The 58,276-nt window shown below is 44.5% G+C and overlaps 3 protein-coding genes and 1 pseudogene across 3 annotated transcripts; all 4 read left to right on the plus strand.

The window, feature by feature from the left end:
- Nucleotides 1–3,672: 3,672 nt before the first annotated feature.
- On the plus strand, nt 3,673–5,576 carry LOC124648756. The gene is made up of 3 exons (XM_047188466.1): nt 3,673–4,188; nt 4,443–4,707; nt 5,536–5,576. Exons 1-3 carry the CDS (start codon nt 3,673–3,675, stop codon nt 5,574–5,576), a joined length of 822 nt encoding a protein of 273 aa, XP_047044422.1.
- Nucleotides 5,577–8,634: 3,058 nt separating this feature from the next.
- On the plus strand, nt 8,635–13,417 carry LOC124707721 (LRR receptor-like serine/threonine-protein kinase FLS2). Its single transcript, XM_047239400.1, has 2 exons — nt 8,635–12,739; nt 12,848–13,417. Exons 1-2 carry the CDS (start codon nt 9,973–9,975, stop codon nt 13,261–13,263), a joined length of 3,183 nt encoding a protein of 1,060 aa, XP_047095356.1. The 5' UTR covers nt 8,635–9,972; the 3' UTR covers nt 13,264–13,417.
- A 22,122-nt stretch (nt 13,418–35,539) lies between these two features.
- LOC124648757 (transcription factor TGAL1-like) lies at nt 35,540–37,614 on the plus strand. The gene is made up of 8 exons (XM_047188467.1): nt 35,540–35,608; nt 35,759–35,833; nt 35,924–35,983; nt 36,075–36,152; nt 36,248–36,299; nt 36,368–36,639; nt 36,749–36,997; nt 37,468–37,614. Exons 1-8 carry the CDS (start codon nt 35,540–35,542, stop codon nt 37,612–37,614), a joined length of 1,002 nt encoding a protein of 333 aa, XP_047044423.1.
- A 7,855-nt stretch (nt 37,615–45,469) lies between these two features.
- On the plus strand, nt 45,470–45,570 carry LOC124650760 (annotated as a pseudogene).
- The last annotated feature ends 12,706 nt before the right edge of the window (nt 45,571–58,276 follow it).

Here is a 58,276-nt window from a genome sequence, read left to right on the forward strand (position 1 = left end):
TGCACCACTACTACTAGTCCTATTCTAGTAGTCCCTAATCTAGGGGCCGTCGCTGCCCTCGTCGTCGCCGTCGTAGCTTTCGTCGGCGCTGCTGCCGGCGAAGTCCTCGTCGCTGCTGCAGTAGCCGGCGGCAGGCGCTCCGTATTCCTCCTCGTCGTCATCGTCGTCGTCGTCATCCTCCGACCCGGCGCGGAAGCGCTTCACCGGCGGGTACTCGTTGGAGGAGGAGTCATCCTCCGCTTCCTCCTCCTCGTCGGAAGAGGAGAAGCCGTCCCAGGAGAAGGCGTCGTCGTCGCTCTCCTCCTCCCACTCCCCGTCCACGAGGAACTGGAGGTTGTCCTCCCCGCCGGTCAAGGATTCATTATCCTCTGACCAGACGGAGAAGTCCCAATCCCTCTCGTCCCACCACTCTGGGGCGCGGGCCTCGTACGCCCTTATCGGGTCGTACTCCGGCGCCGGCTCGCTGGAGGAGGAGGACTGGAAGAAGAGGCCCGAAGAGGCAGAGGAGGAGGAATCCATGGTTGAGGAGGAGGGTTTTTTGCTGATGGCTAAATGCGGAACAGGAGGATGAAGAGGCGAACTGCTCGGGTGAGATTAAATAAAGGGGATATAGTGGGAGATGATTCAATGCTTGGGCAGTTTTCGAGGACGCGGTGCCAAAAATGTCAATCGTGCAGTCCGGAGGAGTTGAGAAGACGGGGCATCATGATGGAAAGACACTGAAGCGGTTCTCGCTCGCAACGCGTAACCCGATGAGGAAAAAACAGAGTGGTTTTGGAATTATTATTGCCAAAACCAGGGGGGCATGTGTTATCACCAGAATTTAGCCAGAGCAGGAGATGGGCCGTGATCGGATGGGCTTAGAGGACATGCATATAAAGTGTCTCTGAATCGGCCTTGTGCGAGAGTTTGGGCTAGATTGCCCGTGTATCTGTATATTATGGTAGATTACGTTTTATGTTTAGAATTAAGAGATAGAGTTTAGTCGTACACAGCTAGGTTTATTCCCAAGATAGAAAGTCTACGGACTATAAATATGTACCTAGGGTTATTGAGAAAGGAGGGCGATCACGTTCACAACAAACCAATCTAGGCGCATCGCCACCCCTTGTTTCGAGGGTTTCTTCCGGTAAGCAACATGCTGCCTAGATCGCATCTTGCGATCTAGGCGATATCAGCTTATTCGTTGTTGGTGTTGCTCGTACTGAAGCCTTTTTGATGGCGAGCAACACCCTTATCGTGGATATTTTGGGGCTGACGTCGATACTTTCATGATATGCTTGCTTAGCTACGCTGCCCCTCAATATCTAGCTGCCTTTGCACCTATCTTGGGTGTAAGGGCAGCATCTTGCTTGTTCTTTATTTAGTAGATCTGATCCGTTATAGTTGTTCCTTGTTCTCCAAGGATTGGTTTGATATCCGCATGGTTAGGCCTTGCAAACGGGTTGAACGATCCGGTAGTGCGTAAGGTATGGTTTACTAGTCCTAGAGGGATTGTTCCGGGGATCGACTTCGTATTGGTTTTTAGGCCTCTTTAGGACTGGTTTTCCATCATCTTACGTATCTGCTAGGCTCAATTACGTGTAGGATGTTCCGGTTATGCGGTGAAAACCCTAGACTGTCGTAGATTGGTTTAACTTTATATTGATAAAGCAGGACCCCCATGTTATCGTAAATCCAACGTGAACCATGGGGTAATCGGCTCTTTGAGCCGATTCACAGGGTAATCTGAGAGCCGATCGGGCTCGTATTTAATGTTTACGTGTCTGCCATGCAGAAAACTAATCGAAGCAATCCATCACCTTCCTGACCAGGTATAGGTCAGGTGGCACGCCCTTGCATTAGCCAGGACGTGTGCCGGAGCATTGCGGGCCGTCGCCCGAGGGACCAGGGCCCACCAGCAGTCCTGGGAGTCTCCCGGCTCTCCGTGTTGTCCATCGCTGCTCGCCGGTGGGTTTTGGTCGGCAACAAACATATAAAATAGAGCCCCACCTAATCGAGTCAAAAGCTTTGGTGATGTTTAACTTGAGGAACAACAAAGGACATTTTTATTGGCTTCCATGATCACACTTTAGAATATTCAGCTTTGGGGCTAGCACATTTGCAAGAATTTTGCATGCAATCTTTGCCATCACATGCATCAGGCTGGTGTGCCTATAGTCGTAGGCTAATTTAGCCCCTGTTTCTTGGTATCAAAAGCACTCCCGTTGCTTTCGAGAGGTTCCATTTATTTGCATGCAGCTCGTGTAACTATCCCAATGCAACACTCTTATCATTCTTGATGCATTCCCAACAATGCTTGAAAAAGGGTGAAACCGTTAGCCTAGGCGACTTCTCTCCGTGCATATCCATAAGTGTAGTCATAATTTCTTCATCCGAGAAAGGTGCCTCAAGATGTGATAGATCAAGGGTTGGGAGCCCCAAGGCCGTCCAATTAGGGCCCACACTTCGTTGGCCCAGGGTGCCGATGAGGTTCTGGAAATGGTTGAAGAGAATTTGTGCATTGTATTTGTATTTGTGTTCATTAACCTATATTTGCCGCCCAATTAATTTCGGTACATGGGTTTCCCTACTCCCATGGGCCTTAAGGTGGAATTTTTGGGAGTTGGGGGTCTCCCCCTTTTATCCAAATCTGCCTAGACTGTTGCTTCAAACGAATTATGTTAATTACCGAAAGGCCTAGCAGGCGAGGTTTCAGAAATTTTCTTTGCAGTGGCTCATCTTGTGATAGCTCTCTATTTTCACGATTAGCACCACCGGGCCGCATGGCTTTTAATACTAATTTAAAACATGTCAAATAATTACAATGCTTGTATCAACATCAAAACTTGCATTCGCAAAAAAAAAACATCAAAACTTGCTAAATGCATAATTTAAGTTCTATAAATCCAAATACAACAAATAATATGTCTATGTGTATCAGAAAAACACAGGGAGCCAAGTCTAGCTGGAAGATTACTTCATGTGCAATATTAGCTTTTAGCCATAGTTTCCTTCATTCTTTATTTGGCCCATTTCTGTAGAGCTCTTGCCGTCCTATCAGAGCAGACTAAACTCCTTAATATTCGAATTCAATAAAGTGCATTATTACAAGTACAAAAAAGAATCCAAAGAGAGATGATCAGTAGTGTCTAGTGTGCCGTGTGCGTGCTGCGTTGGTCGAGCAACGGAGAGGAGGGAGACTACGCGCGCGCGCACGACACATCCTAGCTGGATCTGATGGTGGCTCACTCGCTCCTCGCCGTCGTCGTCGCGCGGGGGCAGCCGGGCAAAAAAGAGGGAGCAATGCCACCGGCCGTTTTCGTCGCCGCGCCGGCGCGCTGGAGCGGCAGGAGAGGCTCTTCCGGGGAAGGGAAGGGTGGTGCAGCGCAGCCGGCCCTGGCCGACGCCGCCGGAGAGACCCGCGCTCGTGAGGGTTTGGGCCTGGCGGGCCAGGCCGAGAAAACAGCCCGCAAGCCCATCTTGTGCCCAAAGCCCGGCACGGCGATGGCGTGTCAGGCTGGCACCTTGAAATACTTGGCGCCCGAAGGTAACCGCCTCAACTCTCAACAAACATCGCTCGCCTCGCCTCTCCTCTTCACCCCCTCGCCGGAGCGCCACCTCTCCGTCCACCTCGCAGCGGCCACCGCGCGCCTCTGCTCTTCGGCGGTCCAGCAGCGCCGGCGGCGACCGATGGACCAGTTCCCCGACGGGTACCCGGTGCGGCTGCGGAGCGCCGTGCACGGCACCTACCTCCGCGCCGACAAGGACGGGGATGGCGTCTCCCTCGGCCACCGTCGGGCGTCCATGAAGGTGGCGTGGTTCGTGCACCGCTACTACGGGGACTACCAGCACGTGCTCCTCCACAGCGCCGCCTACGGCCGCTACCTCTACGCCACCGACGCCCCGGCGCCGCTCGGCTGCCTCGGCTTCCGCGTCGCGCAGCGGAGCTACGACGGGCTCGAGGATGAGGCCATCAGGTGGCAGCCCGTCAGGGTCGGGTCCCGGGGCGAGATCCTGCTCCGCCGCCACGTCGCCCAGGGCGGCCCGGACAGCTACGGCTACCTCCGCGGCAACGGGAAGTACCTCATCTGGAACGACAGCGTCGTCAGCGTCCACGACGTCGACAAACTCAGCACCATGATGCGCTGGGTGGTGGAGCCCGTCCCCATCACCGACCGCATCCCCCGCCTTCCACGTCCGACTAGGGTGAGTTCGCCATGCCCGCCCGCTTCTGGATTCTTCTCGAGTTGCTTTCGGGGTTTAGGGGGGCGGTTCCATAATCTAGATTGTCGTTAACCTTCATCGGAAATTTAACCGCGGGGATCGGAAATGGTGCTAAATTCATTCGCCTGGGAGCAACCCTTGGTTCTGTTGGGGCTTGGGAGCAGTTCTTGGTTGCCGCCTCTGTTTCTTGACTTCCTGCGACTTGCTGAATATAACCATGCTTCTCTGCAACGCAGCTCCACCTCTCCGTCCTTCAGCACTCGCGGGTGGTGATGTTCACGGGGAACGGCGAAGGGTTGTACGCCAACGACATCTCGTTCACTTTCAGGGGAAGGTCCGTGCACCGCCTGAGGAACGAGCTGGTCAGCCGGCTGGGCATCCCAGGGAACGTCTCCAACGACCTCGTCATGTACGTCCGAGCGGGCACATACGGGCGCAATACCCCACTCGGCGTCAACCTATCCCGCAGCAGAGAGACCCTCGTAATCACGCCGGAGCCAGGTGAGAGACCCTGTTATATGTACTGGAACTGGCAGATACTATTGCTGCATGGCCATGATCTTTTGGTTACTGGAGTGCTTTTTATCTGCATGTGTTTGGAAAGCTTATACTGAAACCGTTACAGTTCGGATCAGATTATTCTAAATGGTAGTGTCAAGAAACTATTGTAGTCACTAGAACTCAGGAATCGTAGTCCGAGAACAATAATGTACTGAAACTGTCACTGAGTTCCTTCAGTTAGGAATTTTGGGAATAGTATGAACTGTTGTAGTCTTGTAGATATGAGTAGTAAAGGTAGCTGAACCTAAACAATAGGTATTTACATTGTGCCTTTTGGATTTATCAGTCTGTGTATGCTAGAAAGTTGCCTAAAGCTGGTTGGTTGCTGGGGAAAATCATTTCACTAGTCACTTGAAATTAATGGGTCTGAAACAACTGTCCCAGGTTCATATGATACAGTTCTTCAATTTAATAACATTTGCTGCTACTGAAAAACATTGGAACTTGAAAACCCAAATCAATCCACTCACCTCAGTTCAGCTTCACAAAGAAGATACTGATTTATACTACTGTAATTATTTTGGCCTACTGTAATTGTTTTCAATGAATGTGAGCAAAATTCAATGCAGCACTACATGAAAGCTAGTTTCTGCACATTAAATTATTTACAGGTTTTTATACATCAGCTGTTTTCTTGATCTTGCTGTTGAATTGTTTTAACAATATGGGATCATTGATCTGTTGCAACAGTTGCAGTTCATGTGGCATGATGCCTAACTTTTTCACTAATTTCTGCTAATACTGCTTCACTATTTTCTCCTAATTCAGCAAACGGCGGGCTGCGATACCCGGATTTCGATGCAGAGTAGAGAAAGAACAGAGCAGGTCTCCTTGCCTTACAGTTCACCTCTTCAGAAGTGTCGCTGCCTCGGACACTGCGACATGAGAAATCTTAATTTTTTTTGCATAGAGATATAGGTTGAGAAAAACTCTGTGGCTCTTGTGTTTCTGGCGAAACTTATCTGTTCTAGTGACATTGCTTTGACCTAACGGTTCTAAAAGTTCAGAACCTGTTTGAATAATAAAGCAGTGACATTGGTCTGTAATGGCCGCGTTCTTATTCTGGCAAAAACTTCATTTCTGTTAGCTGCATTTATCTTGGATGTAGCATTTGAGTTTACCTGTGCTGTATGAAGTTTCACTCCAACCAAAGGCATCACCCTTTCTTTCTATTCTTCTTTGTTGGTTATGTGTGACAACAGCAACCTAGACTTACCATTTTGTGTTGGCCCAGTTAATTCTCTGATGAGTACACTAGGGTGCAAAATTCTGAAGTCGAAAAGGTTATCTGAAATTCGAATAATAATTCTACCATGAAGGTTGTTCTCAGTTTATGCATCCTTCTCCATTCTAGTTTCAGGACACTGAACACTGCAGTTTTCTTTTGAATTCTGGACATGCAGTGAACTCTGCTAGTTATATTGTTGCAAATCTTTGTTATGAAAATCGTGGCGCAGAGGTGGGAGGCGACTCAAAAATTGTGCATATTATCCTTGCAACTTAGTTCTCGCCACAACAACATGTATTGCACGATCTCGTGCAAGCCCAGGTTTGTGTGGATGTCACTAGCCCAATTATTCAACATGAGTTCATCCATAGTTATCAGAATCATGATTCAACTATGCGATTTTACAACTTTACAACTCAAATTGTGTGGATCAATTCTAAGATTATATTAAGTAGGATTTATATGGTTTTATGATTTTGATAGTTCCGATCCTACGGTTTACGATCCTATCATAGAGGGGAGGTTCCGATATGATTAGGAATCACAATTCTGTCAACCAAGGTTAATCAGCAAAAGTTTAATTTGGAGCTTACGCCGTTTTTTGGGTATACATCAAAGTTTAAATAGCGTGCTAAATGAAAGTAGCGGCAGCCTTTTTCAAACGTATGTACGCTATATCATGGTAATAGCGTGCTATATTTCAAATAGTGTTTTGAAAAAAAACAAATGTAGCCTAAAATAAAGGATTTCACTAAAAATGTTGGATATATAGTCCAAAAATGACGGAATCATACATACATAACCACATACAAAAAATAGATCTCCAATTTTTTAGAAGGTTAACATGAGCATTCCACAAGGCAACAACATACTCCCTCCGTCCCAGTTCGCAAGGCAAAGTTTTCAAATATCTTTGCCCAAGGTGAATTCTCATTGGCTCTAAATTTGCACGTTAAAACATGCATGGAGTACTAGTGTGTGGTGGGAGATGAAAAGAGGAGTGTTTGCATGCAAAAATGAATTAGTTTACTCCCACAATAAATGCAAAATGTGCCTGGGAGGTGAGGGATTTTGGGACAAATATTTTTTGGGAATTTGCCTTGCGAACTGGGACGGAGGAAGTAGTATAAATTATTTACTAAGAATCATCAGCATTAGCGATATTATCTTTTGATTCAGAAGAGGAACCATCAGATTGTAGTTCATCACCACGAAAAAGTGAAAGAACTTAGCTTGAAAAATAGCACGCTAACGCTATGAAATTTTAGCGCAATATAGCATGTTATTTCGTAAATAACGCGAGAGCGAGCAAAATTACTAAAATTTAACGTAGACCCTCCAAATATGCTATAGCGTGCAACGAAGAAATATCGCGCTATTTAAAACCTATGCATGCCAGGGTTATATATTTTTTCGATAAAGGATGCTTTATTATTTTAATAAGCAATTACATCCAGCCTCTGCATAACCAGGATGCACACAACCGTTTTGTTGTCTCAAGTCCAAAAGGATAAATAATAAAAACTAGGCGAGATACATATCGGAACGATGAATCATATAACGCCTAAAGTGTAGGTGGGGCATCTATCCGTAGACTATGCTGCCACCCATGTAGGGAAAAATTATCCCTGGCCGTAGCCTCCAACCGTGTACAGACCTCCGTAAATAGCTGTCGGTTCTCCACTCGCTGTAGAGGTAACCATGAACGGAGAATACTTGTACATCTGTAGATGACCTGCAACAAAGAACAATTTTTGTCATTAAAGATCTTGTCATTTCTACATAGCCAAAGCGCCCCCACCCTAAGAAGCAACTTAAACCTTGAATCTATACCATGAAGCCAATTGCCAAAGACATTGGCGACACTAGTCGGAGGATACAAGGTAGACGCTACTTGGATGACAGACCATATAGATCTCACGAACTAGCACTCGAAGAATAAGTGTTTGATTGTTTCGTCCTGATGACAAAAAACACATCGTGTACTTCCATGCCAATTCCGCTTAACAAGATTGTCTTTGGTGAGAATAACCCCACGACGAAGATACCATCCAAAAAATTTAATTTTTAATGGTATCTTCATCTTCCAAATCTTCTTATTGTTGTCAACTGGTAAATCAGAAAGCAGGATCGCATTGTAGAAAGATTTTACGGAAAAGGTACCATCTACATGAAGGTTCCATCTAAATTCGTCTGGTTCGGGTGATAAATGAACCCAGGGTTATATATGATTACAAGTTTTTTTTGTTTTGCATAACTTATGTATTACTTCCTATATGATATAATGTGATATAATGTGAAGTGTAAATTTGTTCTCTGCCATTTTCTACGTGTTAAAGATGATGGCTCGCGTGGGTTTGGTAAAGGTCAATATTCTGAAACAAATACGTTTTTTTTAGCTCAGCTAGGATGGGCCATCTGTTCGGGCCACAAAATTAGTTTAGTGGGCTGGGCCGGGATTTCTAATAAGCCCTTATCGGGCTCGCCGTATTCCTACGCTAGGTATTCCTCTTCCCAACGCCAGCCATCCCTCTGAACTCCGGCCGCCACCTGCCACATCTCCGAGACCAAGTAGCTGCAAGCGGCGTTCATGGGGTGCCCGAGATCCTTATCTGCTTGCCAGGTAGGTCGCTTCTGCATGACATCACGGTACCCACAACCCGCCGCTCCTTGAACAGTGAGTGGAATTTTACAGTCGGATGTTTGGCATCATCCCTGCTGCGATGGCTTGTGGTTCCCATGAAAAATACTATCTTTCATTAGAAAATAATATGCGCTGTAGAAATTGCATCAAGTTTGATGCCTGGATGCATTTTTTCCAGATCAGTAAAATGATATGTCGCTGCGACATCGTATTGCTGCGAGTTTTACCTCTACAGGTGTGCCCGATGCTTCCCTGACGTTTGTGGAATAGACCTGAGTTAGTGCTATACTAGGAGGAAGTGGAGTTTGTTGATCTTGAAAACAATGTCCGTAGACTTTTCTCTTTGAAACTGCTCACGGAATTCCCCTCCAGAGTCAAGACACGGTGCTTTCATGTCTTAGGAGCAAAGTGATATCATGGTTTTCCTTTTGTCACAGGTCATGGTCTCCCGTTAGCTAGTGTTGAACTGTCCATCACTTCAACATTGAACCCACCACCAACAATTGTGATTCCAACCAACTCCTTAAATCGTAGTGATTGGCACTATTTGGTAGCATCAATTGCACTATTGCATACAGAATTAGGAGGTTCTAATATAATTGACTCAGCTCAGGTACTTGATTTGAAGAAAGATTAAGCTTAATTAGGATGCACTCGATCCATGCTTATTCTTCTACACAAGTTTAAGGATTCCATCTATTTGATTTCATCTTGATCAAACTAATTCTTCTTGCAAAATCCATTTCGGTTGGATTCAAGTACTGTTCTTTTTCCTGGAGGTCCATCACTTCAGTACATGAGTGGCTAATTGAGGGAAAATAAACTGAGAAAAATTTGTCTAGAAGACTAAGTTTGAACCATCTTAAGTCCAGTTCTAGATTTATTTAAGATGGGATACCACCAAATTGATCTTACAGCTAAAAGTAAGAAAATTAACCTCTTGAACTGTTCCGTACATTCCCTTTCATTGTAGGCATGTATTTCAATATGACTGATGACGGCAAAATAGCATTGATGTGGACGGAAGAATCAGCTTTACAATTTGGTGAGGACTGACGAGGAAAGAACCTATTCCTCCTGAAGTCCTGATGAACTGTGAGATGAGTTATGACCGGCAATACCTTTCAAGATGGTTAACATTTTACATGTTTAGACAATCTTTATAAAGTCAAGGTCAATCAATCAACTGCGGGATTTATTCACGACTCTTACATGTTGGGCTGTACCGTGTACCTAACATAGAAGAGCTCTATAAGTAAACCATGAAGAAGTAACAACATCGTATGTAGCAGGCTCTATAACTCACAGAATATCCAAGTTCTTAATACTTTCCATGGCTCCCATGGCCTTTCCTCTCATTCTCATAGTACTTGCACTGCTCTTGCCGCAACCAGCTATCTTGCTGGTTGCTCCTTCCCTCCTTCGCAATAATGGCACAGACCTTGGTGCGCTGCTAGCCTTCAAAGCCCAGCTCTCCGATCCTCTCGGCATCCTTGGCAGGAACTGGACCACTAATACATCCTTCTGCCACTGGACCGGTGTCTCTTGCAGCCGGCGCCGACAGCGCGTCACCGCTCTTGCACTGCCAGACATGCCCCTCCAAGGGGTGATCTCACCTTATCTCGGTAACCTCTCTTTCCTCCTTGTCCTAAACCTCACTGGCACAAATCTCTCGGGCTCCATCCCATCTGATATTGGTAGATTGAGTCGTCTCGCCATTCTTGATCTTAGCTTTAACAGCTTGTCAGGCACCATCTGTCATACCATAGGAAACCTCACAAAGCTACAAGCCCTTGTTCTACGCGCAAACGAGCTCTCTGGGCAAATACCGGATGGTATTGGTTCCTTGCTCATGCTTCAGGTTCTTGACTTGAGACGTAACCAGCTCTCCGGTCCAGTACCTCCTAACATCTTCAACATGTCTAGGCTTGTGGATATGGTCCTAGGGATCAACAATCTAACAGGGCCTATACCTAGCAACGAAAGCTTTAGCCTGCCTATGCTGCGAGTAATATCTCTTTCTAGAAACAAATTCACTGGTCGAATTCCATCAGCCCTTGCGGCATGCCAGCACCTTGAGACACTTGACGTCGGGGGAAATCTTTTTGTGGATGTCATGCCGACTTGGCTGGCTAAACTTCCACAGCTCACCCAACTTTCTATAGCAAAAAATGGCATCGCCGGTCCAATCATACCTGTGCTCGGCAATCTCACTAAGCTTAGTGTGCTTGAACTCTCATTCTCCAACCTAAGCGGACAGATTCCGGTGGAATTGGCAAAACTGAGACAACTCACCTACCTCCACCTTTCCTACAATCAGCTTACAGGTCCTTTTCCCACCTTTATTGGGAACATGTCTCAACTGTATTTCTTGGCACTAGAATCAAACATGTTGACTGGATCAGTACCATCAACACTTGGAAACATCAGGAACCTTTCACGCCTTGATATTCGAATGAATCACCTCCATGGGGATCTTGAATTCTTGGCCGGCCTTTGCAATTGCAGGCAACTCCAAATCCTTGCCATATCAACCAATTCCTTCACTGGGGTTCTGCCCAACTATGTTGGAAATCTCTCTAAAAATCTGTTAGAATTTACAGGAATCAACAACAACTTAACAGGCGGGCTTCCAGCTACACTGTCAAATCTAAGTGATCTCCGTGCAATAAGCTTCGCCAACAACCAACTAACAAAAGAAATCCCAGAGTCCATCATGATGTTGGAGAATCTCCAAGCACTTGATCTTTCTAGAAATAGCATGTCTGGCTCAATTCCGGCTCGAATTGGCATGCTAAGGAAAATTGTTATGTTGCTACTCAACGATAATAAATTCTCTGGCTGCATACCAGATGGCCTAGCTAACCTAACCATGTTAGAGTACATTTACATATCTTGTAACCTTCTCTCTTCCACCATACCATCAAGCTTGTTTTACCTTAATAACCTTGTTGGACTAAACTTGTCACATAACTCCCTAACCGGTGCATTGCCTTCTGATCCCGGCCACATGAAAGCTATTGACAAAATAGATTTGTCTTCCAACCTCTTAATTGGTAGCCTTCCAAGTTCATTTGGACAGCTCGCAATGTTAACGTACTTAAATCTGTCACACAATTCATTCGAAAATTCCATCCCAGCCTCTTTCCGTAGCTTAACCAGTTTAGCAACTTTGGACCTATCATCTAACAAACTTTCGGGTACTATACCCAATTACTTTCCAAACTTCACCTACCTTATTAATCTAAATCTCTCCTTCAATAAGTTACAAGGCCAAATACCAACTGGAGGTGTTTTCTCAAATCTCACATTGCAATGTTTGATGGGGAATGTTGGGCTATGTGGTGCTCCCCGTCTAGGATTCTCACCATGTCTCGACAAGTCTCACCCAACTCATGGTCGACACATCCTCAAGTTTGTAGTCCCAGCTGTCACCATTGTGGTTGGTGCCTTCGCAGCTTGCTTATACCTAATGCTCAGAAAGAAAAACAAGAAGCAACCAGATGCTATGGCTTCTTCTGACATGGCTGATGTGATTAGCCACAGGTTAGTATCCTACCACGAGATTGTTCGTGCCACCGAAAATTTCAGCGAAAGTAACTTAGTTGGAGTTGGGACTTTCGCCAAAGTTTTCAAGGGCCAACTGGACAATGGATTAGTAATTGCGATAAAAGTGCTCAATATGCAAGTCGAGCAGGCCGTGAGGAGCTTTGATGCTGAATGTCAAGTGTTGCGGATGGCTAGGCATCGTAACTTGATAAGGATATTAAATACTTGTTCCAACATGGATTTCAGAGCACTGCTGCTTCAGTACATGCCCAATGGTAGCTTGGCGGCACGCTTGCACACTGAATATAGGGAACCATTAGGGTTCATCAAGAGATTGGATATTATGATCGGCGTGTCGGAGGCAATGGAGTATCTGCACCATCATCACTATCAAGTTGTTCTACACTGCGACCTGAAGCCTAGCAATGTGTTGTTTGATGAGGAGATGACGGTGCATGTTGCCGACTTTGGCATCGCAAAATTACTTCTAGGCAATGACAACTCTGTGGTTTCAGCGAGTATGCCAGGGACAATTGGCTATATGGCACCAGGTACTTGCACTAATCACTCTTAGTTCAGCACCTTGTCTGGTAAGATTGATAGGCAGTTTTCATTTCATTATTTACAAATGTGTTTTTGTTCAATTACTTCATGAACAGAGTATGCTTTGGTGGGAAAAGCATCACGGAAAAGTGATGTGTTCAGCTTTGGAATAATGCTGCTCGAAGTCTTTTGTGGAAAAAGACCCAGTGACCCCATGTTCACCGGAGAATTGAGCCTGAGGCAATGGGTTTCCCAAGCATTTCCTGTAACTCTTATTGATGTTGTGGACGACAAGCTACTGCAAGATGAAGAAATTAATCTTTGCTTTGATCACCAGACCGACATTTCTTTGGGGACTTCTCCAACTAGCATGACTAACAACCTTCTTGTGTCAATATTTGAGCTGGGTCTGATGTGTTCGAGCGAATCGCCTGAGCAAAGGCTGGCAATGAACGATGTGGCCACAAAGCTGAAGAACATGAAAAATGGATTACTCTCCCTCTGCATAGGCAATGCAAAGTCCACAACATAGCCAGTTTTTTTTTTCGAAAAGGAAGAGCCCACAACATAGCGAGGTGAATCTATAATAAGTTTGAGTTTCCACTGTACATCGTATATTGTAGCAATAGGCATGTATTTCCATTACGTGTGCAACCTTAATATTGTTCAGATTATGTTTGTATGTCGAACATGTCATGTTGACTGTTACTTGTTTATTCAGTTAATTTGATTATCGCATGATTTACGCTGTCTTTAGCAGAGTTGTAGCATGTATGATTCTCCGTGATGTACCAGGAAGAACTTTTAAGATGTAATACAGGGGTCATTCATCTGCGACGTCACCCCACAAAATTACTTCAATGAGTTGGAGATTTGTCTAGAAAGCTCTAAATAGGGCTGGTAAGATTCCTATGCTAGATATTCCTTGACTCGTATATATGTGAAATTATATGCCGTTTGCAGGTGGACCATAGTGGCCAATGTTTGTATGTGCTAGCCGATATTATTTTTGAGATCGTGGCTGAATTTTTGGTAGGATTGATAATTTTTTTTGAAGATGTGGTAGGGTTGTTTTGGGCACCAACCAAACGCAACGATAAGGCCAAGGGATGAACACGAACCTCACTATAACATGCATGGTACTCCTTTAGGGCGATTACATAAGATGGCGCCATCCCAAATTACCACAGAAAAAGTGTAATCCTACCCCAGATGATTTCACACTTGTGTCCTCCATCTCGAAAGCGTGCCGCACACTCCTCTCATGGCGGAGAGAAACAGATCTAGACAAACGAGGGACCTGCCATGGGTGTCCCCTGTCTCCCCCCCCTCTCTCTCCCCACCCAAGGAGGGCGGTGTTGAGAGAGCCCAACGGTGCGGCTACCAGCTAGTGGAGGACTCCTCTCCATCTCCATAGGTCTGGGAGATGCACTAATAGACGTGAGACCACGCGTGGCGTCTTGCGAGCACCTGCACAAAGACAAAGCAAGAAGGCGACGAACATGCAGTGCGGTTTGGATAGACCGAGTCCACTCACGCATGATGGGGAAAGCAACGTTTGTGTCCCCCTCTCATTCCACTGAACCAATCATACAATTCCGGAGGTGGAGGATCCAAGCACGGGATGCTCCGGAGGATGGTTACGCTATCTCGGAAAAGCTTTCCAAACACTTAGGGTCTTCCTGGAGTCCAAAATATGTCGTAGTACATATTTTAGTGGCATACATGGGTCGTGGTAGCTAGGAAATAAGTTCGGAGATTCTTAATTCTTTCATGCACCTAATAGGAGCCCTTCAACAACTCCACCCATTATTGTTGTGCTCTAACCCCACTGCCAAGTGATATATATATAGAAAAGGAATCCTCGGCTCACTCTTCACTGCTACATAATAGTAAGTCAGAGAAGAGACTTATATTTGCCGAGCTAGATGTCAAGTGCATCGGAAATAGTTTGAGCGGTGTTCACTGGGAGCCAAAAGGAAAAGGCGCGTGGCCGACAATATTTCCACGACATTTTGGTTAGCTCGGTGATTAGCTCGCTGCCACAAAAACATGTTTGCAATACGTAGGGTTTGCAACGTGATACATCAACGATTGTGCAAATAGGTGTCGCCGAAATTAGTTCTATATAGGAACTCATCACTTTCGTGGTATGTAATACCCTTACAATAATTAATATCTCCGGCGACGTGGACGTGGCGACCAAACTCCACTAAACCCTAGGTGCTCATCGCCGGTGATCGCTTGAGATCTTGGTGATTGGGTCCTTCTGATCCGATCATTGTGATCTCCTCCTCCTCCTCCTCCTCCTCCTCAAGGTAACTGGTCTTTCATCTTGTCTTCGCCATGTCTTCCCCTGCATGGATCTGGAATGTCTCCCATTCATCCGTGGAAGATCTGGATAATGGTGTTCGGAATCTGTTGGATGGTGAGTTACACATCTGGCCTGCTAAGAGATGGATCGTGTTGGTGGATGTGGAAGGTTCACCAATCATTGGTAAGTTCATGTGTAAGGATGATGATGAAGGAGATATGCCCTAGAGGCAATAATAAAGTGGTTATTATTTATATCTTTATGTTTATGATAAATGTTTATATATCATGCTATAACTGTATTAACCGAAACATTAGTACATGTGTGATATGTAGACAACAAAGAAGTCCCTAGTATGCCTCTTAAACTAGCTTGTTGATTAATAGATGATTAGTTTCATAATCATGAACATTGGATGTTATTAATAACAAGGTTATATCATTATATGAATGATGTAATGGACACACCCAATTAAGCGTAGCATAAGATCTCGTCATTAAGTTATTTGCTATAAGCTTTCGATACATAGTTACCTAGTCCTTATGACCATGAGATCATGTAAATCACTTATACCGGAAAGGTACTTTGATTACATCAAACGCCACTGCGTAAATGGGTGGTTATAAAGGTGGGATTAAGTATCCGGAAAGTATGAGTTGAGGCATATGGATCAACAAGTGGGATTTGTCCATCCCGATGACTCGATAGATATATTCCGGGCCCTCTCGGTGGAATGTCGTCTAATGTCTTGCAAGCATATGAATAAGTTCATAAGAGACCACATACCACGGTACGAGTAAAGAGTACTTGTCGAGAGACGAGGTTGAACAAGGTATAGAGTGATACCGAAGATCAAACCTCGGACAAGTAAAATATCGCGTGACAAAGGGAATTGGTATCGTATGTGAATGGTTCATTCGATCACTAAAGTCATCGTTGAATATGTGGGAGCCATTATGGATCTCCAGATCCCGCTATTGGTTATTGGTCGGAGTGAGTACTCAACCATGTCCGCATAGTTCACGAACCGTAGGGTGACACACTTAAAGTTGGATGTTGAAATGGTAGAACTTGAATATGGAATGGAGTTCGAATATTTGTTAGGAGTCCTGGATAAGATCCCGGACATCACGAGGAGTTCCGGAATGGTCCGGAGAATAAGATTCATATATAGGATGTCATTTTATGTGAATTAAAATGATCCGGAAGGTTCTACGGAAGGTTCTAGAAGGTTCTAGAAAAATCCGGAAGAAATAAGGATGGAAGGTGGAGTCCCAGAGGGACTCCACCCACCTTGGCCGGCCAACCTAAGGGAGGAGGAGTCCCAAGTGGACTCCCCACCATGGTGGCCGGCCACCCCACCAAGGAAAGGGGGAGTCCCACTCCCCTAGGTTTGGACACTTGGAAGGTTTTGTTGGGGTCTTATTCGGACTCTTTTGACCTAAACCTTGGGGCCTCCACCTATATAAAGAGGGGGAGAGAGGGGCTGGCCGGCCACTCAAGCCACCACCATGGCCGCACCCCTCAAGGGTGCCCTAGCCGGCGCCCTCTCCCCAAACCCTAGCGGTCTCTCTCCTCCACCACATCCCGCACGCTTAAGCGAAGCTCCGCCGGATTTCTCCACCACCACCGACACCACGCCGTCGTGTCTGTCGGATTCAAGAGGAGCTACTACTTCCACTGCCCGCTGGAACGGGGAGGTGGACGTCGTCTTCATCAACAACCGAACGTGTGACCGAGTACGGAGGTGCTGCCCGTTCGTGGCGCCGGAAGCGATCGTGATCAAGATCTTCTACGCGCTTTTGCAAGCGGCAAGTGAACGTCTACCGCAGCAACAAGAGCCTCATCTTGTAGGCTTTGGAATCTCTTCAAGGGTGAGGCTCGATATCCCCTCGTTGCTACCGTCTTCTAGATTGCATCTTGGCTTGGATTGCGTGTTCGCGGTAGGAAAATTTTTGTTTTCTATGCAACGTTATCCTACAGGTGGTATCAGAGCCGTGTCTACGCATAGATGGTTGCACGAGTAGAACACAATGGTTTTGTGGGCGTTGATGCTCTTGTTGTCTTTAGTTTGAGTACTTTGCATCTTTGTGGCATAGTGGGATGAAGCGGCTCGGGCTAACTTTACATGACCGCGTTCATGAGACTTGCTCCTCGTTCGACATGCAACTTGTATTGCATAAGAGGCTTTGCGGGTGTCTCGTCTCTCCTACTATAGTGAAGATTCAATTTACTCTTCTATTGACAACACTAGTATCACCGTTGTGGTTCATGTTCGTAGGTAGATTAGATCTTACTCGAAAACCCTAAACCACGTAAAATATGCAAACCAAATTAGAGACGTCTAACTTGTTTTTGCAGGGTTTGGTGATGTGATATGGCCATGATATGATGATGAATATGTATGAGATGATCATTATTGTATTGTGGCAACCGGCAGGAGCCTTATGGTTGTCTTTAATTTTCATGTTGAGTAGTATTTCAAAGTAGTTGTAATAGTTGCTACATGAGGTGAACAACCATGAAGACGGCGCCATGAACCTTGACGCTACACCGACGATGATGGAGATCATGCCCGTTGATGATGGAGATCATGTCCGTGCTTTGGAGATGAAGATCGAAGGCACAAAGACAAAAGGGCCATATCATATCACATATGAACTGCATGTGATGTTAATCCTTTATGCATCTTATTTTGCTTAGATCGCGACGGTAGCATTATAAGATGATCCCTCACATTAATAACAAGATAATAAAGTGTTCTCCCCTCGTATGCACCGTTGCCAAAGTTCGTCGTTTCGAAGCATCTCGTGATGATCGGATGTGATAGATTCAACGTTCATATACAACGGGTGTAAGCCATGTTGCACACGCGGAATACTTGGGTTTGCTTGACGAGCCTAGCATGTACGTGACATGGCCTCGGGACAACGGAAACCGAAAGGTTGAACACGAGTCATATGGATGATATGATCAACATGTTGATGTTCACCATTGAAGCTACATCATCTCACGTGATGATCGGTTTTGGTGTAGTGGATTTGGATCGTGTACCACTTAACAACTATGAGGGATGTTGTATTAAGTGGGAGTTCATTAGTAATTAGATTAAAACATGAACTAATTATCATAAACATAGTCGTAGTAGTATTTTGAATTAATTTTGTAGTATTGGCATCCGTTTTCTACCATGCGGTAGTCTTGTTATTGAGATAGAAATACCGTTAAAATCTGATAAGAAACTTTACGGATTGGTACCGTATTGTTAATGAATCAAGAAATGATTAAGTCCTATTGCAAACTTTTAGTAAACCTCACATTTTTGATTCAAAGAGCTATGGTTTCAATTAGTACCTAAAGTTATCTTGTCTCCGTCGAACTTGAAGTTCAAATTTGTTTGAAAAGTAAGGAGCTGAAAATTTAGTTTTCAGAAATAATCAAGGTATGAGATATATGAGATATCTAAGACCTTATTGCAAGATGATAGAATATTATATGGTGAGACTACATAAACTCATAAGTTTTATGGGAATGTATGAAGGTTGAAGACGCCAGGCGTCACAATCCTCAAACTATTGGGGCACTAACGATATTCGCATATCCATGAAGTTATCATCCTTAGTATGCACCGTTGCTAAGACTCGTCGTATCGAAGCATCACGTGATGATCGGGTGTGATAGATTCTACGTGTGCATACAACGGGTGCAAGCCAGATTTGCACATGCGAATACTAAGGTTAAAACTTTATGAGCCTAGCATGTACGTACATGGTCTCGTAAAGTCATCATGATACAATGGATAAAATTATGAGTGAAATTGTTCATCATATTACAAGGTTACTAATAGTGAAATCCGGAACACTTATCATATGATGATCAACTTCAAAGTAAGAACCTCAAGGTTATTGGTATTTGACCAACAAACCTAGAAGTTAATGATGTTGAAGTGTTTTCTGAATAATGAGGAAAGCTAAAAGAGAAACTGCAAAAGATATTTTGGCAAAAAGAAAAGAAAAGACTAGAAAGTCTAGCTCGGGTGTATATAAATGATATACATGTTATGGTTGTATTCCTAGTTAAGTCACACTATGAAATTCTTGGGTATTAGTACTATATTGGTTGGTATGAAGTGTCATACAAAACAACGCAATACAAGAATACAATGGCCTAAGTGATCGACAAGGAATATGATAGGAATGCACGTCTGGAACAAAATAAAGTGTTATTATGTTCGTCATTGGCATTCTATCTAGCCCTTAGAATTTATAATAAAGAACTTAATAATTGTTATTTTGCTCTGGTCAAATGAAAACAATGAGTTGTTCAAATTATGACATTACTCAATGTACGATGGATAAGTTATTATAAATCTTAATGGTGAAACACACATACATAACACTGACGCTAAAATGCCATAAGGCAAATGATTTGAATTCCACTTATTTGTGGAACCGCCATTTAGGTCATGTTAGAAAGAAACGCATGAAGGAACTCCATGTAAATGGATTTTTGGAGTCATTTGATTTTTGAATCATTTGGCGCTTGCAAATCTTTTCTAAAGAGAATGATTAAAATACCGTTCATAGGCCAAGAGTTGAACGGGCAACTAACTTAGTGGAAAAATACATGATGATGTATATGGTTCACTGGGCATAGTTGTGTGCGGGAGATTCTTATACTTCATAAAAACTTTCAACAATGAATTGAGTATATATGTGGATATATTCAATAAGGAAGAAGTTTGAAACATTTGAATGGATTCAAATAAATTTCAGCATGAAGTGGAAATCATCGTAATAGAAAAGTCAAATATCTATGATTGGATCATGGTGAAAATATTTGAATTACGAGTTTTAGCGAACATCTAAGAGAGTCATGAAATTGTTCTACAACTCACATTTCTTGGAGTATCACAATGATGATATAGTATCCGAGAGATGTATCCAAACCTTGTTGGATTAATGATGAGATAAAATATTATGATGCCATTATATTTTTGTGGATTATGCTTTAGTGACTACCGCTTTTACACTAAATAGAGCATCATCATGATCCGTTGAAATGACACCATACGAGTTATGGCATGGGTATAAATCCTAATAGTCCTTTCTTTAAATTTTGGTCTAAGAGTTTACAAACCAAAATCGGATGAATGTCTTTGTTGGTTATCCCAGAGATTTAATTGGGAATTCTTCCCACAAGACAAAGACAAAAGTGTTTGTCAATGTTTCTTATTTCCGAGAAATGGTTTCTAGTGAAGTATTTGAGTGGGAGGACAATATATTTTGATAAGGTTTATGAACCCGAGCATAATGATCGGAGTAGCGCAAGCATCGGAATTGGTTTCGGAAGCGGCCACGACGATCATGGCTCCCATGACTACAAAGTGTTTTAGCCATGGAGATCGAAGTACATATTGAACCTTGTAGGTATGGTTTACTTTGTGATCAAATAAATGATTTGTGGACAAAGGATTGATTTTGAACAATGATAAACCAACTACAAATAAAGAAGTTATGATGGGCCCTGACTCGTTAAAATGGCTATACGCCATGAAATCCAAGATAGATGAATACTTTTTGAAAGTAAATGGATCTATAAAATTGATGGACTTGGATGGAATATCCTTGAAGAAGCTTGACTTGTCGAAAAGTTGTTTACGACAAAGTTCAAAGAGTTGACTATGATAAGATTAGATCTTCCGTAGCAATGCTTATAGTCTATGTGGATTATTCTAGTAATCACTACATATTTCTTTTATGAGATATGTTAGTAGGATGGCAAAATACATTACTTATCAGAAGTGTGTACTAAAGGTGTATACAAGATACAACCAAGAGTTTTGCTGATCCATGGAATACTAGATAGGTATACAAACTTCAATTGGATGAAGTGAGTATCGCGGAGTTGGAATCTTCACCAGATGAAATAGTCAAAGAGTTTTTGATTTCATCAGAGACGATGAAGAGGCTTGCATTTGCAAGAAATTAAGTGGGAGCGCTGAGACATATTTATAATACTTTATGTAGATGGCATATAGTTGGTTATAAATGATGTAATTATATACTTGATTAAAAGGTTTCATTGAGAAATTAATTTCAATGAAAGGATATGGACTGAAATATATTTAGTGTCAAGATCTATGAAGATAGATTGAAACACATAATAAGTTTAAGTCAAAGTACATAGAATGGATATTGAAGTAGTTCAATATAGAAATATTAAGAAGATGTTCTTGTCATGTGAAGTTTTTAACAAGACTTGAGTGTGTCTGACACTCAATGAGTAAAAACACATGAGTGATTTTAGATCACGGATAATATGTACAAAATCAGATATCTTGTGCTCTAAAATGTTATGAGCATATAACAGAATGATTCATGAGATGATCATTGGACGACAGTAAGAGTATCCTTGAGTACTTTAGAAGAACCAAGGATATATATATATATTTTTTTTGTATGGAGAAATGATAAACAAATCGCTGTAAGGTGATTACACCGATATTTGTTTTGTCACATATAAAAATAAAATTTCAATCTCAAATTAGACTAAGTGTTGTTTTTAAAAGGTAGCACAATGAGCTAGAAGTTGTTCGTGCTAGATTTAGAAGAGTTCTAAATATTGTGACGGATTCTACAAAAGAAGGCAGAATATGTCATTGTTTTGACAATGACAAAGGATGTTAAAGTCAAGAAGTTCTTTGAGAACTTGGTGTAGTTCCAATAGTGTCGAACTTTGAAGCTATATTGTGTGTGACAATATTAGTGACATATTTCAGACCACGGAATTAAGGTTCCACCAGAAGACCAAACATATTTAATGCCGACTCATTTGGAAATGAGTGATGCGTTGAGACGCAAATGAATTACAAAATACATATGTTTCTGAGCGTGTCAGGCCCGTTGACTAAAGCCTCTCCCGTGAGCAAAACATGATAAAGCACCAGAAGGCCAAGGTGTTGTATCTTTACAAATGTAAACTAGATTATTGACTCTAGTGCAAGTGGGAGATCGAAGGAGATATGCCCTAGAGGCAATAATAAAGTGGTTATTATTTATATCTTTATGTTTATGATAAATGTTTATATATCATGCTATAATTGTATTAACCGAAACATTAGTACATGTGTGATATGTAGACAACAAAGAAGTCCCTAGTATGCCTCTTAAACTAGCTTGTTGATTAATGGATGATTAGTTTCATAATCATGAACATTGGATGTTATTAATAACAAGGTTATATCATTATATGAATGATGTAATGGACACACCCAATTAAGCGTAGCATAAGATCTCGTCATTAAGTTATTTGCTATAAGCTTTCGATACATAGTTACCTAGTCCTTATGACCATGAGATCATATAAATCACTTATACCGGAAAGGTACTTTGATTACGTCAAACGCCACTGCGTAAATGGGTGGTTATAAAGGTGGGATTAAGTATCCGGAAAGTATGAGTTGAGGCATATGGATCAACAGTGGGATTTGTCCATCCCGATGACGGATAGATATACTCGGGCCCTCTCGGTGGAATGTCGTCTAATGTCTTGCAAGCATATGAATAAGTTCATAAGAGACCACATACCACGGTACGAGTAAAGAGTACTTGTCAGAGACGAGGTTGAACAAGGTATAGAGTGATACCGAAGATCAAACCTCGGACAAGTAAAATATCGCGTGACAAAGGGAATTGGTATCGTATGTGAATGGTTCATTCGATCACTAAAGTCATCGTTGAATATGTGGGAGCCATTATGGATCTCCGGATCCCGCTATTGGTTATTGGTCGGAGTGAGTACTCAACCATGTCCGCATAGTTCACGAACCGTAGGGTGACACACTTAAAGTTGGATGTTGAAATGGTAGAACTTGAATATGGAATGGAGTTCGAATATTTGTTCGGAGTCCCGGATAAGATCCCGGACATCACGAGGAGTTCCGGAATGGTCCGGAGAATAAGATTCATATATAGGATGTCATTTTATGTGAATTAAAATGATCCGGAAGGTTCTACGGAAGGTTCTAGAAGGTTCTAGAAAAATCCGGAAGAAATAAGGATGGAAGGTGGAGTCCCAGAGGGACTCCACCCACCTTGGCCGGCCAACCTAAGGGAGGAGGAGTCCCAAGTGGACTCCCCACCACGGTGGCCGGCCACCCCACCAAGGAAAGGGGGAGTCCCACTCCCCTAGGTTTGGACACTTGGAAGGTTTTGTTGGGGTCTTATTCGGACTCTTTTGACCTAAACCTTGGGGCCTCCACCTATATAAAGAGGGGGAGAGAGGGGCTGGCCGGCCACTCAAGCCACCACCATGGCCGCACCCCTCAAGGGTGCCCTAGCCGGCGCCCCTCTCCCCAAACCCTAGCGGTCTCTCTCCTCCACCACATCCCGCACGCTTAAGCGAAGCTCCGCCGGATTTCTCCACCACCACCGACACCACGCCGTCGTGCTGTCGGTTACAAGAGGAGCTACTACTTCCGCTGCCCGCTGGAACGGGGAGGTGGACGTCGTCTTCATCAACAACCGAACGTGTGACCGAGTACGGAGGTGCTGCCCGTTCGTGGCGCCGGAAGCGATCGTGATCAAGATCTTCTACGCTCTTTTGCAAGCGGCAAGTGAACGTCTACCACAGCAACAAGAGCCTCATCTTGTAGGCTTTGGAATCTCTTCAAGGGTGAGACTCGATATCCCCTCGTTGCTACCGTCTTCTAGATTGCATCTTGGCTTGGATTGCGCGGTAGGAAATTTTTTGTTTTCTATGCAACGTTATCCTACAGATGATGTGCTGGAGGTTGGATCTGTGGTTGAGTTTTCGGTTTTTCATGCACTAGTGGATCATTGCATTCTTTCCCCTCCTGAGCCCCAATCTAGGATGGGGAAGGTGCAGATGAATGACATTTCTAAAACCCTAGATCTAGCAAGTTTGTTCAGATCTTGGAAGATCACCTATTCCACCACTAAGGATCTTAATCGAGGAAGTATGAAAGCCTATGATGGCTCCTTGTGTTATTGCATGGACAAGTATCTCAGATTATTTAACGCAAAAAGTGCCCTCATTGGGTGCCAGAGAGTTTCATCTAGTGATCTGTTTCATGTTGGTGCAAAGATACGTTTCACTGGTTATGTGGTCAGAATGAGGAAGCTTATTAAATCTAATCCAGCTGTGGATGATATATCTGTTAAGGACACAGCCCCAGGTGATGAAAGTGATGGTTTAAATAAGGCTAAGGCAGTGGTTAATCATTTGGAGACTTTGTTGGCACAGGGTTCTGCTAATCAAACTGATCAGGCTACTCCAACCTCATCAAGTTTTGTTCATGCTGCTCTCTTTAAGGATCTGGATTTTTCTCATGGTATCAATTTTGCTAAAGATGTCAAGAACAAATTTAATCAGGAGGTCCATCCATCTTCTTCCTCTGGTCATTTTATTATGGTGGTAGCTTTTGGTCGAGCTACTTTCAAACTTGAGGAAGATTTAGTGGGTATTGCCTTGGAAGCTGCTATTGGTGGTTTTTGTGGGCAATTAAAGGTATCTTTGCTGCAGGATAGAGTTTTCTCTTTTGATGTCTCTAGTAAGGAGGTGGGTTTTCATATTCTGAAGCTTAAGAAATTCTCATGTTCTTAGTTCAAATGCTATTTTTATCTGTGGGGCCGAGGAGGGCCTAATTGGACATGGGAGTTTCAGAGATGGCAGAGAGACATGGAGGAAGAATGGACTCTGGTGAGTCCATCAAAGAAAACCATGCAAGATGGCTTAGAAGCTCTCAAGAAGCAGATGCCCAAATCAATTTTAAATCAAAAGAATAGAGCTAAAAAGAATTTGGTTTTTGCCAAAAATCTTGGATATGAGGCATGCTTGGGTTATCAAAGCACTGTAAAGCCTGCAACAGAGGCAGACGTTCACTCTGCCACGTTTGTCACTTCCTCTGCACCACATATTTCTTATTCGACTGTCAAGCCTTTTCCTTCTGTGCAGAAGAGTTTGGATGATGATGCTAATGAGCAATTACCAATCTTGGGTGAGCCTAAGGAGTCACAAGCTGAGACTACTAAGGCGGCTGAAGAGGAATTTGAAAGTATGATTGATGACATGGCATCAAATGTGTGGAATTGTGGTCGATGTTTAAGTATGGGCCACCATACACCTGATTGCACCAATGATATTCGATGTCGGTCGTGTTTTAGCTATGGTCACGTGAGAAAGAAGTGTTTGGATAATAAAAAAAGAGGGAAAGTTTGGGTGCCTAAAAGGAAACAGATTGGTACAAACTTGGGTACCCGTACGGATAAGGAGGTTGCCGTTTCAGGAGTTGCCACCTCGGCTTCTGTTTCTATTAATGATACTCTGGATACCTTGCAACAGTTCGAACAGATTAACCCTGTTTCTTCCCCTGTCTCGGCGAGTCCGTCTTCCTCGCAGGCAATGTCGGTTTTCGAGGTAGATGCAACTCCATGGCTCCCTTGGGGGCACGAGATCATCGACGACGGTCCAACTCGTTTACCTCGCACCTTCTACTTTGCTTCGCAAGATCCGCCACCTCGACATCTTGATTACTGCATTGTGCTGGTTGATCCTCCGCCGCCACCGGCAGCGATGGCGCTTTGGAGGGAGCAAGTTCACGATTTTCTCGTCGGGCCTCTGCAGCGCAATGTGGTAACGTCCCAGCCTAGCTTATTTGGTGTTGGTCTTTATCAGATGAGTAGCCCAAACTCGGTGAATGCGCTAGTACAGCATGGTCAATATCAGATTCAGAATAGATTGCTGAGGTTTGTGCATGTGGGCGAGGCGCCGCAAAACCATCGCGCTGCACTGGGTTTTCGTCGTGGTTGGCTGATGTTCCTTGGTGTGCATCCAGATTACCGCAATGACTTTGACATTGCGTAGGCAGTTGCCACTTTTGGTCAGTTTCATACCTGGAACAATAATGATCCTGTCAAAGATAGGGTGTTGGTTTATGCTTCCTTCCCTTCTCCACAGTTGGTGCCTCGTGACGTTGTGTTTGGGAGATTTGCTACGCTTGGAGGGGCTAAAGAATCATGGACTGCTCCAGTTTATATTTTGACAGCAGAGTTTGCTGAAGCACTGCCAACTGATGAGGACCAGATGCCACCAGATGGTAACCCTCACCCCTTCCCGGGAGAATTGCACTCTAACAACAACATCTTTGTTAACCCACAGTTTCCACTTTTGGTCAGTTTATATTTTGACAGCAGAGTTTGCTGAAGCACTGCCAACTGATGAGGACCAGATGCCACCAGATGGTTTTCGTCGTGGTTGGCTGATGTTCCTTGGTGTGCATCCAGATTACCGCAATGACTTTGACATTGCGTAGGCAGTTGCCACTTTTGGTCAGTTTCATACCTGGAACAATAATGATCTTGTCAAAGATAGGGTGTTGGTTTATGCTTCCTTCCCTTCTCCACAGTTGGTGCCTCGTGACGTTGTGTTTGGGAGATTTGCTACAGTTGGAGGGGCTAAAGAATCATGGACTGCTCCAGTTTATATTTTGACAGCAGAGTTTGCTGAAGCACTGCCAACTGATGAGGACCAGATGCCACCAGATGGTAACCCTCACCCCTTCCCAGGAGAATTGCAGCCTAACAACAACATCTTTGTTAACCCACAGTTTCCAGAGATTGGTTGGGATGCAGTGTAGGATCTTGGGCATGAACAGCAAGGAAATCAAGGAGGACACCATGAGCAGCAAGGGGGTTGGGGGCTGATGAACAATGAGCAGCAAGGTGCTTGGGAGCATGGGGAGGAGGTGCAGCAAGTGGTACTACATGATATCCAGGAGTCTATGGTGATCAATATGTCTGACAGCTCAGGATCCTCTGTCAATATGATGGAAGTGCAGCACCAGCCACAGGAGGATGGTTTGCAGATGTTGCACAATGTGCTCAATATTGGGATGGTTCATAATGTCTATGGGCCTGCATTACCCCCTGAGATGGTGTGTGCACAAGCTTTACAACTGGCTCTTCCTTCTTGGCTCAGTAAACATGTTCCCAAGGCTTGTTTCTCCGCTCCTTTTGCTTTTCTGAAGAAACTGCTTGGGGCTGGGTCAGTCTTGGAGCTTCAAAGGGGAGGCAAGAATTTGGAGAGCTTCATAGACATAAGCATGTTGCAGGTATCCCTGCCTGTTGGAGATTATGAGAGAAGAGTGGAGGAAGTAGATGATCTGGAAGGAGGATTACAGCAGGAGGCCCATATTTCAAGGCCTAAAAAAAGGAGAACAAGGGCCACTGCACCTCTAGTCCAGTCTGCAGACATGAGGTTCACAAGGAGTTGCCTCAAGATGGATGGGTATAGACCTACACCTGTTTTGGCTGTGCAACCTAAGATCAGGAAGAAGGTAAGAGCAAATAATCTGTTAATGACAATGGAACAGGAGGCAGTGGAGCAGGCTCAGGAGGAGGAGCAGAGGAATGAGGAGCAAGCAACACATGTGCCACCTATTCCTTTGGCATTATTACAGAGAGTTGGTCATTCTTTGGGGATTGCACCAGACAGATTGAGCAAGGAACAACTTGAGGCTGCCCCTGATGATAAGCAAGACAAGGAGTCACCCCATGAATAAGTTGCAGATGTTAGTCAAATCATGTCAGTATGGCTGCTCTTGGTGTGATGCTTTTGGTGAACTAGGAGGATATGCAGTGTGGGTGTCATGTGTTTCTTTTGTGATGGTCTTATGTGTTTGTGGTAGTGGGGTTTATGTTCTTATCAGTATTATGACCATGGTGTATGAACTATTAAAGCACTCTTATATTATGGGTTGTGTTGGCATTAGGTGTCAGCTTGGTGAAGTATTTTATGATTTTCCTCGATGAGTGTTGTTTATAAGCGAAAATGGCGTGTGTTCTGTTGGAATGTTCGTGGCTTAAATTCAGATAATAGACAAAGAGAAGTGAGATCAAAAATTGAGGAAAGTGAGTGCGATGTGATTTGCTTACAAGAAACTAAATGTGAATCTTTTGATTGGAAACTTATTCGAAAATTTTGCCCCAAAAAGTTTGACAGTTTTGCTTTCTCCCCATCCGTGGGAGCTTCTGGGGGTATAATTGTCATTTGGAACTCCTCTGTATTCTCTGGCATGTTGGTGCAAGCTGTAAAGTATGGGGTGCAAGTGAAATTTACATCTGTACATAACAATGATTCTTGGAATTTGGTTTGTGTCTATGGCCCTTGCCAAGGGGAAGAAAGGGACAACTTTGTGTCTTGGCTTTATCATATGCATATTCCTGCTGAGGATAACTGGATTATTCTGGGTGATTTTAATTTTGTGAGGTCACATGATAACAGGAACAAGCCTGGGGGAGATATAAATGACATGTTTTTGTTCAATGAAATTATTGGCCACTTGGGGTTGTTAGAATTACCTATTAAAGGCAGGGCTTACACTTGGTCCAATATGCAAAAGGAACCCCTATTAGAGCAGTTGGATTGGTTATTTACCAGTGCTAATTGGATAACAGACTATCCCAATTCCATGGTGTTTCCTTTAGCAAAAATTGGGTCTGATCATGTGCCGTGTGTGCTGAATGTGGATACTAACATACCCAAAGCATCACTTTTTAGATTTGATAATTATTGGGTTAATATGCCTGGTTTTTTGGAGTGTGTTAAGAGTTCATGGGATAAGGGGTCTAGAAAGAGTTATAGCTCAGCTATTTTGGCAGATAAGCTAAAGACTTTAAGGCATGAACTAAAGAAGTGGCATGTTAGTTTGGCTAAATTAAAGCAAATTATCAAGAATTGTAATTCAGTGATTTTCTCAATGGATTCACTGGAGGAACAGAGGCCCCTATATACAGTGGAATTCAATTTCAGAAAACTTGTTAAAGAGCATTTGGATAGTTTGCTTTTGGCTGAATGTAATTATTGGAGAAAACGTTGTACCATTCGGTGGATCCAGCTTGGGGAGGATAACACAAAAAAATTTCATGCCATGGCAACTGAGAGATATAGGAGAAATACTATTGCAATGTTAAGAGATGTTGATGGGAATGAAGTGACTGATCATGATAGTATGGCAGGGTTATTTTGGAGGGAATATAAGGAGAGGAAGGGTAAATCTGAGCCTATTTCCATGCAATTTGATTTGGATAGAATTTTGCACAAAGTGGATGGACTGCATGAGTTAACTAGGCCTTTTGAGGGATGGATGAGATAATCAAGCATATGCCAACAGATAGAGCTCCTGGGCCTGATGGTTTTAATAGGCTGTTTAAAAAAAAGTGTTGGCCCATTATTAAGCAAGACTTTTATAAATTAGCTGCTGATTTTCTTGATGAATCTATCCAACTAAGGAATATTAATGGCTCTTTCATTACCTTGGTACCTAAGAAGTCTGTCCCAGTGCAAGTGAATGATTTTAGACCTATCTCCCTAACAAGTGTGTGTGTGTGAAATTCCTTACTAAGTTAGCTGCAAACAGATTGCAAGATAAAATTATTTCTTGTATACACATGAATCAGTATGGATTCTTGAGAGGTAGGTCCATTCAAGATTGTTTGGCATGGTTCTTTGAATATCTGTTTCAGTGTCATGCCTCTAAAAATCCAATTATAATCCTTAAGTTGGATTTTGCCAAAGCTTTTGATACTATTGAGCATGAGGTCATACTACAAGTTATGAGATATAAAGGTTTTAATGATAAATGGATCAATTGGGCTGGACTCATTTTGACCACTGGTACATCTTCTATTCTATTGAATGGTATACCTGGGAAACAATTTGAGTGCAAAAGGGGAGTCAGGCAGGGGGATCCCATTTCTCCTCTGTTTTATCTCTTTGGTTCTGATTTGCTGCAGTCTGTGCTGAATGATTTGGTGCAACAAGGGTTATTGTCACTTCCTATTCACACAAATGATCCTGATTTTCCTATTGTACAATATGCTGATGACACTTTGCTCATTCTACCTGCTGACAAGGATCAGTTGTTGCTCATAAAGGAAACTTTGAGGAAGTTCTCATTATCAACTGGACTAAAGATTAATTTTGATAAGTCTCAGATGTTGCCCATCAATGTTCCAGAGGATTTACTCCAAGAGCTGGTTGCTGTGTTTGACTGCCAGGTGGGTAAAATGCCTTTTACCTATTTGGGTTTGCCTGTTGGCACTACTAAACCAACAATCACTGAATTATCCCCTTTGGTGTGTCGCCTGGAAAGGAAGTTATCCTCTAGCTCTAGTTTTTTATCCCAAGGAGCACGTTTGCAGCTGATTAATTCTGCTTTGGCTTCTATGCCATTGCACTTTCTGTGTTCTTTGCAATTGCCTATTGGGTTGACTAATCAGTTGGACAGAAGTTTGAGACAGTGTCTGTGGAGAGATAAGGATGGTATGCCTAAACAGTCTTTGGCTGCATGGGAATTGGTATGTAAGCCTAAATTGAAAGGAGGACTGGGTATTGTTAACTTTCAAAAGCAGAATGCAGCCTTACTGATTAAATTCCTAGATAAGTTATATAATAAGAAGGCATTGCCTTGGGTTGATCTGATATGGTTTGCACATTATCAAGGCAAGGTGCCTCATGAGGAGAAATTGTGTGGATATTTTTGGTGGAGAGATGTCATGAAACATGTTGACAATTTTAGAGGAGTGGCAGCTGTAATTCATGGCAAAGGAGATACTTTATTATTTTGGTCAGATAATTGGAGGGTTAATGGTTCATCTTTACCTTTGAGTCATAGATACCCTAGGCTATTCTCTTATGCTCTATTCCCTAATGCTTCTTTAGTGGAGATGTATCATGAAGAGGATTTGGATTCAATGTTTTATTGGCCATTGTCTATTCAAGCTTACCAGGAATTGGGGGATATCAAGCAAATTATACAGGACAATCCTTTAACACAGGGGAATGATCAGTGGGTCTATATTTGGGGTGAACATTATGCTTCTGCCAGTTTCTATAAGCATATCCATGACTATATACAAGTGCCTAGTGTGTAAAAATGGCTCTGGAAATCATGCTGCATCATGAAGCATAAAGTGTTTGCTTGGCTGTTACTATCGGATAGACTGAATACACTAGATCTGTTAAAGAGAAGACATTGGCATGTAACTGAGGATGAGCATTGTGTACTCTGTTCAGGAAGAAATTATGAAGATCGCATACATTTGTTTTTTGAATGTAACTTCAGTATGAGAATTTGGAATTATCTACAGATTGAGTGGACTGGTAGTGAGGACATGCAGCAGGTTCTGACAGGAGCAAGGAAGAGTTTTGCTAAGCCTTTTTCATGGAAGTGCTCATCCTGGCATGTTGGAATATTTGGTTACTCAGGAATGGAAAGATCTTTAGTGCTGAGGTCTGCTCTTTCACTAGGTGGAAGAGGAAGTTTATTCATGACATTTGCTTGCTGCAATATAGGATCAAAAGGAAATATAAGGATAGGTTGATTGCCTGGATTAGGTATCTGCCTTAGAGCCTTTATCCCCCTCTGTACATATTTTATTTTTCTTGTTTTTCTTTGCCTTTGGGCTTTTGTATATAACTTTGTTTAATTTGGAGTAATAAATTACTGTGGGGCTGTTGCCTCACAGTCTTGGGTTTCAAAAAAAAAATCTCCTCTTGTATCACCTTCGGCTACGTGTTCGGTTAATATGGTTATTTTGGTTTGGTTAATACGGTTTTTAAGTAAATACGGTTTCAATACTTCGGTAAATACGGCTACGTATAAAAATATGGTTCGGTTTCGGTAATAACCACAAAATATCGGTTCGGTTTCGGTAATAACCAAACTAACCAAAATTGACGCAAATTTCTAAATAACACATAAATTTTATTGAAATATATTTCATATTTTTTATTCTTATGACAGAAACTAAGTGTTTTACGACAGAAAGACTAAAAAATGCAACAAAACTGCGGACAAATAGAAAACACAACCGATAGTGGAAATCGAACTCACAATCTATGACCAGATTAGCGCAAACTTGCACGTCCAGACAAACATGCTAGAGCCTCTACTTGGTATAGACTGCAATTCCGAACTATATAAAACTGTACTACGAAGTTTGGCTGAAAAAACGTACCCTGGCAACACAATTCGGTTTCTTTCGGTTTAACCGAATTATTTCGGTTTTAAACCGAATTAACCGTTTCACGTATGATTAGCTATTTTGCTAACTGTAACCTAACATATAACTGAAAAACCATATTTTGGTTACGGTTAAGTTTTTATCGGTTCAGTTTTTGGTTAGTTCGGTTATGCACAGCCGGAGTATCACCCCAAGCCTGAGGGCGGTCACCGAACATGTACAAGCTTGGAGCGATCTCTACAACTTAATTGAAATCTTCCAAATACTCCATCATGAGATTTACACCACAACGACTGATCTTCATGGAACCACCAAGACACAAAGCCATATAGGGGTTTCAAGAACCCAAAGGAACAAACTCCAGGTATAAGAACCCGCTAGTAATTATCTCAAAAACTTTCACAACCCAAATATATGTGGAGAACTCAAATCGATGCACCATATGCAATGGAAAAAACACTAAAAGTGCTCAAGTCATTCTCTTCCGAATCCCACCACAACAATTACTGCTATGGAGGAACATGAGATAAAAAACAAAGAAAGAGAACACCGAATTTCTCCAAGATCTAGATACAATAGATTCCCCCACTAAGGGAGGATTTTGATTGGTGAAGATCTAGATCTCCTCTTAGTTTTTCCTCAAAATATTTAAGAAGCATAGGAGGAATAGAGATATAGGGTAAGCTATTCAAGGCCAACAATGAAGGAGGGAGAAATCGGAAAAGCTACCTTCAGTTGGGGAAGAAGGAGGATTTATATAGGTCTCTTCAAAAACTAGCAGTTCTAGGAACTTAACTCCGGAGTCTTTGGCATGCACCAGAGTCTCTGACCTCGGGAGGCCGGAGTCTCCAGCTTGGCCAAGCTAGGTTAGAGTCTTCAAACTGGAGTATCTGGCCATACTTCCGAGTGACAACATGACCTTGCGTGATTGGACGCAACCGCTGAGCAGCAATGCTAGAGTCTTTGGGTGCTTAGGACAAAGTCACCCGTCTTTGCACACCGTAGTCTCCCATCTAAGTACACAAGAGTCTCCATATAGAAAACCTCTAAACCCAAAACTACATGATCTTTCACATTCAAACTACGAATAAGAAGAAACCAATTTTGGTGAAAAGATAATGACAAGTAGAACCAACTTTAGATAAAAAAGAACTAAAAAGATGAGAAAATACCAAGTATATATGGGTGTGGAACCTCTCTACAGAAAGAATTATAAAAACCAATATCGAAAACACATCAAGTTTTTCATATGAAATCCGTTTTTGATGAACTAGAGTTTATCACGAAAATAACCACAAGCTATTAAACCTCACAAGGGTGAGAACCAAATAACAACCAATAGATATGATGCTAAGGATTCAAAGGTTTGATATCTCTATGAAAAATCCAATTAAGTTACTCACTCGAGAGCTTCTCTTGATTGTACGCATATCTATCCTATAACCCGGTCTTCCAACAAACAAATATGAGACCGGTAAGATAGAACAACTATCAAGATTCACACCTTTCCCCTTACCATTTTCCACTTTAGCTTAATGATGATGATCGTATTTGTCACAAGATGAAAAACCTTTCTTGATTGCGCTTGCTCAGTGAAGTCTTGCGAGTTTCTTCCCCATACTCTACTATGGGAGAGCCTCTTCTTAGGCATATCTTCAGATATCCTTTATTACAAACTAGATGACAAGCTTAAAGCATATGCTATTTTCTATATGTTCATCTTGAATTTGTGCTTCAAATTGATCACCCTCAAATAAATTATTATTTCTTCATAATGATGATGTTTTGAAGTTAACCGTGAATGTTCACAGAATCTTCTTCCTCAAGACATGTTTCCAATAGGCTCAAATATTACATGGTCATTCTTCGGATCACACCTTAAACATCTTGGCTATCACTTGATCTTCACTTGATCGTATCAAATATGTATATTTGAACCAATGATCTTGATGCCAAATACTGAAACCATATTATTCTCAGCATGGCAACCAACCTTGAATCTAACACATGGCCTTCAAGCATTGCCTATGGAGTATAGACAAACCTTTTATAAGTAACTCAGCGCAAATAATAGTCTATAGAAATTATCATTAGTTACCAAAACTACACATGGAGTTGCATGGAGAAAACAATACATGCTTCCCCGTCTCGACCAGGGACAGAGATGGAGTGGTGAGACTCTTATCTTTATGATGCCGCATTCATCGAGAAAAGACAAACCAAACATGGTAGAAAAACTGAACTAGAATTCAAACGTAAATCGGGGGGTTTCTCGCCTCCTAATGCCATATCAGCCACCAAAGGCGAGGGAAACCCGGAAACCCAGTATGCCTCGTAGGTGTAGATGCACCCCTTGCATAAAAAAGTATTTCAAACTGACTAGAATTTTTTTAAAAATATAGGTGTACATCTAGGTATTCTATGTCCGTACACAAAATTTCATGAAAAAAGGATATTTTTGGTGGCATGTATAACTCCAAAATAGCTTTTGATGAGATATTTTTATCTTTTTTACACGGACCACAAAAATGTCTTTTTCTACAAACATTGTGTGCGAACATATAGAATATCATCATCTATACTTTGATTTTTTTTTCTGGATTTTTTGAACATTTCGAAATACATTTGAAATTCATTTTTCATAATGGATACATCTAAACCTATGCAGCCCAATGCAAAGGCACATGAGCTGTGTCGCGTCGCGTCGCTGTTGTACACACGACGAGACGACACATTGGATGATGCTTGCACGCGGTAGTCCGATCGTGAAAAAGAAAGAGCCCAACCTGTCTACTCCATATCTGCGATAAACCGCATCGATTCTGAATTACGTGTACTTGTGTCCGTGCTAGCTAGCACACAGATTTCTGTACCTGCGCTACAGCGTCAGCTAGCAGCTAGATATGCACATCACGCCACCATCCTTGATTACAGGGAGATACCACAAGATACTTCATTTTAGAAAAAGAGAAGATGATGAAAGATACCGGAAGATATATGATGTAACCTATACAACAGATTTGTCGCCCAACTGTGTCCGTTCATAACTGGAGCTATATATACATCGTCTGCCAGATCTCTAAGGATTAGTGATCTGTTGGCCCTATGGTGCAACTCTTTCTACTACCTTCTTCTGCTGCTGTTCATCTGTTGGCGAGAGAGCTCCCAAGTATCCGTGAACTGTTCGGGTTTCATTCTGTGGTAATCATCATATCTTCGACCCATGATTGCTGCACCGATCTTGCATCTGCATTCTCTTCATTTTTGCTGAATGAGTGGCTCGATTTGTCCCATGTTTTTCTTCAGAATACTGATGCGTGACTCTGCTCCGAAAACCTGCTCCAGCAGCTGTCTTCCCTGCTTCATGCTGCCCAACAAAATCTGGCTGTGCTAACTGCTAGCAGTAATTAACGACGGTCGTAATTGGTAGCTGGGAAGAGTCGGACATGGATTACGCGAGCCCTGGTGGGACTGATACATCCACAGATCTAGACGTCGAGAAGATGAGCCCAGCGGTAACTGTTTTATCCTTGGCATCGTGGAGTCTCCCTAATTTTTTTTCGAGAATGGGGTCTCCCTATTCAATTTCAACGCATGTGCAAAAACTGTTGCAAGCATAGTGTTTGCCGCATATGATGTTCACTCAACTTATCTGTACTGATCAGTTCGACCAGGGGCATGTTGGTGCGCTCACACCTTCAGAATCCAGTGGCAAGCCAAATGGTAAACAGGGTCAAAAGGTATCCATACAACTGATCACTACACCTTCAGTAAATGGATCATTTGATGAAGCTGTTATAGAATTGAATTCAATCTTTGTTAACTGGCAGACACTTCGTCGTCTTGCCCAAAACCGTGAAGCTGCAAGGAGAAGCCGGCTACGGAAAAAGGTACGATCCACGTGCTCCTTTGAACATCTTGGGGCAAGGATTTTCTGGCAACCTTATTTCATAGCCACCATTTCATCCTCCTCTTCCCCAGGCATATGTCCAACAGCTTGAGAGTAGCAACCTGAAACTGGCTCAGCTGGAGCAGGAACTCCAGCGTGCTCGCCGGCAGGTATGCTCTTCATTTTCCCGATTCTACATTATCCATTCGCGTAGTTGTCAAACATATATGCTGGTAAGTGATAATTTGTTTGCTTACTTATTCAGGGCTTTTTGGTTTCTACTTCGGGAGATGAGCCCCATTCAGCCAATGGAAATGGTAACAGAAACCACTCTCACATTCTGTCTTCTGGCTTGTGAAAAACCACCACATCTTCCGATCTACAGGGGCTTTGGCATTCGGAGTGGAGTACGCACGGTGGCTGGAGGAGCACAGCAAGCAGTTAGATGAGCTCAGAGCCGCCGTCAACGCCCACGCCGGCGACAGCGACCTTCAGGCGATCATTGACGCCATCATGGCACGCTGCCACGAAATCTTCAGGCTGAAGGATGCCGCGGCCAAGGCCGACGCCTTCCAGGTCCTGTCGGGAACGTGGACGACCCCCGTCGAGAGGTGTTTCCTCTGGCTCGGCGGCTTCCGGCCATCGGAGCTTCTCAAGGTCCCAGTATCCAATCACCAGTCGTCAAAGCTTGTTGACGAACTGTACTCTTTTCTGTCACCTCCCTACATTGGGCTACCTCTTTCTGAAGTTGATGCATTTGCCGCAGTTACTCGCGAGTCGGCTGGAACCCCTGACAGAGAAGCAGCTCGATAGTATCTCTGTGCTGCAACATTCCTCCCAGCAAGCCGAAGACGCTCTTTCTCGAGAGATGGAAGCGCTGCGGCAGTCGGTCGTGGAAACCGTCGCCGCGTCGGGATCGTCCTCGTCCCTGTGCCGCACAGCAGGCCCCTCTGGCGATCACACGGGCCAAATGGCGGTGGCAAAGCTTGGCGCTCTGGAAATCCTCCTGCGGCAGGTAGACTTCTCCTGCCCATGGTTGTACCGTAAAGTTATGTGTGTTAGAGCATCCCCACTCGTTGGCGCTCCCCACGTCCAAATCCGGCGAAATTTTCGTCCGGATTGGAGGAAGATTTGGCGTGGGGAGGAGTAGTTTCCCAGTCGTGTGCTCCCAAGCGGCGTTTCTCGGGGAAAAGAGGATGGCTCGGGGAATCCGGACGAAAGAGGAGACACGTGGGCGTGGGCGGTTGGTTTAGCTTCATCCGGAGTCCCCGGGAGACCCCCGGGAAACCGAGGATGGCATGGGGAGTCCGGACGAAAATAGGCTCAAATCCGGACCAAAACGAGGAACCGGGGCCTGACTGGGCCGTTTTTCGCCGTCCGGATGAAAAAAGTGGCCGTGGGGGGCTCTGTGGGGAGACGAGTGGAGATGCTCTTACATACTCAGATGCTGCTGAACTGCTTTCTGGTGATTCTTCCGTTCTGCAGGCTGATGATCTGCGTCTTCGGATTCTTCAGGAAGTGCAGCGGATACTGACCACCCGCCAATGTGCACGAGCTCTCCTCGCGATCAGCGACTACTTCTCTCGGCTGCGCGCTCTGAGCTCCCTCTGGATTGCACGTCCGTCCACGTGAAATGAACTGAGTTTCGACAATCTTTTTCGAAACGGGAACTATGTTTCGACAGTCAGTTATACTGTATTATTACTGTAGAACAAACTGGAATCCGTTCAGAAAAAAAGAAGCGAATGTACTCATTTCCTGCCCATTATGAGAGGTCTGCTCATGGCCACCGTTCCACCTGTACTATCGTTTTGGTTGTGCCAAACTAGGTTGCAGCATTTAGACAGAACTAATTAAGAGCCTTTTGGAAAATGTAACCTTAAGTGATCTTAAATTTTATTTTTGAAAGAAATGAAAACTTGCGTTAATTTCATTTGAGAAGAAGTTAGAGTGCATAGCCTCGCGACTCGCACCATCGAGCTCAGGAAACTGTACGCTCGCTGTGAGCGGAAAATGATTCAGAAGCGGCAATGTGGAAGGCCACCAATCTGCAGGCCGATCCACACCTTCCGCCAGACGGTGCCAATCGTGTAAAAGCAATATCTTCGATTTGACTTAGGCTGGTTATAGTGGGAGTAACTTAGACTAGTAACATATGACATGTTACTAGTCTATGTTACTACTTTCACAATAGGTAGTAACTTATATGTGGTGTCATGCATTGTATCATTTATTATGTTGTAGACTCATCATGCCTTGAGGTGTGTGATGTTATGGTAACATAGCTAGTTACCACCTTACTCTTTTTCTTCATTTATTAGCATGCCATGTCACCAAAATGTCTTAAGATGTGTGATGTTACTAGCTATGTTACTCCCACTATGAGCAGTCTTATATATAAAGGCCTCATTCTATACTAGTAGGTGGTGAAAAGCCAACACTGATTCAGACACTTTTACGCGCCATCGATCAGTGTATTGGACAAGTACTGGTAGATGGTATTGACATATGCACCATTAAACTGCATGGCCTACAAATAAGACTAAGCATCATTGGCGCTCTGCATGAATATAGTGACGTCCGCATCAGTGGTATGCATGTGGAGGCGGCAGCACAGATGAAGTTCAGAGTCTTACATCTCAGGGTGAAAACCCAAGGTCTGGCCTTAACTGGTTGTGCCTGTCAATAACCTTGTTGGAGACATTGTTTTGAGTGTGGGGACTATCTTCAGGGTGAAAACCTAAGACCTTTGGTCGGGCTACGACGGCGCTGATGCACTGTTCCCTTCTTGGAGGCGTCGCTTTTGGAGAGTTTGTATTTCAGGTGTTGTCACGGTGATGGTTGTATTGCTGTTACTAGGTTTGAAATGTTGTAGCGGGACTTTTATTTCTTAGTTTTCTTTACTCTTTTTTGGCTGTGTGCATCCGTTCTACCACTAGGATGGTGCGTTGTTGCAGAGGTTGGATGTAATTGGTATCTTTTGATATGAATATATTCCCTTTATCGAAAAAAATGAATATAGTGACAGAGAAAATTTGGCAGAATTGAATTGAGTTATTTCAAAAATCTATTATACTACCTTTCTTTTTGACATGAAACACTCGTATTTTACTAAGATACATCATAATTGTTGATCATCAGACGGGTTATAAAATTATGGAAGCTCGTCGTCTACATAATATGGTCCCATGAACTACCCTACACCCAAAGCCATATATATACTCGCTGCGACGTTCAATAATAGATCGTAACATATTACGCCAATCTCATGCTCATTCAGAACCCATTTACAGTTCCGCACTCTGCCGCACTTCCTCAACCCGTGCGGGAATTGAAAAGCGGGAGTTGGCTTGAGCACATATAGAACTAGAATAACTAGACTCTTATATACGTTAGCCAAGAATCGTACATGCAGTCTGTTACTTTGCATCTTCATCATGCAAGCTGCATGTGCCGATTGATTGAGGATATGAGTTACTAACTTACTATATGTATGACTTTTGGAGCTGTATGATTGTCCTTCCGCATCGAAAATTCAATTCGGCTCCCGGGTGCGTATGATCCCTCTATAAAAAAAAATCATATTTTGAGGTGTTGAAAATTTTTGATAAAATTTTCTACATGTACATCTCCATAATATATATGTGTGCGTCAAGTTTCACGAAAAAATAATATTTTTTGTGATCTATGTAAAAAAGAGAAAATTTATCTTGTGAAAAATATTATTTTTGAGGATTTTTACAGTACCTGGTACTCCAAAACTACTACCAGGCCGATCTGACCATCCGTGATGTACAGTCTAATTAATTGTTTTGAGAGTGCTAAATAGGCAATTTGCACAAATTGTGTTGTTGGGGAAGCGCTAGATTTTAGTTTTCGTGAGTGGTACCAAGATCTTGTTGAGTTGGACGTTGTTGTTTATAGTTCATCTTTAATTTGTTTCAGTTTAAACCATATTCGGATCTATTACTATGTATAATTTGTGCACCAAGATCAGATGTCACATGCACATAACAAGGAAATCCATAGCAGATCCACAAGTGAAAAAGTTGAAATATCTAGCACATAGCAATTTCTTCTATGGAATGTTGTATATCTTTGTCCAAGGCAGCACGGAACGTTCACCGGTAGAGGTGACACGATGACATGTGTCTTGCTAGCTGCTTGCAGTCACGGGTGGATGTAGCGTCGTCCCTATCGCCCGATGCTTGCCCAGGCTTTGGTCGCGCTCGCTTCCTGCGTGAAGTTGAGTTTACCGAGAAAAGCCAAGAACACGAGGAGCAAAAATCATCGAGTTGTTGGGCCTTGCCCGGGCTATTGGGATTTGCCTGGGGCAGGAGGACAAGCAGCTTGGTCATCCCACCTCACGCGCGAAGGAAACATACCAGCAATAAACGACACAGCGACTAAGTGAATTCAACCTTTCAACGCTTCGATTGGAAGCAGAGCTTCCTAGCAAGATTAGCATTTAAATGGTTTGTTAACTTGCAAATATTGGAATGTGTAATGAACTTGTGAACATAGGAATATGTTGTGAACGTGTAATGTATTTTATCGGTGTTTCCGTGTTAAAACTATTGAGAAAACACGATTAGCTCCAAATAATGCTTATATTTGACTAGGAAGAAGTGACCTGCCCAGGCTTCGAAAAAATATTAGGTCCATCTCTGCTTGCAATGGGTTTGACTCGGAAGACCCGTTGGCGATGATGATTCTGGATCTAGTAATGGTGAAGGTCGGTGTCTCATCCAACGTAAGTCTAGGTGGCGTTGAAGTTTGGCGGCGGTCGCTGGTTTCGGCGATGTGTAGAAAACCCTAGGATAGTTTTGCATTTTTTATCCCTTCGGATTCTATCTGCAACATTTTATGTACAACTATTTTCTCCTGATAGTTCTTTTTGTTTCCAAGTTGATTTGTTCCTGTTACTTGACTTTTTATTAATAAAATATGTGGTTGCTCTCAAAAGCTGGTTCCAGCACACATTGTTGCCCCCACAGTTGGTGGGGGACAGTTCTTTGCGCAGCTATTGTACATCTCGTGTACAATGTATATTTCTATGCATAGCAATGTCGTACAATACATGTAAAAAATATGGATGTGCATATAAATTGTGAAAAACATTTGTTACTTTCATGTTTTCTTCCACTATGTACTTCACTGCCATTGGCTAATAAATACAATGTTACATACTTGCACGAAAATATACCATGCTATTATTATTGAGAAGAAACACAAGAACCGTGAACAAAATCGAACTCAGATCATAGCCTTTCAAAATATTCCAACTTTGATTGTAAACTTTATGTGGTTCATTTCACACCTTTGTAACATAGTTGTGGAATAACAAGCTGAATTAACACCGGTATGGAGGCGGGTACCCTAGATCTCTTTTTGAATCCCCCCCCCTTCTCCCTTGGGGCCACAACTGATTCTCAAGTACTTAGCTTTTGGTGCGCGCGTGGTAGGCGGCTCGTCGGTGGTGAAGGCGGCGCTTAGTAGGCACGACGGCAGACAGTGCTAGGTATTGGTCGTTGGGAGGTGTGCATGGGGCGGATAACCCTTGGTTGATTTGGATCCAAGCTAAAGAACCTGATGGTTTTTTGGGTGAACCATCTGGCCTACTAGGCTCTATTTTAGGTTAGATTAATCTAACAATTGGTTAAAGGGGAACACATCCCAATTTCAGACCAACATCAGATCACCCCAAAGGAGCACAGGACATTACATTGCTGAATACTCGATCGTACAGAAGAATTGTCTAAATCCCAGTGAAGAAAACAAATAGGACATGTATGCATTAATTAATCGTCGCACTTACATAAGATGGATGCACATTACACACTGGTGCATAAACAGACGATGTATTTGTGATCACGACGCAGGTTCGATCTTCAGCAGTAGCAGGAGTATCAGATCAACCTATATCCACCTCCCTCTTAGGAGCCTGCTGATAAACCAGCAGCCGAAGCCCGTTCCAGCGAAACCTGCGATCTCCAGGACGAGCGCGACGACACCATGGGTACTCCTTTCAAAACAGGAGCCGAAGCGTAACAAGGTGAGGGTCAGGGAGGCTATGAGTAGCAGGAAAGACACAAGGGCCACTTGGTAGATGAACACGCGAATGCCCCGCGTGTCTGGCTGCGGCGTCACGACGCCGTCGAGGAGGTGGCCGTGGTCGGGACCAGGAGGGTTCCCGACGGCGGCCATGGCGATCGGTCGGCGTGAAGCTAGATGGTGTGTTTGGGTTTGGAAAGATACGTAGCCCTATACAACATAGATTTCGTCTTTAATCATGTTAGCTTGAGGCCTAGCCATAGCCAGGCGGCCGACGCGGACTGTTACCGTGTTACGGCCGGAAATCACGTTTGGGCTGTTGGGTAGGTAGCTTGCTTCCTAACGTCGGCTCGCAAGGCCGGAGTTAATCGCTACTGTAAATACATCTCTATAGGCCCTGTCTCCGCACATACGCACGATGCAATCTGGCCCTGTCTCGGCCCACGACACCTATTTATCTTCTGCGCATTGCACCACTGGTCTAAGAGCATCTCTTGCGGACACCGTGAATCCGCACAAACTGCAAAAAAAAAAGGTTCGCGGGGTCAGCATACTTGGCCTCACGGCCTGCACAAAAGCAGATTTTCAGGGCAAACCGTACGTTATCTGCATCTTGAACAAGGCGTTGGCGCGAGGAAAATTTCAGCCCAACTACCACCGTACGATCTTTGTAGTCACCGGAAATCCAACCAAATTTCTCTAGAGTTGCCAGAATCGGAACGGGCGAACGTCCACTATACCTCGTCCCCACTGATGCGGAAGAGCTCACATAGGCTAGGCGGGCACGAGACAGCGGCGGGCGGAAGGCAGGGCGGGCCAGCTCGCGCGTGGCTGGCGGCGGCTCATGGGGCGGGACTAGCGGGCGGAAATTGTGGGACCTCGCGGACGGACATGTGGGCGGATGGAGGGAGGGCTCTAGCGCTGGGCGGGCGGAGCGGGTTGCCAGAGTGAGCATTAAATGATTGCCAGAGTAACTTCAAGCGAGAGCATCATCCATATTTGATAGAACCTAGCATCCGGTTATTATGTATTCTGATCTGCTATAGTCCGTAACTGCTGACAAACTCCTGTGATTTCTTTTGATGTCCAGCTCTTTGGCAATTTCTTTGCCATTTCTCCTACTTTGTAGGGAGAGAATCTACACTACTTAAAAAGGAGGAACATGTTCCCTATTCTGCCACTACAATAATCCTTTCGTCGTTCCTTCGTCCAGCTTCTTTTCACCCCCGCACGCGTTCAGCTGGGCCAAGTGCCCAGGCCCAACTTCTCCTTCCTCTTGCCTGAGATATCGCGTCGCCCGCCCGTGCCTGTCGTCACCCTGCGCCGCCGCCCTGGCCAGCAGGGGCCTCCCTTCTTTATGCGCGACGTTGCACATTTCCTCCCATCTGGGCTCTTCTGAGATCCAGTCGATGGAATCGACGCAGCAGAAGAACCACTGGGTGCGACGATGGCCTCCGCTTCCTCCTTGTGCCACGGTTCGGGCTGCGCTCGGCCGAGACGGCACCGGATTGTTGGCCGTCATCAGCGTACCACACGTCGTCGTTGGCGACCAAAGAGTGACGGATCTAGCAGGTGGGGCTCAGATCATGATCTCTTCGACCAGATCTGCTGTGTTGGTAGATTCAGCGAGGATGAGGTGATTATTTGTCTGCTCGAATTAGACGGTTCTGAGATTGATGTACTAACATCGTACTTTCTTGTGGTGTTAGCTACTGCCACTTCATGGTGAGGATAGCAACGAAGTAAACTCTTTTCATGAATAAATCTGAAAGTTGTTCTACTGATCAGGTGTGGAATCCTAAATTCGTTTGAGCTTTCAGCAAATTTGACATCGGGACATGGAATTGGTGAATACGTTACTGGATGGTATCCAGCTCCATGTCTCAAGATCTGTGATTTTGTCTACTCCAAGGTACCAAATAGTATTTCCTTGCTCTTTCTTACGGCGTTCTCCTTCAAGGTACCAACTCTGTCCAACTTTGAATGCTAGGAAAAATACCCTTTTTGCCAACTTTATTAGTGATGTTTCAAACAAATCGTTCAAAACCATATTTTTGTAAGCAGGTCAAAAAATTCACTAGATAATAGTGATCTCTGAATCGAGAATAGTGATTGATAGCCCCTTTGATTTGTAGACCCATATATCTTCATCTCTTATTGTATAAAACCTCTTATGGTATCCAAATGTTTTGGATACAATGGGGATACTGCTGCATGTAATAAGATCATGCTATCATCTATCCACCTAAATAAAATAGGTTCTCTACATAGTTGCACGTTTTGCTGGTAGGACAAAAGATCATCCACTTATAGGCTTATAGTAAATACTGTAGTAAAGACTGTTGCATAGCCATACACTTTTCTTAATTCTGATTTGATAGTAAATATGCATGAAAGGTGACTTGTATTTGGTAATACGTTTGTGTCTCGATCGAACAAGAGAGAAAATTGCCAAGATTACAACTGCTGGGTCACGCTACATACCTACTGTTTCGATCACATATATATGCAGTCAGTAACCTCGTGCAGTATTAGCTTCAATTCACGTCCTTTCATTTATTCTTCTTTTTTCTATTGCTCCGCAGAAGAATAAACGAATCCACTATATTTTGTTTGTTGCATTCACCACATTACATATCAGGTGCTAATGGGTTCTACGTGTTCTAAAAAGGGGCAGTTGCTTTGGTTTAGGTCATTTACTTGGAGTGCCAGTAGATGCAAATCAAAAATAGTACACAAGTCTGCTTCTTTTCCTAACTGCTGTTGTAGTATGGTTAGATACCCGTGCTTGTGTATATGAGAGTTTGTGTATTTGATGAATTCTCATCTAGATTAAAATCGATGGAACCATGAAAATGATCACAAGGATGCAACAACATTATTTGACATAGAAAATATTACATGGAAGTTCAGGAATACATATGCTAAAGTTTCTTGTGTTTTTATTTGCAGTGTGAACTGATATTGGGGACTTCAAAGCTTGCAATTATGCCCTATATATGTACATGGACAAGACCTCCAATTCGTGACCTCCAACCAATTCAGTAAGTTGCACACTCACATATCCTTGCGGAGGTAAAGGTGCATGTGATTGTAAGTTTGTTTGAACTATCAAAGGGGTCAGGGGTTAGATGTCTGCAATGATATATCTGTTTGCCCAGTTGAAAATAACTTAAAATCTGTAACTGAAATACCTGACAATTTAGTGTTAACATAATTTTGGGGAATGGTTACCATCATTTTTAAAATTATTATTCTTTCATTTATCCACAGGTGAGCTATGTCAGAAATGAATATGAGTGAGGAGTGTTAGATGGGCTGAAGAATTATCTATTGGCTGATTTAGCATTCGTTTACTGATGTACAACATGGGTAAACTAATCAACTTACTTCTCTTATAAATAACAGTGTATCAACATTCTTTGCCAGGAAGTCGAGTTGTGTTTTCCTATAAATATGGACAAAGAGTAATGTTGATGGAATTTAGGTGAGTTATGTGAGTCGTACATGTTCAGAAATTACTATCACACATGCATTCTTGGAAATGAGAACCAGTCAAAATATATTTCTGAACTACCGGTTTTATCACTTTCTAATGAGCACTTTCATTGGGAAACTCAAAACTGCATATCATCTTATTTTCAGATGTCCTACAGCTGTCTGCATTTAGTCTGTGATAGGGGAGTTGCTAGATTGGCCGTCCCATCCTTCTTCAATTCAGTAACTTCGTGCCTAGGTGCGTCACGGCAAAACTGAATTGTTTTTTCTCTGTTGTGGAGTTGATGTTGGTTGGTGGTCTCTTTGGACCATCAGAAATGCCTCTTGGTTTTTGAAAAGAAAATGGTGAGAAACCCAACTGACAGTCATGATTGTCCTCTTGACCTCCGCGATGATCTGACCAAGTTTACATCACATGCTTTGGACCGAACTAAATTATGAATACAATTCTTTTTACAACAGCTGATCCTGTCCTGAAAATGTTGGCAGTTCCATGGGGTTTGACTTCAAAGACACCAGCTGATGTATGCTGTCTCACCAGCTGTAGACTCCTGCTATCCCGAGCACACAAGTTTGTAGACTGCTGCTATCCCGAGCACACAAGTTTGGAACTAGACCTCAACGATACTGCACAACTCAAAATCTCCATGTGCATGACATGAAGTTCGTATTGTTTTGTTCATACATCTTTATAGCTTCACATCTAAGTTCAAAACCTCTTCTTTTGTTGCCTCTATTTAATTGTTTTCAAATAAAATTATATGTGTTATATTGTTATCAATGTCACTCATATGGCCTTGAGAAAATAAATAAAATACTAGACTGCAATAATGATTGATTATTTACTTCTAGACATCCTTTATGTGGCATTCAAAGACATTTTCATTTATCATATAAGAGGGATTGAGGCCTGGTTAGAAACCAATTGCGTTTTTGTAGTCGGTCTGTTTGAAATGGATAATGGACCAACCACTGATATGCTAAATATTAGTGGCTTAGTTAACATTTCTTTATTTTTTAAATAGGTCTGATACACCAAAAAAAAAATTTAGTGGCATATGTATTCCAGTATAATCTACACTACTTAAAAAGGAGGAACATGTTCCCTATTCTGCCTCACCCACCACTACGTCAAACTTTGGTCGTCCTCGTAAAAAGCCTTTGTAATTTTTTTAACTACCTAAGCATGGGGCTAATCGATGCTTCAGGAAATCATTGCTATATTTGCCCCTTTTGTTTTGCCAAATGTTACATATCATGCCCTATGTTTTGCCCCTTTTGTTTCTGATGAATTGTTGGTAGAAAAATGTAAAACCCGGAAATACAACTATGCTTCAACAATTCGTTGTACTATACAAATACAACCCCTAAGCATGAAGTGCGAGTATAAATTTTTGGGTTCCCCCTTTCTTGCATGGTCACTAGGTATTTGTTTTTTTAGCAGGTACTTAATAATCTAGATATTTGTTATTTTACTTGTTTAATCTGTCAACCCTATATAGATGAAAAAGCTGCTTATGGACTTTCGTTTGCAGCTGGTTATGTTAGTGGCACTAGCAATCACCTTGGTATTTGTAATATGCATAAGCAGTCTAGGATGGTGTTTTGTTTGCTGATAGTTGCATCAGCACTGACTGTTTAACTGTGTTTGTCTACACTTATTTATCCTTTTTCTAACACCAAAGTCAAGCTGCTTATGGATATATTATATCAAGGCAAGAAGATCTTAAAGATTTAGAAGTTCTGAAAATGTGTGTGTTCATGCAGAATTGGCCTTTTTCCATTATTACAAACCTTCTCACTTATTATTCTTACCTGCCAATATTATTTTCTCTGTGGTGCCAATTAGTATTGTGCATCCTAACTTCTTATACTGATCTACTAAATGACACCTTCTCTGTGGTGCATATATTTTATTTGGTTGACCCATATGCACTTATAACTATATAAAACTAATTTTGACACTTCTGACACAGTTGCCCTTATTTAAAACATTAATTTTGATTGATAATTATGCCCACTAAAGATTGTATATGCATTTATCTTGCTGTAGCTCTAGATGGACCAAGACATCAACAATTTAGATGACATGACAGGCTTGATAAAAGGCGAGAAACGAAGCAATATATACATTGGTCTGTCATTTATTTTCCTCATTCAAATGCCAGTGCATTTGCATAGCTCTCTTATGTGTGTTGTTTGTGTCAGCTGCAAAGCTTGCATCAAGAAGTGAATAAACTCAGTGTGCATAAACTCTATGGTTGGTTTTCCTTTTGGTAAATAACTCTGCGAATTATTTTTTTTGTGTGTTGCTCCAATACGACCCAACTGATCATTTTTCGGTGCACTATCTTATAGTTCGGTTATTCCAGTATAACAATTCACTTGGAACCACGTAGAGGCACACCAATGTTTCTTGCTATTGCTTTGGTGTTATCGTGTTATATATTATGTTATCCATGATTTGTTTCAACTTTTTATAGTGAGTTGTAAATTATATATGTACATTGAGATATAAAATTTGAAGACCCGTGGCAACGCACGGGCATTTGTACTAGTGAAAAGTTAAATGATAATGAGTATTTAACTAGACCTATTACTGTTGAAAGAAGTTAAAAATGCTTTATTTTCTATGGATGAGCACCTGGGCCTGACGAGATCCCTACAGAGTTTTATCAATACTGTTGGGAAGTGGTTAAACATATTGTTATGCGGTTGTTTGATTTTTTTTTATGTGGGTCAGTTGGATGTACATCGGCTGAACTACGGTATAATAACCCTGTTACCTAAAATGACTGATGCTAATAAAATACAACAGATTGTACTTGTACTTGTAATAGACTGCTACACAAATCATAAAGTGTTGGATACTTGGATAAACCATCCAGTTGTATAGATGACGTATGACATGATAGCATAAATGATTAAGCAAGTTAGAACAATTTACATCATACTATAGTAAATCATACATACAAAATGCAGTTCCGATTTGATTGATACGATACAATCACGATGCATTTGGTATTTAGAAATCTCTTGTAGAACAGCATGAACAACCCTATATGGTTCACCTCATATGGCACAATAAAATATTTGAATGTTATGAGATACAAAAGACAATAGACGGATTAAATGTGACCGGTTCATGCATATTACAAAAGGTCCGGCCTGGATGTTAGAACTAATCTTGTCATATGTATCTGCATATTAATTTTCGTTTTCCATGTAGTTAGGTGTAGTCATGTAGTCAGTTTTATACCGGCAAGATGTACGTGCGACACGTACGTAAACACGAGTCGGCGGCGGAGAGCGTGCAGGGTGAGATGCTAGTGCGGTGTGAGATGCACGCACATGCGAGATGCCAATTGTTGTGTGAATCAGCAGCACGGGACCTGGAGCCAACGACTGGATATGTGGTCATCTAGATGAGTTAGATGCTAAAATTTGCTAAATGTACATCACATAAGTTCGAGGGGGCCATATAGCTAAAATTTGCTAAATTTAGGGGCAAATCTACAAATTTTAAAGGATATTTTCAGGAAAAATATAATCATAGGGGGGGCCATGGCCCCAGCCTCCCCCCCCCCCCACCCACCACTGGCTCCGTCCCTGGTTGCATGCAACATGCACACCCAAGTTGTTAGAGCATTTCCACTCGTCCCCCCGATGAGGCCCCCAGCGAGCCTTTTTTCCATCCGGACGGCGTAATTCGGCCCAGTCGCGCCCCCGGTTTCTCGTTTTTGTCCGGATTTGGGCCTAAATTCATCCGGCGATCCCACGCCATCCACGGCCCCCCGGGGAGCGCTCGGGGACTCCAGACGAAACGAAAGCGCGGGAAATACCGAGGAAACTTCCCGCGCGTCTGGTGGCCCCAACTTGTCGGCGAGAGAAACCGATCGTCGTCCTCATCGCATCGTCTTCCGCGCGCTGTAAAAGCCTGCCGCCGGTCTGCATTCGCCGGCCACGCGGCGAGTTAATGTCGTCGTCTTCCGCGCACGCATCGTCTTCCGCGCGCACTAAAGGCTGCCGCCGGTCAGCTCGCCGCGGACGCGTCGCATTCCACGCGCCATTCAATCCCCCGCGCCAGCCGCGCCTATATATACCGCTCCGCTCGCCGCGAGGCGTACCCCGTGCACCACTCTCCCTCTACTCTCCCGATGGCGTTCTACGACGACGACGGCGCAGCCAACAACGGCTTCCCCCGCCGGTCGCTCCACGCGTGGGAGGGGCACCTCCTCCACCAGGCGGGGTACCCCTGCCCGCCGGACACGAGGCCTCCCGGCGGCGGCCGGCGGCTAAGTGCCGGCGGCGTACCAATCCCACCGCCGCCGCGGGGCCACGCCCTCGACGTCACCATCGAGGAGGCTCGGATGACGATGACGGATGAGGAGCGCGCCGAGCCACGCCACCACCCCGACAACTACAGGGCGTGGAACTCGTTCTTCCTCCAGCGGTGGGAGCGGGAGCTGGCGTCCTATGACGGCCCGCCGCCTCCGCCTCCGTGCAACAACGCCGCGGGCCGCCGACGTTGGTGGAGCGCGCCGGACAGGACGCTGGCGAACGTCCTCGAGCACATCGAGGGCGGCAACTTCCCGGTGCTCACGATGCCCCCTCCATCGAGGGCATCGGCGAGCCGCCGTCGGGAAACGTCCGGCGGCCACGGCGCATGGCCGCCAGCTCGTCGTCTTCCGGATCCGCGCCGAGGTCATCCTTGGCGCCGGTGAAGAGGGAGGAGGCGACGTCGCCTTCGACGCCGGTGCGCGTCAAGAAGGAGCGGCGTCTCCGCCGCCGACCGTAGGGCGCAGCAGCCGGCGCCCTCGTCATCCGCGACCAGCCTTCCGCGCCGCGAACGGCCGGAAGAAGACGAAGAAAGAGGCCGCCGCAAACCAGCTCGCCGAGGAGGAGGCGAAGCGCGCGGAGGACGCCGCGATGGCGGAGGCGATCGCCGTGTCGCTGCATGACATGGAGGAGGAGAAGCGCGCGGACGATGCCGCACCGGAGTGGGCCGGCGCGACCGGGAGCGCCGAGGAGGCGGAGCAGCAGCGGCGGCCGGCCGGACTCGGCCGCCGCACGCCAACTCGCCGCCCGCGCCGCTCCAACCGCCAACGACGATGTCGCGCGCTACCGCCGTCCTGCGACACCTCCATCCGGCGTCGCCGTCCCCGTCGTCGACCTCGAGTCTTCCGACGACGACCGGTACAAGCCATCCCCGGGCCGGGGAGACGCCGGCCGTGGCAGCAGCAGCCAGGCCGCGCAGCTCGAAGGTCAACGACGACGGCTCCGACGACGACAGCGGCGACTACACGGTGTTCTACCGCCATTTCGGCATGTAGAGCGCCGTGTTTTAAAATTAGCGTTTGAATTCCCCTAGCCGAATTCGAAATATAGTCGAACTCGGCCTCTATGTATGAACTCCGCCCGTAATATAATAAATATCATTAAATTTAGTCTATATTCACCCGTTTTTAGCCGTAGTTTGTCAAGTTTCCGTTTTTTAAATTCGCATCGTCGACTTCGCCTGGGCACGCGGCTGGGAAACTACTACTCCCCACGCCAAATCTTCCTCCAATCCGGACGAAAATTTCGCCGAATTTGGGCGTGGGGAGCGCCAACGAGTGGGGATGCTCTTAGTAGCCGAGTCAATCTGGAGTGATTCCAGGAGGTGATGGACGAGTGCTAGCTAGTGAGTGCTTGCATGTAGTTTATAGTTAGTGGAGGACTGGGTTATAGCGTGAGTTCAGGAATTAGTTGAGGCATGCGTGAGTGACAACTCTTTGTATAAATAGTCATTTTAAGTTAATGAAAGGAGCAGGACCTGCGGGTAGTATACAAAATGTAGCGTACGTGCTTATCAAGGATGAGCGCTCCAGGGTAGAGCCTCTGTGTTCTCCTTCTTCCTTGGCCAGCGTGTGTGTGTGTGGAGTTTCCCCATGTGTGCGTGTGCTCTTGAGAGAGAAGAGTTCAGAGGTAGAAGAAGATCAGGGGTTGCGAGATGCAGCCCCAATATTTGGTATCAGAGCCAGAAAATCCCTGAGGCCTGCGGTGACGGCGGTGAGATGCCGCTGAAGCCGACCATGGTGGTGGGGGCGAACTCCATGCGAGATGGAGGACGGCCGCGTGAGGTGAAGGCTGCCGGTGGTGTGATGCCGCTTGCAGCTGGGCGTGGTGTGATGCCGCGAGGAGGCGACGGTGCGATGCTGTCATGAAGCAGCGCCGGCGGTGTGATACCGCTGGGTGCCAACGGCGACGGCGAGAGGCCGTTACAAGGAGACGACGGTGCGATACCGCTGGGAAGATGTAAGACGGTAGGGAGACCGTCATGGGGATTGGCGTGAAGCTAGGAGACGGTGGTGCTGGGTGGTGTGATGCCATCATGAAGATGAGTCGCTGCAACGGTGGCGGCAAGAGGTACGTGACCAGTGGTGCTGCAAGTGCAGATCAATGGTGTGGCATGAGGATTTTTAAACTATAGCTGGATTTTTAAACTATAGCTGGATTTTTTTTCAAAACGCAACTTGAAATATAACACACTATTAACACAATATAAAGGGGGCACCGCTATTTATTTTAGCACGCTAATTTAAACTTTGGCAACTACTGGTCGCCTGTCCACTGAAAATGCCACAGAAATAATTGTCGAAGCACGTCTGACGTCCGCTGAAAAAGCCACAGAAATAATTTGTCGAAACGCGTCCGATGTTCGCTGAAAACGCCATGGAAATAATTTGTCGAAGCGCCCAACGATTACAAAATGCAGCGACCATAGGGAAATCTTGGGGTCGACAAGATATTGACATAACGGCCAGGAAGTCCAATGTAGCGCCAGCTCTAAGCGCCCCTGTTGTGCATGACCCAAGGACTCCGCGTTGCGAGGTAGGGAGCTTAGCCTATAAAAAGATTGTGTGGTATTCTTTTTGTTCACTTAAGCGTTTGGTTAAGCGCTCAGCAGTATATATATATAGGCCTAAGACACGTACCTTTACCTTTATCGAACTGAATTAGGATATATGTGCACCTGATAACTCAAAACTCAGTCTCGGCTTCCCCTACAAAAGAAATAACTAAGTTGAATCACTCATCATTGGTGACTACTTTTCCAATTTTCCATCCAACAAAGGCCAGACATATTAGACTAATGACGCGAAAAGGACGTGACACACGACAACCCACGGTTTTCCCTTTACAGCGTGTTTGTTTGAAGGGAGTTGGGAGAAGGGAATGGGAGTTTGAGAGATACGGGACTTGCAGTCCGTTGATTGATTCGTGGGACTTGGAATTTATCTGGGAAGGAAGGGGAATAAAGGAGGTCAAATCCCTCGAATCTACTCCCTGGGGGGTACCAGGTAATTCAGCTGGGAAAGGGAATTCGAGGAAAATTATCTTTCTGGCTTCACCGGCCGGAACGCCGTCGTGGACCGATTCGTGACTATCTTCACGTCCTAGCAGTACGCTGCTGGTGACTCCTAGCCCAGCATACGCTCCACCGATCCTGCTATCTGTCCATGGCGTGCTAGCCCATACACGTGGAGGCCGTGATGATACTGCTTGACCGGCAGCAGGAGACGGGGCTTCTCGTGTCGGATTGTCTAGCGATGCGAGGTGCGAAGCGCTGGCAACGCAGCTGCACGAGGTCGTTGCACGTCTGCCCGCCTGATAAAACGAGAATCGGGCGCGGCAGTGCCGTACACTGGCAAGGTCGAAGAAGATGAGAGACGCACGAACAGCAGTAGCTCAAGAAGTCAAGAGGCAGAAGTTTATTTGCTCAGAATAATGGCCACAAGTAAGATAGGATGACAATAAGTGTGTGTTCTACCATCGACATTATACAACTAATAGTTCAGATTAGCACTAGTATACAGTCTGCTCATACCAAATGCACGTTCAGTCCAGAGAATCATGAACATATGTATGTGTGTAGATAAATCAACAAAGAAAAAAAGAATATAATTTTGTGTCATATTCCCACCAGGAACTCCCACCGTATACCAAACGTGGGATTGGGACTAATAATCAACTTCCCAAGCCTAATCTCTCAACAAACTCCCTCCTCTAAACTCCCAATCCCTTTCCCCAAGGTTGCCAAACACGCTGTTAGGCCTTGTTCGGCAAGCCGGGTTTCAAGTGTTTAATGGTGTAATTTTCCAGGTCAACCACATGTAACGGACCCTCCTCCCTAGCGCTTGCGCGCTCTCCATCTAACCTTTCGCACAAGGATCAACCAGGTGGGGCATTTCTTTGACGGCCCATTTAGATCTGCCAAGGATCGGCCCATATCTAACAAGCGAATCAAGCTAGCGAATAGCGACGAAGGATGGTTGACAACTACAACCCCGCGCGGGTATTTAACCTGGTGGTAATCTTCATCGGTTGCAAGAGAACAAATCACGATTGCAAGGGAACAAATCACGATTGCAAGGGGAACAACAAACTATACAGAGCGGAACAACACACTAGATGGAGGGAAACAACAAACTATACAGAGCGAACAACACACTAGACGGAGGGGAACATTGACCCAAACTGAGGGGAACAAACGACCTACACGGAGAGGAACAATGGCCTAGGCAGAGGGGAACAACGACCTACATGTAGGAAAACAACATCCTAGACTGAGGGGAACAAACGACCTACACGGAGAGGAACAATGGCCTAGGCAGAGGGGAACAACGACCTACATGTAGGGAAACAACATCCTAGACTGAGGGGAACAAACGACCTACACGGAGAGGAACAACGGCCTAGACGAAGGGGAACAACGACCTACATGGAGGGGAACAGTAAACCAGACTAAGGGGAACAACGACCTACACGGAGGGAAACAACGGCCTAGGCGGAGGGGAACAATGACCTACATGGAGGGAAACACTGACCCAGACTGAGGGGAACAATGACCTACACGGAGAGAAACAACGGCCTAGATGGAGGGGAACAATAGCCTGAACGGAGGGGAACAACACCTGAACGGAGAGGAACAACAGTCTGAACGGAGGGAAACAACAACATGAATGAAGGGGAATAGTAGCCTAGACGTGGGAACAACAACATAGACGGTACGGAACAAGAGCCTATGAGAAGAGGAACAAGAGTGTAGATAGTGAGGAACACAAACGTTTAGAGAAACAAGAGCAAAAAAGGTAAAACCTAGATGAAAAAAATCCTACTAAAAAGCATGCCAAATAAAAAGAAAAAGGAAAAAAAATGTAAGAAAGAAGAAGAAAAAGGCATACATGTGGAAAAGAAGGTAAGAAAGAAAAAAAAATGTTAAAGAAAAAAATTGAAAGAAAAACGTGGGGAAAAATCATATATGAAAGAGAAAGGAACCATATCTCACGCCTATAGATATATGAATAAGATGGTGCGCGTTTTAGACCAGCAACATCTGTTCAGCGTAGCGGCAAGAGTCTCAGTTCAAACGGCAGCACCCCTGGTTCAAATCCTAGCTTAGTCGTATGTAAGTTAATTTTTTCCTCGTGAGCGCTCCACAGATGGGCCGGCCCATAAGTACGATACCTTCACCGAACCGGTCGCAACACGCTAAAACACTCTAAATACCGTTCGGTACTCCGGTCTTAGATGGGTCTACCCCCTTCGATCCAATAGAGTAGGCTGAAATACTCGTCGGTTTGACAGGGTTCAGAAACGCTCCACCTAGCTCGCGTTTTTTCTTTTAGGCTCAAAAAAAAAAGCTCGCGTTTTTTTGGGTCGCCTTGAACGTCTCGTTGCTCCCGCAAATTAGCAACTGATTGAGATGCACTTCTCTCGTTCCTCCCGATTAGAGTGGATCCACACCGGATCAGCAGCTGGTTGACCTGGTCAGTTACACCCCATCTACCCCAATTTTGCGTGAAAACACGTCAGCCACCCAAAACACTCTCTCAGACACACGCTAATCCATATGCCCTTTCTCACGAGGACATGCCAAAGCCCCTTGATTGGTTTCATATGAAAATTATGGTTTTACTTCAACTCTGGCCAATGGTGAGAAGATCAAATACACATTACCTCACATGAGTTTAGAGGAACAGAATTGCCCACGTTAAATCTGGCAAATAATGTGAGTGTCAAGCCAGTGGCTCCGACTTTACCTCCAACAACCAACGACAGAGCTCTCGCAAGACGCCTATGACAAATAGTCAACCCCACGCGTCAAGGAAGAGGCAGCTTCTACTTCGACGATGAGCTTCACAAAAGAAAGTTGCACCCCTTGCACCGACGGAATCCACATGACAACTAGACTTCGACGCACTGGTATTGCCAATTATGTGGCATAGTTGCCAATATGCCGCTCAGCGACTCATAGCTCCGACTTCACCGCTTCACATCAGGAAGCAGCACATGAACCCATAGAACACGTGGACTAGTCGTTGACGAAGGACATTATCGTGAATCATATCCGCTCATCATTGTAATTGTTGCCACACAATTCGCAATGCCACCGCATCTAGAACAACGGGCATAGCATCCCCAAGCCACTAGCTCCTTTAGCCGGAGCCACTTCAAGACGATACCTCCAAGGAGGGATACCACGCCAGACGCACCATCGTTCGATCCAGGACCACGGGCCGGTCGACTAGACCACCAAAATATCACTAGCGTGGCAGATCGAAAACACCCGCCACCGAAGATGTCGCTCATAGGCCACAGTGGCAGAACCACCTCCACCAAGCATAACCGCATCATGGACGCCAGCCACCACCAGATGCCATGTTGCCTGAGCAGCCACGACGCCACCACCGTTGAGCTGACCCGTGGCCATCTCCCCCGCAACCCACTCATGCCGCGAGCACCTAGCAAATTTGGGACAGCAACAATGCATAGCCGTTGCAGCGCTGTGGAGCAACACTGAAGGAGCCAGCGGGCTCTCAAGCCCCTCCGCCACGGAGCTAGCGATCCCGGCGAACATGCTTCTCTTCCATCGAGCTCGTGGGTCGAGCAGGATATTTCTGAAACGATTGGACTGTTTCCGTATGTCAAAGTGGGCTGTGGCCCAGCCCACATAACCATAACGTGGCCTTTATTTTTTACTTCATAATGTTCTTACCGTACGGTGTTCTGTGTTCATACATACATACATACGTTAATCTGGGAATAGTTTTGTACCATACTGCTAAACTGCTACGGGAAGAGGCGGTTTAAAAGATAGTCTTTGGACCGTTGCCCTGCCCCCACAGTAGGTGGGGGTAACGGGCCTTAAGCCCGTTCTTTGTACAGCCGGTGTAGAACTCTTGTACATGTACATGTACACTAGCGCTTTGTATAGCAGTGTTGTACAATACATGTAAAATTACGATGTACATATAAATTATTTAAAAATATTTTTTTTCGATCTTTATGTTTTTTATCATGCCACTATTTACTTTTTTTTCGCGAAAACGCAAAAGACCGGCGTTTCGATGCATTGATAGATAGAAAAAGGTTATATGTACATGTCCACAAAGGGACCAACACCCCGCACTACAACTCGACCCAAGAAAGGAGACCTAGTCTAGGGGAGGATCTGGCGGACACCCCGGGCTCCCGCGCTCGCCCACTGTTGCGCCTCGGTCTTGATGTCGTTGAGCAGGGAAGACACCGAAGGTTGTGCGTTGTCAAAGATCGCAGAATGCTTCCAGATCCACCACGTCGTGAGCATGATTACCGATGATGTACCTTTGCGCAACTGGCGGGGAGCGGTTCGCACCGCCTGCGACCACCACTACACGAAGTCCCCCTCCGAATCCGGAGGCCCTGAGGTGGATCGGATCCACGAGAGGACCTCGAACCAGATCGTCCTGGAGAATGAGCATCCAGTGAGTAGATGTGTCATAGTCTCCTCGGATTGGTCACACAGCGGGCATCTGGGCGCATGTGGCAGACCACGACGCGCCAGCCTCTCACCCGTCCAACACCTGTCCAGATAGGCCAGCCATAAAAAGAATTTCACCCTAGGAGGCGCCCGAGATCTCCGGCTCAACTCCCATGATGCCGAGGTGATCCCCCCCCCCGAAGAGGGTGTACTGGCCGTCCGTCGTCCACAACCAGGTCATCGTATCCTGTTCCTCCGAAAGCTGGACTTCCCTCCGTCTGACCCATAGTTGCACATATTGCCATAGTGCAAGGGGACTCGGTGCTCCAGCTATGTCGGGAATCCAAGTGCGGTCTACTAGTGCCTGACGCACCGTACGCACCTTCCTGCGCCGTTTAGGAACTAGCGCGAACACCTCTGGCACCATCTCCTTGATGGACCTGCCGTCCAGCCACCGGTCCTCCCAAAAGAGAGCGGACTCCCCGTTACCCACAGTCATCGAGGTGGAGGCCGCGAAGATGTCCAGCTCCGCCTTCGAGAACTGCATGTCCAGCCTGCGCCATGGTCGTTGGGGGTCCGTGTGCATCGTCCATAGCCAACGCACCCTAAGGCTTTTGGCCATCCGTGCAAGGTCGGGGATCCCCAACCCCCCTAGGTTAAGCGGCCGGCACACCCTTGCCCAGTTCACGTGGCAGTGAACTCCATTGGCCTCTACCCGGCCCACCCAAAGGAACCCTCGCGGATCTTGTTGATCATTAGCTGGTGCAGCGGGATTGCCGCGAGCACAGCTCGGATCAGCGCCAAACGTCCGTCTTGCGGCATCATGGATGCCCGCCATGTCGACAATTTGTCAGCTAGCCTGTCCAAAAGCGGCTGGAATGCCACTATTTACTTCATCACTGCCTTTGGCCAATGTACACGATTTGCCTACTTGCATGCAAATGCCTCACTATGATT

This window comes from Lolium rigidum, chromosome 4 (assembly GCF_022539505.1).
Source record: "Lolium rigidum isolate FL_2022 chromosome 4, APGP_CSIRO_Lrig_0.1, whole genome shotgun sequence".
Taxonomy (NCBI): domain Eukaryota; kingdom Viridiplantae; phylum Streptophyta; class Magnoliopsida; order Poales; family Poaceae; genus Lolium; species Lolium rigidum.

Coding starts and splice junctions, on each gene's coding strand:
- LOC124648757 (XM_047188467.1), top strand. CDS start 35,540: ATGGATTACGCGAGCCCTGGTGGGACTGATACATCCACAGATCTAGAC. Junction 35,834..35,923: donor ATGGTAAACAGGGTCAAAAG/GTATCCATACAA, acceptor GTTAACTGGCAG/ACACTTCGTCGTCTTGCCCA. Junction 35,984..36,074: donor GAAGCCGGCTACGGAAAAAG/GTACGATCCACG, acceptor CCTCTTCCCCAG/GCATATGTCCAACAGCTTGA.
- LOC124707721 (XM_047239400.1), top strand. CDS start 9,973: ATGGCTCCCATGGCCTTTCCTCTCATTCTCATAGTACTTGCACTGCTC. Junction 12,740..12,847: donor AATTGGCTATATGGCACCAG/GTACTTGCACTA, acceptor CTTCATGAACAG/AGTATGCTTTGGTGGGAAAA.
- LOC124648756 (XM_047188466.1), top strand. CDS start 3,673: ATGGACCAGTTCCCCGACGGGTACCCGGTGCGGCTGCGGAGCGCCGTG. Junction 4,189..4,442: donor GCCTTCCACGTCCGACTAGG/GTGAGTTCGCCA, acceptor TCTGCAACGCAG/CTCCACCTCTCCGTCCTTCA. Junction 4,708..5,535: donor CGTAATCACGCCGGAGCCAG/GTGAGAGACCCT, acceptor CTCCTAATTCAG/CAAACGGCGGGCTGCGATAC.